General features: G+C 48.9%; 15 protein-coding genes and 1 non-coding gene across 16 annotated transcripts; 7 read left to right on the forward strand and 9 right to left on the reverse strand.

The window, feature by feature from the left end:
* Positions 1-6,669: 6,669 nt before the first annotated feature.
* Positions 6,670-6,867, forward strand: BBK36DRAFT_1131068 (hypothetical protein; the record flags this gene model as incomplete). The annotated part of the gene is made up of 1 exon (XM_024891916.1): positions 6,670-6,867. A coding segment is annotated over one exon (198 nt), but the record flags the coding sequence as incomplete, so codon positions are not given.
* A 3,302-nt stretch (positions 6,868-10,169) lies between these two features.
* Positions 10,170-10,433, forward strand: BBK36DRAFT_1131046 (hypothetical protein; the record flags this gene model as incomplete). Its single annotated transcript, XM_024891911.1, has 1 exon — positions 10,170-10,433. A coding segment is annotated over one exon (264 nt), but the record flags the coding sequence as incomplete, so codon positions are not given.
* Positions 10,434-14,643: 4,210 nt separating this feature from the next.
* On the forward strand, positions 14,644-16,641 carry BBK36DRAFT_1163660 (hypothetical protein; the record flags this gene model as incomplete). The annotated part of the gene is made up of 1 exon (XM_024894558.1): positions 14,644-16,641. The coding sequence occupies one exon, from the start codon at positions 14,644-14,646 to the stop codon at positions 16,639-16,641; it is 1,998 nt and encodes a 665-aa protein (XP_024745040.1).
* A 6,137-nt stretch (positions 16,642-22,778) lies between these two features.
* On the forward strand, positions 22,779-24,905 carry BBK36DRAFT_1131020 (hypothetical protein; the record flags this gene model as incomplete). The annotated part of the gene is made up of 1 exon (XM_024891907.1): positions 22,779-24,905. A coding segment is annotated over one exon (2,127 nt), but the record flags the coding sequence as incomplete, so codon positions are not given.
* A 6,032-nt stretch (positions 24,906-30,937) lies between these two features.
* BBK36DRAFT_1173189 (hypothetical protein) lies at positions 30,938-33,058 on the forward strand (the record flags this gene model as incomplete). The annotated part of the gene is made up of 6 exons (XM_024895838.1): positions 30,938-31,157; positions 31,295-31,362; positions 31,420-31,722; positions 31,804-32,116; positions 32,252-32,723; positions 33,031-33,058. The coding sequence occupies 6 exons, from the start codon at positions 30,938-30,940 to the stop codon at positions 33,056-33,058; spliced, it is 1,404 nt and encodes a 467-aa protein (XP_024745042.1).
* Positions 33,059-33,422: 364 nt separating this feature from the next.
* On the reverse strand, positions 33,423-34,904 carry BBK36DRAFT_1131027 (transmembrane amino acid transporter; the record flags this gene model as incomplete). The annotated part of the gene is made up of 2 exons (XM_024891908.1): positions 33,423-33,482; positions 33,546-34,904. The coding sequence occupies 2 exons, from the start codon at positions 34,902-34,904 to the stop codon at positions 33,423-33,425; spliced, it is 1,419 nt and encodes a 472-aa protein (XP_024745043.1).
* Positions 34,905-39,368: 4,464 nt separating this feature from the next.
* Positions 39,369-40,727, forward strand: BBK36DRAFT_1190493 (D-site 20S pre-rRNA nuclease). The gene has a single exon (XM_024896670.1). The coding sequence runs from the start codon at positions 39,383-39,385 to the stop codon at positions 40,709-40,711; it is 1,329 nt and encodes a 442-aa protein (XP_024745044.1). The 5' UTR covers positions 39,369-39,382; the 3' UTR covers positions 40,712-40,727.
* Positions 40,728-41,275: 548 nt separating this feature from the next.
* BBK36DRAFT_1163666 (Nop10p-domain-containing protein) lies at positions 41,276-41,540 on the reverse strand (the record flags this gene model as incomplete). Its single annotated transcript, XM_024894559.1, has 2 exons — positions 41,276-41,292; positions 41,366-41,540. The coding sequence occupies 2 exons, from the start codon at positions 41,538-41,540 to the stop codon at positions 41,276-41,278; spliced, it is 192 nt and encodes a 63-aa protein (XP_024745045.1).
* Positions 41,541-42,139: 599 nt separating this feature from the next.
* Positions 42,140-43,701, reverse strand: BBK36DRAFT_1131059 (S-adenosylmethionine decarboxylase; the record flags this gene model as incomplete). The annotated part of the gene is made up of 2 exons (XM_024891915.1): positions 42,140-43,527; positions 43,587-43,701. 2 exons carry the CDS (start codon positions 43,699-43,701, stop codon positions 42,140-42,142), a joined length of 1,503 nt encoding a protein of 500 aa, XP_024745046.1.
* Positions 43,702-45,846: 2,145 nt separating this feature from the next.
* Positions 45,847-46,829, reverse strand: BBK36DRAFT_62381 (P-loop containing nucleoside triphosphate hydrolase protein; the record flags this gene model as incomplete). The annotated part of the gene is made up of 2 exons (XM_024898384.1): positions 45,847-46,731; positions 46,797-46,829. 2 exons carry the CDS (start codon positions 46,827-46,829, stop codon positions 45,847-45,849), a joined length of 918 nt encoding a protein of 305 aa, XP_024745047.1.
* A 569-nt stretch (positions 46,830-47,398) lies between these two features.
* On the reverse strand, positions 47,399-48,464 carry BBK36DRAFT_1190502 (hypothetical protein; the record flags this gene model as incomplete). The annotated part of the gene is made up of 4 exons (XM_024896671.1): positions 47,399-47,714; positions 47,775-47,915; positions 47,985-48,257; positions 48,313-48,464. The coding sequence occupies 4 exons, from the start codon at positions 48,462-48,464 to the stop codon at positions 47,399-47,401; spliced, it is 882 nt and encodes a 293-aa protein (XP_024745048.1).
* A 2,870-nt stretch (positions 48,465-51,334) lies between these two features.
* Positions 51,335-53,585, reverse strand: BBK36DRAFT_62404 (high affinity methionine permease; the record flags this gene model as incomplete). Its single annotated transcript, XM_024898385.1, has 8 exons — positions 51,335-51,602; positions 51,662-51,914; positions 51,976-52,287; positions 52,354-52,447; positions 52,515-52,771; positions 52,840-52,935; positions 53,008-53,247; positions 53,309-53,585. 8 exons carry the CDS (start codon positions 53,583-53,585, stop codon positions 51,335-51,337), a joined length of 1,797 nt encoding a protein of 598 aa, XP_024745049.1.
* A 1,249-nt stretch (positions 53,586-54,834) lies between these two features.
* BBK36DRAFT_1145432 (Clavaminate synthase-like protein) lies at positions 54,835-56,035 on the reverse strand (the record flags this gene model as incomplete). The annotated part of the gene is made up of 3 exons (XM_024893755.1): positions 54,835-55,168; positions 55,234-55,720; positions 55,780-56,035. The coding sequence occupies 3 exons, from the start codon at positions 56,033-56,035 to the stop codon at positions 54,835-54,837; spliced, it is 1,077 nt and encodes a 358-aa protein (XP_024745050.1).
* Positions 56,036-56,689: 654 nt separating this feature from the next.
* Positions 56,690-56,761, reverse strand: BBK36DRAFT_t193. The gene has a single exon. It is a non-coding gene; the product is annotated as a tRNA-Asp (tRNA).
* A 1,333-nt stretch (positions 56,762-58,094) lies between these two features.
* On the forward strand, positions 58,095-64,759 carry BBK36DRAFT_62411 (non-ribosomal peptide synthetase; the record flags this gene model as incomplete). Its single annotated transcript, XM_024898386.1, has 4 exons — positions 58,095-61,722; positions 61,790-61,891; positions 61,976-62,232; positions 62,291-64,759. The coding sequence occupies 4 exons, from the start codon at positions 58,095-58,097 to the stop codon at positions 64,757-64,759; spliced, it is 6,456 nt and encodes a 2,151-aa protein (XP_024745051.1).
* Positions 64,760-64,893: 134 nt separating this feature from the next.
* BBK36DRAFT_1131106 (glycosyltransferase family 4 protein) lies at positions 64,894-67,477 on the reverse strand (the record flags this gene model as incomplete). The annotated part of the gene is made up of 8 exons (XM_024891920.1): positions 64,894-65,479; positions 65,541-65,667; positions 65,732-65,841; positions 65,900-66,156; positions 66,230-66,432; positions 66,498-66,778; positions 66,843-67,228; positions 67,370-67,477. 8 exons carry the CDS (start codon positions 67,475-67,477, stop codon positions 64,894-64,896), a joined length of 2,058 nt encoding a protein of 685 aa, XP_024745052.1.
* Between the last annotated feature and the right edge of the window lie 1,559 nt (positions 67,478-69,036).

The raw sequence follows: 69,036 nt of genomic DNA on the forward strand, positions 1-69,036 counted from the left end.
TTAATACTTTAATAATAGCATAGTCTTTATTTATTTTATAATTCTTTATTAATAGCTATTTTTATAAAGATTACTAATATAAGTCCTTTTTTAATTCTTTTACTATATAATATAAGCTTATTTATAACTTTTTTAACTATTTTATTAATTAAAAGGTTAAGTAAGATTATATTAAAAATTACTAGCTTTTAATTATTAAAGTAATAGCTATAATTATATTTAATATTATTAGTATTTATAATATTATTATTAAGTCTTTAGTTAGTATTATTTACTTTTAATTCTTAAATTATTTCCTTTTTAAGCTAAGAGTTATTAATCTTAAGATTATTAATAAGTTAAGCTATTTTTAAGTTTAAAATACTATTATTTTTAAATTTATTATTATCTAGTAGCTATATAGCTAAAGTATTAAAATATTTCTTATTTCTTAGTTTTTTTAAAAACTATCTTAATCCTTCTTTCTTATTAAAGTAAATCTTATAGTTATTATTATAATATATAGTTTAATTAAGATATTTATAGTTTATAGTAAATGCTATAATATTAATATTTCTTTTTTTTTATAGTTTAAGAATAAGTAATTATTATTTATTATTACTCTTCTTTAATAGGCTTTTATAATACCTTTTAATATATTCTTTTTATTTATAATTATAGTATTTAATATTTTATTAATTCTACTTATAATTAATAGTATTTAAGTTTATTAGTTTAAGGTATTTATTATTTATAAATATAATATCTCTTTTCTTACTTTAGTTAAAATAACTTTTATAATTAAAGTAATAGTTTTTATTATTTAATTTTAACTTTTTTTATTATTTTTTTAACCTTTTAATATACTAGTAGTTATTAATATTAATTACTATTTATAAGTATTTTATAAAGGTCTTTAATTAATTTAGTTTATATAATTTATCTTTAACTTTAATCTTTAAGCTATTATAATATAATACTATTTTAGCTTTTTTTAAATAATTAACTTTAATAAATTGCTAGATAAATTAAATAATATACTTAAATAAAGCGCCTTTTTATTTAATATATAAGAGTTTTTACTTAGCTTTATATATTTTATTAACTAATTTAAAGGTTTTTTTAATTTAATTTATAAAACCTTTAAAGTTTTTAAAAGTAGCTTAAGTCTTTAATTATTAATTAGCTTTAGTATACTTATAATAGTCTTATATAAGTAGCTTAAATTAATCTTTAATAGCTTTAATAAAACAAGTTTTAGTATACTTAATTTTATTATTATTTTTATTAAATATTTTCTTAAATAGTTTAAAGTAGTTATTAAGGTTTATAAAAAATTATTAAATTTTATATAAGCTATTATTAAACTTCTTAAAGTACTAGGCCTTAATAATTTCTTTAAGTTCTTTTTTATATTTTTAATTAAGGTATTTTTTAAAAGCGCTAATAATTTTTTATTAAATTTTAAGTTTTTTTATAAGTTTTTTTATAATAATAAGTTCTTTCTATTTTTAAAAGGCTATTTTAAAAGTGCTTATTTTATTTTTAAATTTAATATTACTATTAAAATATTAAAATATTTACTTTAACTATTACTTTAAAGTAATACTTTTTTATTACTTTACTGCTTATAATTTAAAATAACTTTTAAATAAGAGTTATTAATATATAATAAACTAATATCTTTTTAATTAATAAAAATAGTTTTTTTAAAAGATAAATTTAAAGGTTTAAGGGTTTATATTAATAAAGAGGTTAAGTTAAATATATTAATAGTAACTTATTATATAGCTAGTAATATAAGTAGTAAATATCTAGGTTTTAATTTAATTATATTATTACTAGTATATTAATAACTATTTATTTAAACTATTTAAATAAGTAATATAAATAAGTCTTTATATAGCTAGTTATTTTAATATCCTTAATATACTTAATCCTTAAGTTTATTAAGTTATTCTTAATTTACTTAATAGTTAAGTTTATTAAGTAGTTTTTAATTAGTTAAATAGTTTAATATTTATTTAGTATTATTTACTAAGGGTAGCTTATTATTATAACTATAAGGTTAAGTTATAATAAAGAGCTATAAAAAGAGAAGAAAGGCATTAAGATTAATAATAAGTATATATAGCAGTAATAAAAGAGTAAATTATAATATACTAATTCTTAATAAAGTTATAAAAAGAATATATTCTTTATTAAAGACTAATAGTAAAAGGCAGTAAACTTATTTTATATATAGTATTTAAAATACTTATAATAATATATAATATAAGAATACTATATAAAGTGCAGGGTAATATATAGTACTTTATATATATAATATAAACTATAAAACCTAGTCTTAAAGAGAGGTAGATTTAATAGTATATATATAAAGTATAAGTAATAAGATTACTACTTAATCTTAAATAGTAAAATATAAATAAAAAATAAAGTTAACTTAGTTTTACTAGTATTATAGCTTATTTAATTTTACTAAAATAGTAGTAAGTATTTTAATATAAGGTTAGTTAATTATTAAGAATAAAAGTATATAACTTTAGATTTAAAGTCTTAAGTTATAAAAAATAGCAGATATTACACTTAAGAGAAGTGCTTAATAGAATCTTATATTTTCTAATAAATATAGTTATATATAATTAGATCTTATAGTAAACTAGTCTATCTAGCATATTCCTTATATAATAACTGCGCTAGAGATAAAAGAGCAGTTATAAGCGCAGGCAAATCTTCTAAGACTAAGGATTTAATAGCAGCAGGGCAGAATAGAGTTAAAAGGCAGCCCTAAGTCTAGTGTTAAAAACAAGCTTATAGGCTATATCTAAAGTACTATATATAGTATATAAGGATAGCTTTTATAGCTTTATATAATAGACCTTAGTAAAATAATATTTAAAGGCAGATTAATAGCTAAAGTCCTAAGTCTATAGCCTAGTACTAATATTAAAAGGCTGCTGGTTTTATAAAAACATAAGCATATTATTCTATAGCATATACTAATATAATATTATTAATATAGCTTAACTTTAGCCCTTCTTAAAGATTATTATTACTACTACTTTATAATTAAACTTCTTAACTGCTTAGATTTTTTATTTAAGCTAGGTTGCTTTTTATAAATATTAGCATAATCCTTTAGGCTTTATTAGTTTAGCTATTTACCCTAGGTATAGCACCTTATAAACCACTTAGTAGTATGCTTTATTATTAATTAGCTATAATATAGTATTACTAAAGTAATTATAAAATATCCTAGCTGCCTTATAATTTAATAATATCTAGGTTTAGAGTAGTAGCGATTTAGACCCCTGTCTAGGCGCCCTAGGCTTTTAAATAGCAGAAAATCTAATAGTTATTTAATTCCTTAGAAGTTAAAATTCTGCCTAATTCAGGCCTTGCAGAATGCTAGAATCTGCGCTAAATAGTCTTTAACTATTAATAGACTATTATAAGCCTCTATATGCTTATTTACTAGGCTTAGAACTCTAATAGCTAAGTGCTTTGCCTTAGTAAGGAGAGTAAGCGTTTATCCTAGTGTGAAAGACATTTACTTAAAGGGGGTGTTATAACTAGCTAATATTGCACTAACATAGCGAGATTTTATATATTAAGCAACTGCTGGCTTACACTAGAAAGCCAGTATATGCTGTTATATATACTTATAAATTGTCTGCTATTTAAGCAGCTACTCTTAGTAAACTAGAATAGCCTTCTGTAAATAGCTAAGTAGCCTTATAATAATAATAATAAGGATATAGCCTGTAAATATACTCTAGGGTCTGCATATCCTTTACTTAACTATGCTACTAGGATATAAAGATTTACTAAAGTATTATTATATAACGCCTAGGCTTTAGAGTTAAGACTTAATCTATAAGGCTGTTAAATATGCACTAAAGTTAATACTGCTATAAGTAGTGCTAGTGTATTAGAGTGTTAATAGTAATAAGAAGGCTAGGTATATATAAAATGCCTAGGAACTTTACTGTAAAGATGCCTATACTCTGCTAAGGGAAGCTTTACCTCTGCTTATATTAGGGAAATATTAGGTAGGAGGTTTTAATATTATTCTAGCTTTTTACTATTACTAGTACGCCTAAGGCCTGTGAATTAATCACGAGAACCCGCCTCTACCCTTAAAGCTAGTAGAATAAGTTAAGGACTAGCAGTCTTAGCAGTCTTAATAGACTACTTAATGCTTATTATTCTAGGGGGGCATGCGCTGCTGGCGTATCACTATGTTTAGGTCGCGATAACATCTTAATAATTAGAATCGGCTATATGTCTAATGTCTATAACAGTTGCTGCTTACATTCTATTGCCATTATGCGTTAGCTTCTGTGTAAGCCTACATTCGCTATTTCTATTATAAGCTGCATAGAGAAAGCGACTTGGCCAAAGATGAGTAGCTTTAAAGAAACTCAAATGGTGAAACTAGGACGGTTGAAGGGATGGCTTCATTCGCCACCGCGGCCTGTCCCACCATGGCCACCATCGTCTAGATTTGCCTGCAGAAAGACGGCGGCGAGATCGCGTTGGCGGATAAGACAAGCGCCAGAGGCAGGAAGTGTTCAGTCGCTTCTGAATGCTTTTGTGCCTTATGCTGCCTCTGTTCTTCATGCCATTCTCTGCAGATTGTCTCCCGCTTCCTTGGACATAAAGGGGATATGGTGCCGACCAGTCCCTCAAGGCTGATAAATCATCCTGTCACTGCCATTCCCGCCTGATTGCCTTAACGTTGATGCTTTTGCGCTGGCCTTCTAGTGCTGGCTCTGTTAAAGGAGCCCGCCATCCAGAAGCTAAAGAAGACATGGACATTCAAGAGTCCATTTTCGTGCCTGACGCATTAACTTCTTGTTGCACACTCCCTCCAATGACCTTGAATATCCTTTAAGGTGACCTTGCTGTCGTGATGTAAAAAGATGAACCGAGCCACGTCATCCAGGCTTCCTGAAGTGGTAATCTATATTCGGGAGGTTGATGGCTGGCGGTATGTATATAAACGTCTTGGGGCCACCTGCAGCATGAAGTCGAGACAACGACTGTCCATTTGATGAGCCCCGGTACGCCAAGATGCTGGATGTTCAGAAGACTTCAAGGGGTCGTAGCAGAGAAGGTCGACGTTCGAGGTGTTGAAGGCGGCAATTTTCAGGTCCGGATATCGATCCGGTAGCTGTCCCATTTGAACCCCAATCTAAACCAGCTTTAACCGGATAAGCCAGAACACCAGTAGATTTCTATCATTGTCCAGGCATGCTCTCTGGTCCTTGACGGAAGAGCAACGACGAGACGGAGTAGCATTTCCTCGGCAGCTGCACCACGGGAAATGGATTTCGATGTTTCCCGACGAAGGACACTTGTTGCCTTGTATCAAGTTGTAAGGGGTGGCCGAATGGGCGTAATCAAGGGCGGTACTTAAAGAATCGCAAGTTTACCATCTTATATCCGACTAAAGAAGCTTCTGGCCTCTCTAGCCAAGGAATTTCTAGCGAATCGGTAAGCTGGTTGGACGGACTTGCATGGATTTGAGTGATTGGGCACACTTTGAGCCATCCATGGTTACAAAAGCACGTCGTGCCGTTCTCGGAGAGCAGCTTATTTCGCTTGACGCTGTTCTTCCTGCTCTCAAGGCATATCGAGATAATTCATGCTTGAGAGCCTAGTGTCTCTGGACCGACGTAGGACGAAGTTGATTTGACAGAGGGATCGTTCACAGGCCGTTGGTATCTGGTCGGGTGACTCGGGATAGGAGAAAGTAAAGGGAGAGGAAGTTGAAAGGTTTAAAGAGTTTTTTTCGAATGGCAGTACCTCAGACATGAGTCTAATACGGAAGGTGGTGGCTCGTGACTTGAGACAATCCATTGACGAACGGGAGGGGAAGATTAGAAGTCCCGAGTTGTTCGCATGTACTTTGACCCGCGATGTCACTGCAACGTCGGTTGAAGAGGGTAATTTGTCCACTCAAGGTGGTATCAGGGCTTCTGCATCATGTCCGTCGTGGATGGGCAATTTGCAGTGATGATTTATCCGGAAAACGAGTGGCTCTACACTGATATCTAGTACGCATCAAGCTGTTAACGAGCAGAGGATAAGAGGGTAAGGTAAGGCTGGATGTATCGAAGCGGTGTTGCTGCTACTGGAATAGTACATCTGCTAAAGAAAGCTTGTGCAAGGCTAGCGAATCAGCATTGAAACTTGAACTATCAAATTAAAGACGGTAGGGCTGTACCTCCGTTATTGACCTAGCGTCCAGCATTCTATGAGGTACCTCCCTAGCGCTGATCTAATGCGATCATCTATGGCCCTTATTCCCCTAGAGCGATGCCCTGAATCTATTAAGTTAATCTCTAGCAATTTTAACCTTTTAGCCTTCTCTTGTCCTCTTACTGCTTCTGCTTTTATTTTATTTCCTTAGCTGCCTCTCTCTTAGCTTTATCTTTATATATAAGCTGCTTGTCTATATCTTTAATATGCATTTTTTAATTCTTTTTATCCTCCTCTTCTACTATAAAAGAAGCGCAGGCTATTATTCCTTTATATCTATCTCACTCTTATACTGCTTTTACTATTATCTCCCCTTCTTCTTAAATATCTATTCTGCTTTATGCTAAGATTGTAATAAAGTAAATAAACTTACTAAACCTCTAATTTAATATAATAATTAGTAATTTAAAATCTGCTATAATAAGCTTAATTATAACTTATATAAGCTACCTTATGCTAATATTTATTATACTCTTGCCTATCCTCTCCTATAGTAACCAGGCAGTATTAATATATTATAAAAAGACTAGCGCAGGCTTCTTTTTTAATATCCTTTTAATTATGCTTATTATATCTCTCTTTAAGTGTATTTACTTTCTTCCTTGCTTTTGCTTATAGTAGCTAAGGGCTCTGCTATTTAATAGATTTAGAATATAGCTAATACTTAAGGTAAATAATAAGATCTTTTACTAGCCTAGTATATAATTTAATTTAAGCTTATTAATATAATCCTTAATTATAGTTAGGATATAAATTGCCTTTTTTAAGATTGCCTTAGATTACTAACCTTTATTATTAAATAAAGGTAAAGAGGCTAGACTACTGTTTACTGCTTTAAAGGGTCTCTTTACTTAAAGGCTATATAACTTCTAGTAGTAAAGGTTGCTTAAGCTATAAGTCTTGCTATTAAAAGAACTAGTTACTAAAAGTGTTAAAAAACTAATGCTTTAACTAAATATTAGTAATTTATCCTTTACCTTTTCTTAAGCCTGCTTATTAGTAAGGTTATTATATTTAGCATTTTACCTAGCTTTTATCTTATATATTTTATACTAGTTAAATATATTAGCCTAAATATTAAAGCTATGCTCTTAATCTTATAGATTTTTATTAACTTATAGTCTAGGTTATATAAAGGCTTTTAAATATCTATTCTTATAAGCTAGCTTAAGGGTAATATTATAAAGCTTTTCTAGTTCTTTATAGCTATAAGTAAGATCCTGCTAGTATTTAAGATTTATAGTATCTTCTAGGCTATATATAACTGCTTTTTTAAAATTTAGTATTTAATATATAAATTAGGTAAGAGCGCTATAAAGGAATATCTACTATAAGATATTTTAGCTTATAAAACTAAAGCATAGCTATAAAGCAGGAGCATAATACTAATATAGCAGTTAGCTTTATTTAGTAACTATAAGAGAAAATAAGTACTAAAGTTAGTATAAGGTAATAAGATGCTATAGATATAATTAAGCTTAGGTATACTAGACTAATATTAATAAATCTTATAGTTAATATATAATAATAGACATGTCTTTTAATAATATTATTTAATTTACTATATTATTATATTTATTTATATTTAAATAGTTAAAGCTTTAGGAATTTAATTTAATACCTTATATAAAGCTAGTGGTTATTAGTATATAAGCACTATAATATATTACTACTAATTAGCGTTAAGAACTAATAGTAGGATACTATTATAAGAGGACTAGAGTAAGAGCTATAATATATGCAATAGGCATGTTTATATAGACTATTATAAGTATAATAGTAAAGATATTTAATCTTTTAACTAGTTTTATTTTTACTATTTAATTATGCCTTTATAATATAAAGCTATTAGTGTAATTACAGCCCTTAAGTCACGCCTTATACGCTCTGCACTATATATAAGAGAGGCTCCTAGCCCCCTGACTTTCTTATTATATTTAGTAAAGGAAAACCTAGCATATATAACTAACAGTTAAAGTATATATATATAAAGCGCGCCTAAAAAGACAGTCTATAGAGTTTCTAAGAAACGATGGCTTTATAATTATATAAATTGATATTTATACTCTTTTTATCTTCTTGTTCTTAATTAGTACTGCCGAGGACGCGGCTAATCGCAGTGAGAGAGAAGGGCAAAAGTCATTAAACTACAGCCCAAACAACTCCCATTCACTCGTTTCCGCTGGTTCACTGTTACTTCTTTTGCCGAGTAAGTAGTACTTACCTTATCTAGTGTCTCTTATATAACATGATTATAACCTGTGTCTGTTTTCACTCTTGATACAGGGAATAGGTGCTAATTGTTGCTTCTTAGGATCGCCAAGACTGCCCTCTTACATATTACTATAATTAAGAGTGGCCTCTTTAATATTGTTTATTACGGATTTAATCGTTATTAAGTCAGTAAGTCTAAAGCCAATTGTCGTCTTTATACCTAGGCGTCTCCTAAGCTATATATATATATAGCAGCTAACTGTTATATCTAGGAACTCTTTAGTCCTTATACCTATATTATAATTCTATAAAAAACCCACTAAGCTAGACTATTATTCCCTAGGGCTTTAGCAACCTTAAGGCTTTTAGAATTTTAAAGCAGTAGGTCTAGTAAAGTAACTTCTTGTAAATGCTGCCTTACTTTAATATCCTATCTTAGGCTTAACTTCTCCGCCTCTATTTCTATATTAATTCTCTCTTAAAAGCCTTACCTATTATATTAATCTTCTTTTTTATCTTTCCTATACTCCTATAGCTGCTTTAGCAGGCATACTAAGCTTCTTATACTGCTATTGCCCTTATTAGCTTACCTCTAGCTTAACAGCCTAATACTAGCTAGCAGCACTCCTCCTATTACCCTTAAATAAATTCGCCTGCTAGTTACTTTACCTATTGCCCTTTTATTACCCTCTTCTTAAACTCTAGCGTAAGTTAGGTGACTTATTTATATAAGTAAATAGCTCTTCTGCCTTTCCTTTTCTTAAACTCTTCTTCTCCTTTATATATACTCCTGTATAAGATTCTTAGCTTTATAAGTGCCTGCATATATAACCTTTACTATTTCCTTTTCTGCCTCTGCCTATTCTTAATATTAAGATTATTTCTTTATAAAGTCTTATCTATTTTAAGGCATTATTAGTTACTAGATCTTATCTTAATTATTCTAGTTAACTTAATAGTCTGTTAATTTAATTATATTATTGCCTCTTCTAGCTAGTAATACTAATCTTTAACAGTTTTATTAAAAGAGAATAGCATTATAATGCCTGTAGTAAGCACTAAGGCAAACTATAAGACCTATAAGGCTTAAGCTTATATAGTTTACGCTATTATTACTACTTATCCTAAGGTTAAATAGAACTATAAAGGTATATAGTGTTTCTCTCTTCTTCCCTTATTACAGCACTCTTAATCCGCCTCTTGTTAACCTACCCACCCTATCTTATAATTGCATTACTGCTATCTAGAGAGCCTTCTCTTACTGCTCTTTATTATATTATTTTATTAGGATAAAGGTTAACTCTTTATCCTAGAAATTACTGCCTGCTATAGATTTAATATAAGTAAGCATGCTTTAAATTACTAATTCTATTACCTTAGGGCATAGGCTGTTATTATTTATAAGGGTTATAAAAAGGGATTTAATATAAAAGATATAATTCTAGATAAAGACCTCCTAGTTACTTAAAAAGCTATAGAAAAGAATAGTATGCCTTAAACTTTAACTCTTTACTTTAAGCCTATATAATACCTTTTTTATCTCTTATATTTACTAATTTCCCCTTTATCCTTACTATTTCTATTAAGTATCTGCTGTTTATAAGATATTAAAACTAGGCAGTGTCCTAATTATAAAGCTAACCCTTATCTTAATAAATATTACTAAATACTTTAAAGAGTTTATACTAAATAGCATAGGTTTCTAGTTCTATAGTATTAAGAAAGATGCTAACACCCTCTGCAAAGTTAAAAGCAAGGGCAGTAATATTACTAAATGCCTTAATCTTGGCTCTAGCTGCAGCAGTAGCAGCATTATATCTACCCTGTTTAAGCTAACCGCCTTCTGCTTAACAGGCAGCCGCACTAGCTTTAGCACTAGTTATAAGCAGGCTTGCAAGATAGACATAATTACGCGCTCTAAGTCTAATAATAAAGATAATAATAATAATATCCTTAGCGGCTATAACTAGAGTAAGCATAAGGATATGCTAATTAAAAAGCCTAAGACTAAAGGAGCCTTCTTAGGCTAGAGGACTAGGACTCTCTCTTAATAAGCTACTGCTAAGGCTAATGCTATAATCACTAAAATCTCTATGCTGCTTAATAACAGTAACTCTTAGCCTAAGATAGAGGTTTCTGCCGGCCAGCTTATAGTTAGCGCCTCCTTTACCTTATAGGACGCGTCTCCTAAGCTGTCTTATAACCCCTTTAGCACTAGACTAATTATTAGCATAAATACTAGACCCCTAGCAATGGCTAGCTACTAGTCTATTACTTATTATGCCTCTAGCTCTAGTTTACAGGCTTTCTCTAGGTTAGTTTATAATAATCTAGGTGATGGCGAGATTTAGGGGGAGTGTAATAAGGAGGAGACTCTCTCTATCTACACTCTCTCTATCTTACTATAAGCACTGCTCGGAATTTCGCTTGCGAAGAATTCCTCTTAGAAAACAAGATAAATAAAAAAAAATCCTAAAATTATACAGTAATAAAAATAAAGAAGGGACGGATATAGTGATCTACTTTTATCACAAATATAGTGGTTATTCAAGCAGGGACAGATATCGAGGTCATCAGCACGCATGCACGGCGTTAGAGGAGGAAACGAAAAATATTGCTCTTATTAACTTTCTGTAATTTCATTTCTTTTTCCAACCCCTAGAACTTACCCCTTATTTCCTTAAGTATACACATAAGCTGTCAGTGGATACGGTGGCTTAGAATGCCGTCCCTCTAAAAAGGGTAATTTAGCATTGTACAGGTTTCCTTTTTTTAGCGTAAGAGGCTTAGCTATACCATCACGTGCTTACTCGCCAGCCCCTCAGTACCTTACAGTGCCTAGAGTACCTACAGCACACAGCCGTTACAGCAGCTGTGTGTGTTGCGAATTGATTTCCGGTGCCTTCCGACCGTGCAGTTAATCAACCCAACCGCCTCACACACATCGCAATTAACCTTACATTACAGCACGCGCTCTATTACCCTATAATACAGCTAATTAACTGTAATGCAGCTGATTGAATGCGATGCGGCTGATTAACTGTGATGCAGCTGATTAACTGTGATGCAGCTGATTAACTGTAATGTAGCTGATTAACCGCGATATAGCTGATTAACTGTAATGTAGCTGATTGTGATGCAGCTGATTGACTGTGATATAGCTGATTGTATAATGTGGTTAACTGTAATGTGGTTAATCGCGATATGTGTGGTTAATTGACCAGTCAGAAGGCACTAAAAATCTAGTCGGAAGGCACTGGAAATTAATTTGCAACACACACAGCTGCTGTAACGGCTGTGTGCTGTAGGTACTCTAGGTACTGTAAGGTACTGAGGGGCTGGCGAGCAAGCACGTGATAGTACAGGTTTCCTCTCACGCTAAAAAAAGGAAACCTGTACATTGTACAGCTTTCCCTCAGCCACAGGATCCACTGACAGCTTGTCGCAACACTCTTCTTACAGACACATCTGCCCCTTTTTATAACTATTTACATTTGCTTTTATCTTGGTCCCGGTCTCATTATCTTATCTACTCCCCGTTTTTAAAGAGAGCAATCAGTGAGACAGATTGAACTGAAAGCATCAAGTTTTCCTCTGCAGTGCTCACTTATCCAGGGGGAGGAGGCCTCAAAGAAAAGTTGGCGAGGGGAATCGAGAGGAAAGGACTCGGTTACTTGATCTTTTACACACAGTATTCTACGCCCAGCTGTCGAAATCAAAACAAGGTTACGCATGGAAGAGTCACTCGTACAATCGTCTTGTGTGTGTGTGTGTGCTCGTGATACTGTCCCAGAATCGCCGACTCGCAGAGCAGTCTCATACTCTGTTTGGACAAAGAAAAGAAAAAGACAAATAAAGAGAAGTGCATGAGAAATCAATGTGGGGGTGAACTTTTGCGTTGGCCAGAGGGTCTCAAAAACTTGTTCAGTTTAATGTAGCAGAAGGGGGGGCCCCCCGGATCTCGAGCCCCCCATGATGCCAATAACCGCCAAGTCCAACACATCATGGGAGGAACAGTAGTTCAACTCTCTCTATATCTAGATGAACAAGCAAAAAGAGCATAAGAAAGAAAAACATACAACAGCCGGTGTTCGCCAGTGGTCGCCCACCTGACTACTAATCTGCCGGTTATTGGCTTATCTATACGGGAGCAGACAGGGAACGCATAATAGTTATTACACTTGCTCAAGCTTCTGCCAACTTTCGCCCTCCGTCGCCTGCTAGAGCGGGTGGCCGTTTCCCACGGAGCGGCTAGGCCTTTATTTACTCCACTAGCCGCTATTACGGCTCACCGGCCCTGGAGACAGGAGGCCAAACCCGCCGTTAAGCAAGACGGCAGGGCTCGAGTTAATGCTCTAGTCGGCTTTTAAAAAGGGAGCCATGTCCCTTATAAATGGACTTGTTAAAAAGTTAGCTGCTGAAGCTGCGAACCCTAAAGGAGATGTCGATAAGCTAGCGCTTGATATGAAGCGCAAATTTGAGAGTATAGAGAAAGCCAAGGTGAAGGGGGGTAGCTAGCGTCGTCTGCTCTGATAACCGCTTTACGCTACTGTTGGAGGCCACTAAGAGCAATAATCGTGCTGCCGGCGCCTTGTATCTTAAGGGACTCTATGACGCTAAGGCGAAAAATAATGGGGAGAGAGATGCTAGCTATTAGAAGATATTTCTTGACCTGATTCTTGAGCAGGGGGATATTATAGCGGCTGCCTCTGAGGCTAATGCAGAGAACACTACTTTGGACGTGGCGCTGCTTCTGCATGCTACTATGGTCGGCTTGGGTGTATTGGAGAAGCACTTTGTTGAGGCGCGGGCTGATTGCGCTTGTCACGGATCACGTGCCGCCGCACCTGACCTGGACCATACTGGTCCTGACACTTGCGCCCACGCTTTGGTAGCTAGCTTAGTTTCTGCATCTCACTTTCATTCATCGCATTTACACTTCGTTGTTCATCACGACACCTGAGTCCAGTGCCCTGATTGTTTGTTTCGATCACTACGTTCTCTGATATGGTAGCAATTGCTTGAGCGATACTGATATTTCTACGGATCTTCGATCGTGGAAATTTCGGTACGACAGCTCCGTTGCGACGTCAGCCCCCGACTCGCCCGAAACAGATTTATCACCGCGCAGTCAGCACGCTTACGCGTCCCCGCTTGAGACAAGGGTCACCCCGGTCGACCCTATTGTCTCGCGATCTCGTGGGGCGTGGAATCCTCGGATTCTATGCCCTATGACAAACGGTAGTCTTCCTCGGAAGTGCTGTTGAGCTATTCCAGCTCCCCCGGTGTCTACGCTGACTACAACACCGGTTACGACTCCTTCGGCAATCGTCCTGCTCTATGCCTAGCCGCCGAAGAGGCACCCAGCCCTCTTCCAACCGCAAGCCTCTCAGAGCCGCCAACGGACGCTTTATTTCCAAGAAAGAAGCCGCTCGCCTCAAAGCCCTCCGCCAGGCCAATCTCGTGGAATCACCGACTGTCTCTCACGAGCCCCCCGCGTCGGCTTCACGATCAACGCATTCCACGCGTTCGACTTCGCTCCTTCCTCGCTTATCCCGCTCGCCTGCCTCCGCAGACGCAAGCGCTCTTGCCACCCCGGTTCTGGCAAATCTCGACCCACCTCACCTGGACACAGCGCCTGCCCAGTCAGATCCAGCGCTGCCTGCAGAGGAAACCCTGCCTGCCGCATCGGGGCATCGGACTGCATCAGCGTCATCATCAGCGTCAACAAGCGACTTGGCGAACTCTATCTCGAGTTTGCACCTGACCCCTGAACAGCCATCGGTGACCGCCCCGGCTACAGTGGTTCGTCTGCCCCCCAGCCAGTTGGGAACACGACCGCTCCAGACACGCCGTTTGCAAACCGCCCGTCGCTCAGGAGCTGCTTTTCGTCAATCAGCCCAGTTCCTGAACGGTTTGGTCCGAGACATACTGAGACGCCAAGCCGAGGACGTTCCAGCGGAGTCCCCCAGCCTTCATACTCGCAGATCGCGCACCTCCGCCAACCTATCCGTGATCGGATCCCCTGCCAATTCCTACGTGGGTGCCTTTCATCCCACCAGGGAGACGCCTCCAGAAGTCCCAACCCCTTCAGCTCGGACGACCCATTCCCGTGTTGATTCCCCAGTGGGCCTATCCCCTTTCTCAACTCGGACGATCCATTCCCGTGTTGATTTCACCATGCCTCGCCGTAGTGGCAAACAACCGGCGCATGTCGCCAGTCCCTCTCCAGGAGAGGACCCAGGCCCGTTCTCCGCCGGACAGGTGCCCCAGTACATGGGTACCAGATCCGCAGGAGCGGCCTACACCCCGATCGTGAACCTCCCAGGAGCCCACGAAGAGGACCCGGGAGAGGGCCCTGCACCAGCGGCCGACCTCTTTGATTCGAACGCCCCATATACAGCGTACGATTTTGGAAAGGACGCCGCCTTCCTACTGTTCGCCCAGGACGAGATCGATGCTGGCCATTTCGTGCACCTCAAGCCCTTCCTCTCGCAAGCAGCCTTGTCGGCCGCTAGGGCTGTTTCACGCATGACTAGCGACAAGGACCGTCAAGTCTGGGACGCAGCCTTCACCAGGGACCTCCATAATCGATTGTCGCCTCTGAACCAGGCGGCTCGATTCGCCGAAGTGGTTCGTCGCTTCATGGAGGACCCAGTGGTGGAAGCCAGCGCCTCGCGGACTCCTCCCGCGCCCACCCCCCCGGCTCCATCTCCCAGCCCCAGCTCGGCCAGACGGCCTGAATCTCCAACGCGTCCCGCGGAAAATCCGGCGCCAGTGTGGCCGTGGCCGCCGTACGGCCAATACACCGGTACCACCTACCCGCCCTTCTACCTGCATCCGCAATACGGATACCCTGGGCTGCACGCGCCGCCTCCCGCCCCTCACCAGGACCCTTACGGACCCCCCGCGCCAACTCCTCCCGCGCCGGCGCCTACAGGACCATATACTGGAGACGACGTGAGACGCCAACCCCGATTTGGTGATTCTGGCGGATTCCGGCCGCGGTCATGGAACGACCCGGTGGGGGATCCCGACGACCATTCGGCTCGCCGACGATTGGGCTACGGTGACACCCGCACCAGGTCGTCTCGCGACCCAGGGGACTATCCTCGGACGTCTTACAACAACCTCCCAGTCTCGACCTTTGCCTTGGACACCACGAAGACACCTATCCGGGCGTATATCAGCACACTCCAATTCCTCCGGAAGAAACACGGTGACTCAGCCATCTTGGAACGCCTTGTCCCTGGTCTGATGAGTGCACCGACTTCTAATGGCGCCGAATGGTTCCAATCTCTGGACGCCCGATCCAAGGAGCTCCTCATCGATGACCTCGACCTGTGGATCACCATGCTGGACCAGCGATTCCGGGATGACAGAGGAGCAATTCTTGTCAAGGCGGACGAACTCAAACACTCGTTCGCAGCGGAGGACTCTCTTCCTCTCCAGACCTACATGGACCGCAAGATCGCCTACTACACCGAGGCAGGAGATGTCGATGAAGACACCGTGGCTCGTCGCCTGGTGATGGACGCCGACCCAGCCCTGGCTAAACTGGTGGATGTCAACAGTGGCCGAAATACCATCACCGACGTTCGACGACAGCTGACCATGCGTGAGTTCGCCGCACGACGGGACTGGAAGCTGGCTCATGAGCAATCTGTGGTCACGGCCAATCAGATCAGCCAACTCACCAGGCAAATGAAAGAGCTGCGCGACTCAGCTTACAACTCTCGCAATCGCCGATCTGACGCAGGCCGTGGCGACAAAGGTTACAACAACGACGAGGACAATCGGCCGCGCAACCGCGACAAGGACAACCGGCGCGACAACCGGGACAACCGTGGTAATCAGAATAATCGCGGCGACTCTCATGCGGGAAACAAGTCTGGACGCCAGGACGACAAGTACCGCGACTCTCGTACGGGAAATGCCAAGTCTGGACAGGACCGCCCCCGCCCCCGTTCAGACCAGAAGGATGGCTTCAAGATCAACCAACCTGCCCAGCCGACTGCCGTCAAGGCCTTCCCAACAACCGTGTCCTTTGCTGAGACCACAGACAATCCGCCCCAGGACCCAATGGACCTTGACGATAACCGCTCTGCAGGTTCCGCCGCCGACTCCGACGATGGCTCTATGCAATCCGGCTTTTCCGCTGGGAGCTCGTCAAACTAACCCGGCGATCGCATACTGGGATTGCGTCGCCGTCTGATACGCCACCCCAGACCACTCACATTTTTGTTACTCAACCAGAAGTTGCTGATGCTACTAATTCTTCTAATGTTGCTCAGCAGACTACAGATCCGAAACGACCGAAAAAACAGAAGACTCCTCTACCGCAAAGACAGAAGACTCCTCTGCCAGAAAAACAGAAAAAACCCTCCCTAAAAAAGCAGAAAAAACCACCACCGCATGCGACGCCGGTGGAGAAGATCTCGGGCCTTGCCCAGCAAATTGAATTTGAACTACAGTCTTTTACACAGCTTCGCGCTGTCCATTACTCGCCCGTCGGCCGCTGTAGCGAGCTGGTAGTGGACACCGGTTCCCCTATATCCTTAGTCGACCGATCATACCTATCAACCTTCTTCCCCGAGGCCGAGGAACACGCCGTTCGTCATCCTGTGGACATTCATGGCATCGGCGGTAGTTCCCCTCGGGCAACTACTGCAACCAAGCTCCAACTCCATTTTCGGGCTGCGAATGGCGCAGCCGTGGACCTCAAAGTCATGTGTTTCATCGTCGACTCCCTCAGCTGCGGTATGCTGGTGGGCAATCCATTCCTTCGAACACACCGTCTTCACATCCTCTGGGGAGAAGGCACCGGCCACGACCACCTTGATGCAGGTAGGGGCAGACTGATTCCCGTCTCGTGCCTCTCGAACGCAGCACCTCTCGCCAAGGACCTTGTCGTCAGGGCAGCTCGTTCGGTGACAATCGACCCGGGACAAGGCTTCAATATCCCTGTCAAGCACGGCAGCCTTCCCATCTGTGCCGACGGATATTACCTCACCCCCTCCATCTGCACCGACCGTCTGCGTCACGCCTACGCCTGCTTGCCTCACGCACTGGTGACCGGTAACGAAGCCCGGCTCCCGATTTCGAACCTTGGCCCGGTCCCTATTCGTATTCACAAGGGCATGTTCCTCGGCACCCTCAAACCGGTGGCGGTTACCACACAGAAGTCGGTGTTCCAAACCAGCACATCCGCGGCCATCCAGCTGTCTGACCTGCTTGGACCCGACGTGGAAGAGGAACCGGAACACCCTGACTTCCCGGATGGATACCCTTTTCACATCCCGGACCCGGCGGAGCCAGACGTGGAAGTGGGCGAAGCGGACATCGACCCCGATTTCAAACTTGTGGATGACGTCCGCAGCTTGCTCCACAAGCACAAACGCCTCTTCCGGCCCGGAGTCGGCCGTTTCAACGATGGTGTGGAAATGCCCATCAACTTCAAGCCAGGCGTCGACACCTCCGATCTCCTGCAGAGACCTTTCGGTCTGTCACGGCGCGACAAGCAAGCCATGGATGGGCTGCTTGACTCACTCAAGGAGGATGGCGTCGTTGAGGACGTCCCCTTCGGTGAGCCCAGTCCAGTCGCTTCCCCAGCGTTTGTGGTTTGGCGAAACGGTAAGCCACGGTTGGTTGTCGACATGCGCCGACTCAATGCCAAGTTGGAGCTGGACGCATACCCGCTGCCACGCCAGGACGACATTCTTGACCACCTGCAGGGCAGCACCATCTTCTCTCTGCTTGATCTTACCAAGGGCTTCTTTCAACAGCCTATCGCCAAGGAAGACAGATGGAAGACCGCCTTCGTTACCCCTCACCGCGGACACGAGCAACTTACGGTCAGCACCATCGGACTGGCGGTTAGCCCGGCTTTCTTTCAACGACGGATGGAGACAATGTTCCGACAGTACTTGTGGAAGTTCGTGTTGGTGTACATCGACGACATTATTGTCTATTCCAAGACAGCGGAAGACCACGTCAAACACCTAGACATCATCCTTGCAATCCTTGCCAACTCAGGTTGCACCATGTCCCTCAAAAAGTGTCACTTCGCCCAAGCCGGTCTGCAGGCTCTGGGACACTACGTATCCCGACTGGGACTCAGCACTCTGAAAGAAAAAACCGACGCAATCCGCAACCTGGCTCTTCCCAAAAATCTGCGGGACCTGGAATCTGGACTCGGCATCATGGGCTACTACAGGCGCTTTATAGACCACTATGCACATCATGCCGAGCCCCTGCAAAAATTGAAGGCCATTGGTTTCCGCCGTGCACCGCCGGCGCACCCTGCTCGGACAGCCTACGCCACCAAGACGCCGTTGCCTCTCCTTGAAAAGCCGGACAAAATGGACACTCCTGAGAGGCAAGCCAAGGAAGACGAACGCGTGACAAAGGTAAACCAGCAGCGACAAGACCTGTGGACTCAAGCGATGGCAGCCTGGGAGACCCTGAAGGACAAACTTTGCTCATCCGTGGACCTGGCGTACCCAGACTACACCTTGCCCTTCGAACTCCACGTGGACGGAAGCAAACAAAGGGGATTTGGCGCCGCGCTGCATCAACTGCAGGACGGAATCCTGAGACCTATCCTCTTCCTTTCCAAGTCACTGACGAGTGCCGAACGCAACTATGGAGCCACCGAACTTGAGACGGCAGCTCTTGTGTGGGCGTTGCAGAAGCTCCAACACATCCTGGACCACGCTCACATTGATGTCATCACCGACCACACGGCTATCCGGGATTGCTTCCAGAGTGTGGGATCTGGCCGTCCCAAAGGCAAGTATCGCCTGGTGAACTGGCGGCTGTTCCTCGAAAAGTGGAAGCCCCAAATCTCTATCATCCACCGGGCGGGTAAAAAACACGTCAACGCCGACGCGCTTTCCCGCCTCCCGTGTGAAGGAGACCCTCAGCCGGACACCGTGCGGGAAGAAGAGCAGGACGAGCCCATCCGCAAGATGATACTTGTGGTAACTCGCGCTCAGGCTAAAGCTGCGGAGGCCGACGCCACGGAGCCTTCGCATCCGATCGTGGACCTTGCCACGGATCCTATGCCCACGCCCTCTTCTCCCAAACCCTTGGTGCAGACAACGAATCAGACGAATCAGCAGACGACCACGCCTCGGGTGCAGCCTGATCCGCCGAGAACGTCGACCCCGGCTCCGACAACAGTCCCAACTGCCCCACGCCCCTCGACGCCAGTGGACGGAGCCGACGCCCCCCGCCCCTCGACACCAGTGGACGGAGCCATCGACCTCGCCAGCCGATTGGCGGAACCATCGTCCACGCCTGTCCAGGGAGGTTCAGAGACCCCAGACGTACACCCTGCCCTCTTTCTCGACGAGGCATTCAGAAGTCGTGTTGCTTCCGAACTCAGCAGGGACCCCACCTTCCGCCGCATCCACAAGACCATTCGAGAGCAAATGGCAGAAGGGGGACCCGCGAAATTGCTCCATTTTAAGCTACATCGCCCGACTGGCCTGCTGTACTATACCGCTGATGATCGACAGCGGCTGTGTGTCCCTCGATCCATGATCCCCGAAGTCCTGAAGCTCTTCCACGACAATCAAGCTCACTTGGGACCACATCGAGCCTTCTGCATGCTTCGCGAAGCGCTGTTTTTCCACGCGATGCGCAGGGAGTTGGACGACTACATCAAGAAGTGCCCCGAGTGCCAGAAAGCTAAGCCCAGACGAAGTCCGCCCTTTGGCGACTTGCAACCGGTCGACACCCCCAGGACTTCCCTGTCGACACTATGCCTCGACTTTATCACTGGCCTGCCCATCTCCAGTGACGGCTTTGACGCGGTGTTACTTGTCACAGACAAGTTCACCAAGTTCGTCAAATACCTCTTGGGTCGCGAAGACTGGTCGGCAAAGGACTGGGCTCAAGCCTATCTCAAACAGGTCTATCCAGATTGGGGCATGCCGCACATCTTCATACATGACGTGGACCCTAAGCTTATATCGCATCTCTGGCAATCCTTATGCGCAGCGGCTGGCGTCCTTTCCCACACCAGCGCCGCATACCACCAACAAGCCAACGGGCAGTCAGAGAGGACGATTCAGACCATAGTCCATGGTCTCCGAACGGTAATCGGCGCCAAATACGATCAAGGCCACTGGCCAGAGCTGCTCCCCCACGTTGTTCACGCGACCAACTCCGCCCTCCACTCGACGACTACGTACACGCCTTTCCAACTACTGTACGGAGTATCAGCCGCTCATTTCCTGCGCCACACGAATGCCACCCTCGAACCCTTTGCGGCCTCGCACAAGGATCTGCATCGCGAGGCTTGGGATGCGGTGCAATTGTCGGTGACCCGCATGAAAACCTACTACGACAAAAAGCATCAGACACCCCCCGACCTGTCAGTGGGAGATCTGGTCTACGTTAAGCTGGCCAAGCAAGGTGAAGATGGTTATCATTTCCAGAATCAGACCAAGCTGTCCCACCGTCGAGCCGGACCATTCCTGATCCTCGAAAAGAAAAGTCCACTGAGGTACAAGCTTCAACTGCCCTCATACCTCAGATGGAAGGACGAATTCAGCATCGAGCACCTCGAACCCGTTATGCCGCACACACGACCAGCCGAGCCGCCCGGACCCCTGCGAACAGACGGTCATGAGAAATACATTATTGACGAGATCGTCAATCGACGCACCCGGAATGGCATCGTTGAGTATGAGGTACGCTGGCTTGGCTACCCAGACACTACGTGGGAACCTCGCGCAACCTTGGCAGTGGACGTGCCACGAATGCTGCAGCAGTTCGAAAACGCCTCTTAGCCCGGTTTGCCTCCTTTTGGAACCTCGTGGAATTTTGGGACCTTTACTATTCTAGTTATCTTATCAACACCCACGTCTACCCGACGCTTAGGGCTGCCGGCCCTATCCACTTGGACCAGGCATTCTACCGCTTGGACTAGGGGGATGAAAATTTTTCAGGACCCACCTTTACCCCTCACGCACAACCTTTAGCACGCCACTACGTCTGACCCTGTTTGCCTCCTTCCTTCCTCACACACCCTCACATCCTCAGCCACAGTGACCCCCCGCCAGCGATACAACCCAGATACTTCCTTGCGGACACCCCCTGACTTCGCTGGCAGTACTCTTGGTACTCCACGGCTTCGACACCTCGGCCGCTCGCCCACCATGGACACCTGGGGTACCTCTGCTACCGAGGACACTTGGGGTACCTCCGCTGCGGCAGACACCTGGGATACCTCCGAACCCACGGAATGGGATGCCAACGAACCAGCGGGATGGCCCGACCAGGCGCCGGACGAATCAACTGCGGAGACCAAGGACGAGACTTCTGACGCAGTCCCACACACGCAGACGGTGGCAGATGCGGACTACGGTAACGTGGGCGAGGGAGATGTCAACTTTAAACCCAGCAGGACCCATGCCTCCGGCGTCCAGCACGGTTTGATCTCTCTGGACGGCAAGCTCCTTTCGGGTTACCATCTGGACCACCTGCGACGAGTCTCCCAAAGCGTTGCTCCGGGACTTCATACCAGCGTCCAGGTTACCATCAACCCAAACTCCCCAACCGCCCTCACCATCTATTTCAAGCTCCGCCATGGCCCGGAGTTCACTCCTATCGCTATTTGTACCATCCCGGTGGCCGACCTGCCTGACCGGATCACGGCAGACGAGTTTCGGGTGGACGCTGACTTTGTTGAACGACACTTCTCAGAGCATTTTGCCGCACCCACCCTGCTTCCTGGGGAGGCAGATGCTCGGTACCATGCGCACTTCAACAGCCTGGCTCCAGACGCACCCCTCTGGGAATTCATGTCCTCCACCGGCACCGACATGATTCGCATTAACCTGGAGACAAATAGCACACATGTGACTACGCTGTTCCCATCCCACTTCTGGAATCGACTGGAGTCCTTCCCGATGGACGCACGTCGCATCGCCTGGACTGTCCGTTACATGCTCTCTCGCATGTCGCCTACGGTCGGCACCTCCTGGGGATTCTTCTTTCCAGCTCAAGGGACGAACTGGCATCTTCGCTGGGACCCTTTGATGTCCCTGGACCTGCGCCGAAGCCCCTACATGGACATTGCCAAATTCTGCCGCAAGGGTGCAGTGGACGATCTGGGATACAAGAACGTCAATCTGGACGACGTTGAGCGCACTGAGGAGAGGGCATCTCCTGCGGTCAACCTTTTCACGTCACGCCATGAGCGAACAGTGGCCCTGATTGCATCGGCCGCTGATGAAGCTCGATGGACAAGGCTCAACGCTGAGAAATGCGAACAGACCAAATTGACGGCTTGGATGCTGCCCATGCCGGACTCGGAATGGAAGCCTCAACCAGATGACGAGACCATCTACGGTATCAAAGCCACTGGCGCCCCGACACAATTTCTGGTCTCCGTGCCTCTTAAAGCCGTCGACAACCGAGATGTGCTGCCAGACGTGGGCACCCGCGTTCGCATCTATACCCCTCTGCCGCAAGAATTCCATGTGTTGCCAGCCAGGCCTTTGACGGTGACACAGGTGGACTCGATGACCCGAGCGCTTTGTCAAGCCTTGAGCCTCGCAGAGAACAAGGCCTACAACTGCCGCCGCGCTGAAGAACTGAAGAGAGCTGCGAGCCAGGCAAGCCAGGATGACGACTACAGCGACCCAGAGGAAGAGGAACTTGAATCGCTGGACGACATTGCCACCTCTGCCTATCTCCAAGCCGCAGCCCCCAAGGTCTTGAGCTACGTGGCAGCCTTCTCCGAAGAAGCAGACGCGGTCCTGCCTGACGCAGAAGAATCGGTCAAACGATACTTCGACGCCCTGAAGACCGCCCACACGCTCCGCAAGACTGACGACGAGAAAGACGTGGACCACCAACGACGCATTCATTCATGGATGAGCAAACAGACCGTGGTCTGCCGCACAACCCTTGACCAGAAACGTGGCCAACCACTGCCAGGCCTTCGTATTCCCCTTCCCTCAGGAACTCTGGCTGATGTGGCTATCTTCGTCGTCTCCGCTCCATCTCAACCAAACTGGCCGTACGGTTTCCGGCAACCACCCTTGACGATCGACGTCAGACAAAAGTCTTTCCCAGCCAACCTGTCGGCTTACTGGCAAAATTTGGCAGCCGCTGCGGGAAAGACAATGGTTCGGATTGACTACGACGTGGACGACAAGACATGCATGTTGGAATGTGCAGCCGTCGCAGAACTCAATGCCCTGGCTGAGGAATCGGAAGCAACTGCTTGGTGGAATCATCTGGTTTCTTTCAGCCCCCACGTGACGCCGCCTGCCTACGACCTTACACAAAGGTTCACCGGCCTTGGCGATGCCATCGATTCCGGACTGTTCAAGGGCCAACACGCAGAGGCAGTGGAATGTCTCCGTCGCGCACGAATGGGTCGAGCCTTCTACACGGGTGGCCCTGGATCCGGCAAGTCTACTTTCGCGGTATCCCTTGTGACAGCCATTCTCGCTGGTAAGCAGAGAACCGTTGAACCAGTGCCCCGACCGGAAAGTCACATGGAGGCTACCATGCATGAATTCGGCCGCAAGGGCGACCTGCTTGTGGACTACATTGCACCCACGCCGCCAGAGGACACGGTGGACGAAGACGACACCCAACAGCCTCCTGATGACGAGTTTTCCTCCGGTCCGCAGGAACCGCTCGTTGGAACGGACTGGCTGGCCCCTGAAGGACAACTCGAGGACTTGGGTCCCATCCTATGGACGGCGCCACAGAACGCCCAGGTCAAAGACGCAGTGCATAGACTTCAGCAACAGGCACCAAACAAATTGGTCGTGCGCGTGTATCCCTTTGATCAGGAACTCCGCGCTCTGCTGGCAGCCGAACCTCGACAACCTGAAGTATCGCCAGTTCCCACCAACGCCGCCAAGTCCGCCACGCAGCTGATTACTCATCTCAACGAATACCGCCGACTTCTCTGGGCAGATCATTGCCCTGAACAAGACCCGATGTCAGTCTCTTCTCAGCTGCGAAATTTGATCGGGAATGACGAAACTGTCTGTCCGGACATTGCGGAAGGTTGGAGGACTCAGGTTTCAGACCTAGCCGCGTTCATTGTCAACAAAAAAGACTACCTCGAAAAGGCTCGCCTTCTGATATCTGACTTCGTCAGCTCGGCCCACGTCATCGCCGGCACACCGGTGGCCCTCAAAATGCTTGCCAACCACGTCCGATTTCAACCCTCATTTATTGTGATAGATGAGGCCGGCCGAATGTCGGAGAATATGTGCGTGATGCCGATTTCCAGTTACCCCACTACCCCAGCAATCTGGATGGGCGACAATCAGCAATTTGGACCTCGAGCCGCAGCAGACCAGGACCGTGAGTACAAACCCCTCTTCACACAACAACGTCGACGAAGCCTGCTGCGACGAGTCGAAGGTGCGGGACAGATTGACTTCACGTTGTCCATCAACCATCGAGCATTCGGAGACGTGCACGACTGGCCAAAGGATTATCTCTATCATGGTCTGATGTCGATGGCAAACGACCGAAACCGGTACTCGCAGGCAATCCACGAATGGCTCAAGCAGGCATGCAAGGACAGCCCAGGACAGGATGCCTACCCAGGTTCAAATATGGTCTTTGTAGACGTCAGCGGTGGCAGGGAGGAAAAGCTCGGCACGTCCTTTGTCAACCCGACGAACGCCCGATACGTCGTGGAATTGGTATCACACATGGTCTCTACAGCGCCACTGTGGGCTATGCACGCTTACCTACAGGATGACCAGGCTGAGGAGACAACCTACCCCAGGGGTAAAGTGCTGGTTGTGACCGGCTACAGCCAACAAAAACGACTGCTCCAGCAGCTCTTCGCCAGCATTCCGCCCCAGGACATTCCTGCCGATCTCGTCGACATCCGCACAATAGATGACTCGCCAAGCCATCAGGCTGAGGTGGTTATTTGTGACATGGTTCGATCAGACGGACCAGGCTTTATGCTTGATAAAAAACGCCTGGCCGTGATGACGACCCGTGCACAAATACTAACCGTCATCGTCGGACAAAAGGACATGATCCCGGAGCGATCCTCGCCGCTTAACCATATGTTCCAGTACCTCCAGGAACGCAACAGTGTCGTCACCACCACTGGTTGGTTCCTCTTTTGCGAACTATGCCTACAACCCGGCCACACCAGGGGCCGGTGTCAGGAAACACTTCGATGCGCACTCTGCAAGGGGAGGCACGCTGGACGCAACTGCCCCCGCCCAGTTCAGCACGAAGGGATCGTCCGTCCTCTGGACGACATGGTGCGGACCATCTTCCCGGCCACCAAGGACCAGGGAAATCCAGGCAAAAAATTGGTCCGCACCAAAAACCAGAAGAAGACGGCCCAGCTGCAGTCTGAGCAAAAACAAGAGGAACGAAGAATCGCCACTGAATTCTTTCGGCGATTGAGTGAGGCTGGACTGGACCTCGCGGCGATCACGGCAGCCACTCCGACAGCCAGTGATCCCACGTCACGACCCAGTCCAACCGCCCCACGACCGACCTCCGACCCGAACGACCATCCGACCGCCCCTCCGTCCGCCCCACGACCGACCTCCGACCCGCACAACACTCCCAAGGGCGTGCATTGGAAGAAGAACCAACGGAGGAACCAGAAGAAAAAGGCAGCACGACTGGCCGCAGATTCCGGAGCGTCTGGCGCCCCCACCCCAGCCACCGACATCAGCCTCTCGGGTGCCGCCGCGGTGGCTGACGACTCGGCCCCTGCCGCTGTGGCTTACAACCCGATGCCTGCCGCTCAACATTTAGACCACGATGGTCAAGACCCCTGGGGAGACCTTGCCCCCGACACTGGGACTCTGAGCATTGAATGGTAACTCAGGACGGGATACGTGAACGGATGAAGGACAAAACGGGGACATGGGTAAACTGGGGCATGGCTACATTGTTTTCCTTATTTTACTGTTTGTTGTTTGAGCTATTGTATGAAGTATACCTCTTCCCTATCTCTCTTTTCTCTTTTCTCTCCATGGCGTGGACACCATGCTTCTTTTGCAACGGGGATGTCACGGATCACGTGCCGCCGCACCTGACCTGGACCATACTGGTCCTGACACTTGCGCCCACGCTTTGGTAGCTAGCTTAGTTTCTGCATCTCACTTTCATTCATCGCATTTACACTTCGTTGTTCATCACGACACCTGAGTCCAGTGCCCTGATTGTTTGTTTCGATCACTACGTTCTCTGATAGCGCTGCTATTGCCAGGGAGAGCCAGATGCTGCATGTTGTGGCTGCCTGTGAGGGGCATGATGCTGTTGTGGAATTTATACTAGGAGGGAAAAGGCCTATCTAGATTGACGCCTGTCTTATAAAGACGATGAGGAATTAAGAAACGACGCTGTTATCTCTTACGCAGGCTTGCCTTGAGGTGCAGGAAGAGGTGGTAAAACTACTACTCTCTGAGGCTGATCCTGGCGATATTGAGGTGCAAGATGGATAGCTGGGCGGGACTCTTTTTATGATAGCGAGCTTTGTAGGGCATGAAGCTATTGTGCGGCTGTTGATCTTGGCGGGCGCTAACGCTGACATGACAGACGTTAACTGTGAGTATAATGCGCTTCTGATCGCCAGCGTCTAGGGAAATGTGGCTGTTGCTAAGCTACTGCTGGAGGCAGGGGCTGATGTTAATGCATAGAACGGTACTAACGTAACCCTGACATTGCTTATGTATGCTATTGCTAAGCAGCATGAGGTTGTTGTGAAGCTACTTGTTGACTACTATGTTGACGTTAACCTGAGAAGCATGTCTGATGCTGATATGCTGCTGGCCATGGCCATTACTATTGGAACGAGGCCATTATATGGCTTCTTCTAGAGGCCGGTGCTGATATTAACGCAAAATTGACTATGGGTTTTATGTCTCTTGCCCTTGCCGCTATGTTAGGCAGAGAGTCTACTGTATGGCTTCTTCTTGATAGAGGCGCGGATGTTAGAATAAAGAGTGAATAAGAGCAGATCCTGCTGCACTGCGCTGCTAGAGCCGGTAATAAGGCTATTGCGGAGATGTTGCTTGAGGCTGACGAGGCCGGCCTTAACGCTATGGATGTGCACGGCTAGACGCCCTTGGCGATGGCTGCCTAGGCGGGGGATAAGGGCACTGTACAGTTGCTGCTTGACTATAGCGCGGATAAGCCGATAGATAAATATGGCCGGTTACCTGGGCTGGCTATTCTGAACCTTATGATGGTGGTGGTGCCCCTTGTTGATATGCTTTACAGCAGCGTTATCTACGACTTTGCGATAGACAATGCGGTTATGACCATCCTGCAGATGCTGCGGCCTGCTGGTTGATCTCTAGTACAGCTTTGCCTTTTCTAATCTATGAGAGAGAAAACCTAGGCGTTCTCTGACCTTTATGGAGAGGTGCTAATTGTGTTGTTTGTTGTATCTGTTTGACCGTAGCTTTGAGAGCAGCTTTGCGAACCTTGAATATGAACCTACGACGGCCTGGCTGGCGAGTACTAAGGCTATGTCGACTTGCCGACGAGTAATGGGGTGGCGAAGTTGTGGTCACTCTAGAAGCCCTGGCATAATTCGGACAACTCGTGGGTTTCTTCTTCAAGACCAGGTATAAGACCTAGAACTTAATGAAAAAAGGTTGCGAGATTGAGAGTTAAGCGGGATGTTTTAAAAATAGTTCACATGGAGCGAATGAAGCCGGAAGGATATATTAGACGCCCCCTTGACATGAGAAGCTATGCTAAGTAAGAGAGGTTTTAAAGATTGTATGAGAAGGATTGGTCCCCCTGGGTTTGACCCTGGGTATCTCACATCTAAATTAAATGAAGCATGAAGAAGAAGAGAAGAAGACATTAACAGACGGGAGTTGAAAGAGAGAATTTATAATGCCTAATTTCTGCTGCTGATCGGGCGCGCCTTCTCTCTCGAGGTTGGTTCTTAGGGCTCTTTCCCTTAAGACAGAAGGAACCTGCTCGCCAGCTACCTACCTAAGGTAGTCTAATGAATTCCAGCTCTTTCCTATCATGCGAAATTGGCAGGACTGTACAGAATACTAGGTAAGTGCTGGGGGACAACGGGGCAATCTCTCCGTTGCATCCTCATCCTCGTGCCTGACCGGCATTTTCCGCATGTGAAGCCATCGTTAAATCGGTCATCATTGATAAAGTCAGTTCGGGACCGGTGTTACGCCCACCACCACATTAGGGTCACGTGCCATTAATTAAAGCGCGGGTTCACTAAGCTGCGTAAACAAATGCATGTACTAAATCTCGCTGCGTAAATCTATTAGGATGAAATTAAAAAGGCTGTAAGCAAGACCCTAGCAAGCAACATTGTTGGTTACCTGCCTTAATCATGCGCTGCCTTCTCTAGAGTCTGCGGCAGTTTGGCCGACAGGTCATGATGTTATGTGTAGTGCGAGCTGGCCTATTGGTATATATATTATGCTAGTAAAGATTTTGGAAACCTTCGGGTCGTGGTGCTGGCGCATCTGGTAATCAAAGAAGCATATATGAGAAGGACGCCACTTTTTTGTCTAAGACGTCTTAGGTTCGAGACCTGGTGAAGTATTTATAATGTTAGTTTTTTTTTTACACCGTTTTTAAGGAAATAGAACCTCTACATTTAGCATAGATATAAAATGATCTTTTTAGATTATAACAAACTTGTAGAGTTGAGTAAGAAACTGGGATGTTTGTCTGCAGTGTCGTATGTGCACACAAGCTGCTTATACTAGAGTTTCGAAGCGCTCGCACGTCAATTACAGACATCCGCACCACTTCTGACTCACCCAGCCAGGACACGGGCCGTGCAAGTGTCGTAGACGACTATCTTGAATAAAAAAAAGGGTGCCCTGGGAAACTCCGCCCCTCAGCGCTGCTGCAACCTCAACTCGATTCGACTCGGGCTGGCCAGACAGTATAGCAGGGCCGCTGCCCTCTCCTCTACCTGTACGGCCTTTGCCCGCACTACTCTCAGCTCAGCTCAGCAATCCAAACGATTGCAAGACCTCGGACAGGACTGCAAGCGTCTCGCCATCAAAGTCGCTTGCTTGGCCCCGGTCATCGAACAACCACCGTAGTCACACGAACAACCCCTCCAGACTGAGAGGCTGAACAAACTCTTCAGCAGGTCTCCATTCCACATTCTCTCTCTCGCCTACATTTTTTTCACAAGGCAATCTACGCTGTGCCCTGCGTAGAAGCTGCGCGTCTCCAAGCCAAACTCCCTCCTCAATCATGACCGGCACAACCTCGCCCAGCAATAACGGCCCTACGTTCGCGCCGCCGCAGGTGCCGGCAGGCTGGATCGCGCAGTGGGACGGCGCCAGCAGGAAATGCTACTACATCCAGCTGGTAGGTTGAAGCAGTGATCAATCTTATTGCAATGTCAACGACTGACTATCTAATCTATCAAATAAGTGTAGGTTCTGCGATCTAGTATAGCAAGTCGCTCCATCGCTCCAATCTGTTGATTACCTACCTTAGTCTCTCAGCCTGTAGTTCTTCCTAGGTACGTACCGTCGTAGTTGCATAAGAGATTAGGAGATTAGGTCGTGACAAAAGCATTATAAAGGAAAGCAAATGGCAGAGAATAACAAATAGATCTGGAGGTATGCAAACCAAATAGCTGGCCATGCCTGTAAATGTCGGGTTGCACACAACACCACTGATGTCGAAACTGCCACCGTGTATAAAACGGTCGTCATAAGCACCGTTTTTTTGGGTTGGGCTTGGTTGGGTCAGGTGATTTGACAGTGATATATAAATTTCTTTAGCGCGGTGTTCACTGTCCTCCAAAAACGGAATCGTGTGACTCCAAATTTAGACTCTCGGGAGGCAAAAAATGAAAGATGTTAAACTTAAGAGAAGAGCTTGACGGGATCCCGTATTTTCCAATGGATATGGTCGTATGTGACGGAGAGGCCCGTGGGGTAGCTTCATGAAGTGCTCTCGAGGCATCTGAGATGGTTGTCGTGGAAGGACTTCCAACCTTGAATCTCAGGTTCTGCTGAAACCAGCGAGTAACCTTGTCTCGTACACAGGCAAGCAGGGTAGCATTCGGACTTTATGCAAGATCACTTCAGCTAAGTGGGGATCGGCCAATTCCTTCTTCTGGCAATGGGGAGAACGGGGACTTAGTAATGCTTCGACCAACAGCTGACTTGCCACTCGGCCTTTAGCAGGCTGTATCATCGGCCGAGGGAGGTGTAGTTCGACTTGGTCTTTGGAGACTTCCAATCCTTCATGCACGTCGCATCAGTTGATTCGACCAAAATGAAGCTGCTTCTCTCATATTGTCTAAACGCGCTTCATATAATCAGACATCATGTCATTTGTAAGCTTTTCAGATCCAGGTATGTATGGCATACCATATATACTATAGGATAAGTCGCTAGACGCAGACACCAGTTCTTTTCGTAGGAGCTTATAGACGCATCAGACCTCGTATGGAATAAAGAGTTGACTGGACGTCCAAATGCCCAACCTCAGGCAAATCAGGACATGCAGTCGATGCCGCCTGTTGAAAATCCGCTGCGACAAGACCAAACCGTCGTGCGAGCGATGCAACAGAGCCAAAGTCGACTGCTCACTTCGATCCGACGGCTTGGCGCAAGCGATAGCAGCATCAGTGCCGAATCCTCTCGTTATTGAGAGCAATGCCGCAAGCCGAACCTCACCGATGCGCTCGGAACCAAGTGCGGAGCAGACATCATCTCCCGGCGCCCACTCCGCGCCGTCTTCCGAAACGAGTACAAGTAAACTTCAAGACACCAAAGCCATCAAAAGGAGACAGCGCGCTCTTCTCTCTTGCACACGATGTCATCGACTCAAGGTCGGTTGTTCACGTCGTGGCGCACACGGCGCCGAGGAACGACACACTGGAAAGCCCTCATAGCCCGGGTGAGAATAACATTTGGGGTTGGCAAACAGAGCAGCTTGCTAACCGCAGAGAATAAGCTCGAAATTTCGGCACTCAACATCGGCCAGACTTTTGTTCATGCCGAAGACATCAGAATCCTTGACATAGACTGCTCAACCGACATTCTCCTCCCCAGCAACTTTCCCTTCAACTCCCCTGGTGCAATAAAATACTCGTCCTCTCTCGAAAAAGTCCGCAACCTCATCTACAGCCACAGGGACAGCTGCGATGCCTTTGTCGACGCCTATCTCGCCCTCTACCAGCCGGTACATCCCATCCTCGACCCTCCTCACTTCCTCGAAGACATCAATTGTTTCTGGGAAGATGCCGCGCAGACTGACGTCTCCTGACTATCGACCTACCTCATGGTTCTCGCACTTGGATGTTTCGCTGTGACTCGAGACTCGGCATCGACAATCGAGCTTTGTCTGGCAGCCGAGTCCTGTTTGGCCCGGACAACCTTCATGGTGCGGCCGAGTATATCCGTGATGCGGACGTTTTGCCTCATGGTCCTTGCCAAGCAGCTTGCTAACGGAACATGTTGGTCGTTTGACGCGAGCTGGTCGCTGCTCGGCATCATCGTGCGACTCGCAGTTTGCATCGGCCTCCACAAACCGCCAGTTGCGACTCCAAAGTCTATAGATGATCATGCGGTGACTGTTTCGGAATGGCAATCTGGGCATATCCTATGGATCACAATCGTCTATTTCTGCATACAAACGGCGGCCATAACCGGTATGCCGTCTCTCCTCTCTTCAGAAGACATCCTTCAAAGAGACGAGGCGCACGATGCCCTCCTGTCTCATACGGAGCAATACGGTCCCTGGCTGTCCCTGAGTGACTCATTTCCCACCATCTGCAACATCATAGCCAGAGTGAATCGTGATGGAGAGAAGCCCTCATATGACGAGATCCTGCAATACAATGCTGACATTAAACGTCTGATGACCACCACCTTAGAGCACCCCAGATGTGGACATCCCTCTCTGCGGGCCGTCCTCGACATCTTCTTCCGCCGCATCCTGCTCGTGCTCCATCGCTGCCACGCACTACGCACCAATGCTCCTACGCTGCATCCAGTCTCATACTGGGCTTCTCTTGAGTGCAGCCTCGCAATCCTCGTCCATCATCGCGATCTTTGCGAGCACGTAGGGAATCCCGATAATCGGGATCTGTTAGGCCGTCTGTTCAAGCTGGATTTCTTTGCTGCTGCACTGACGGCCGGCCTTCATCTGCTGCAGGCAGATGCACCTCTCGCAGATGGATTTTCGATTCCGCCGAGACAGACGATACTCGAAACACTGGAGACGTGCACCGAGATATGGGGCAGGGATAAGGAGAGGTCGGTTTGCTTTCGTTCAGGGCACAGGTCACTGATGCAAATTCTCTCCATGCTGTCTGATCCGGACGCCAGGAGGCGTGGGCTGCCTCGCCGCGAAACAGTCCCTTTCATCGGGAATATATGAAAGGGGAAGCAAAAATGAGAAAGAACTGCGCCGCTGAAGGAGTGGAAATTTTTTCCACACCCGCATACAAACTTCGCAACCTCGAGCCTCTTCATAGGTACCGCATAACACCCCATCGAGGTAATCAGGCACCAGGCGAAATGCCCCAAAGATATACAATCTATTAATCTATCAAATCAATAGTGTCCAGGCACTTCTCATTAGTCCCTGAAAAAAATAGTGCGATTAGGCTCTCTCACATTTCACCAAATCTGGTAGCCGGTGATCATCGGAGATCTATCCGGGGCCATCAATCTCGGCAATTTTGAGGCCCGGCATATTTTCGTGGCCTCACAAAGTTTCTTTTTCTAGAAAATTCCCAACACATCTGAAGATTCGGGCAGTTTTTCATGCCGCAAGGGACGGGAAGAATTCGTGTTCGGTAGTAGAAACGCCACGCTTCATCTATTGGTATCTCTCTACTGCTTTCATCTAATTGGTATCAAATGACCAACAACGCGTAAATACAAAGTACATATCGTCATGAGGAAACAAAAATAAAAGTACAATGATACATCATAAATTGTACAAGTCGCCTACGACGACGATGCGCAGCTAAAGGGTCCTCGTACGCTTCCGTTTTCGTATTGGCTTTTCTGTAGTCAAGCATTAGTACCAAGTCTATGAGTAATACAAAGGTCGGTGGCGTTGGAACTTACAATGTCGACAATACTGGCATAGGTCCCGCCCACCAGCACGATAAGGCCGACGATCATGGAAATGCTGCTCAGAACCAGGTGGACAAGGTTCTTCCTCTCAAAGGGGCTTCCTTCGCGCAGCAGCACGAACCAGAAGATGGCGGGGAAGTAGTATGTGAAGCCCGAGATGAAGAGCGACGAGGAGATGGCCAGAAGATCGGAGAAGAAGGGGATGGCTTCGGCGATGACCCAGGCGATGATAGTAAGGCCACCGATCATGGCAATCCAGATCGCCCACGCCTTCGGTGTGTTGATGTATCGGATGATAGAGTCCTTGAACACTCGCGAAAAGATGAAGCGTCCGACGACGGTACCGTTGATGGATCCCGAGATGAAGATGACAGGAAGGCCCACGCCAAAGGCGACCTTGGAGATGAGGTGGCCGGCCGACAGCAGAGCGGGAGACTCGACATCCGGTCCGACAAAGGCGTAGATGATGGCACCGGTGAGGGTGTAGATCGCAATCTCGATAAGGCCCAGAGCCCAGATAGACTTCTTGTAGTCCTTGGGGGTGTGCATCTCGTCCATGAAGGAGAACTGGCAGATGGAAAAGCTGTAGGCGAAGACAATGTTGGTGATGGCAATGAAGGCCTCGGTGAAGCCCAGGTTCTCCTTAGGCCAGGCGGACCAGGGGACCGCAGACAGTCCGCCCTCGGCGTTGTGAGCCTGGATACCAGTAGCAATCATGGTAATACCAATGGCAATGATGATGGAGGCAAAGTCGATGTAGCCGAAAATGGCCAGCTCGGTGAAGCTGGGAGGAAGAGCAAGGAGGAAGAGCACGACGGCGGAGATGGCGGCCCAGGCCACAGAGCAGATGGCATCTTCTGAGATACGGCCGAGGGCAATGGCGCCCGTCAAGCAGTGGGAGCCGATGAGCAGAACCAGCTGGAAGGCGAACATGAAACCGACAAGCTCATACCCAAACTTGCCAGCAACCAGTCTGGCAGCATCAGCGTAGTGGGCAACCTCGGGGAATTTCAGCTTGACCATGCCGACGAGGTCGCTGGTGTAAATGGCAAGCAGACCCAGGCCGACAGAGCAGATGGTACCGGCAACCATGCCCAGGGTGGCAAAGGCACTGGGGAGAGACAAGCTACCCAGGGCAATGGCTTCGACGATGAGAACAACGGTGAGGCGCTTCCATCCCAATCGGTTGAATTTGTGCTCGCCCTGCTCGATTATGGCTCGCTCGGCATCCTCGCGGAACTCTGCGCCCGTTTCGCCCGCGAGTACGTTGAAATCGCGGTTGGGGACCTCCTTGAGATCATTGCGACTCTTTTCAGAGTCTGAGTGCATGTTAAGGGTTGTATTCGACATGGCGAATACCGATAGCAGTACCGAGGCGGATGTGATGCCGGTACTCAACTATCGAGAGGAGCAGGGGTTGATGAGAATATGTGTTATGAAAGAGAATGATAGTAGAGAGGGGGGAGGAGGGAGGAGGAGCGGAGTGGCAAGAGAGCAAGTCTCTTTATATAAATCCGCCAAAGACGATGGAAAGGTAAGAAAGAGGAGACGAGGCGAATAATGCGGAGATGGGGGGGAGAGGAGAGTTTAATACTACTCCCCCCAACCGGACACATATGGTGCGTGCAGATCTAGGACGATGTCTAACCAGCGCCCCCATTCCGATGATACGACGAATTACATACATCTAGTTTGTCAGGGCTAATAAGGTTGCAGGCGCCGCATCTGCGTGGCCAAACGAGGAAAGATAGATAAGTGAAATGTGGCCGGGGTGGCCGCGCACTCGGAGCAGAAGCGCCACGGACGGAGTGGGCGTAGACGTCAAGCCTGGGCTATCTGCTTAGATCTTCGCCGCGAACGCCTCCGGGGTCCTGGCGCGAGAAAGTAAAACGGATAGAGAGTTGGGGAAACAACTCTCCGGGTTCGGCGCTCCATCGGCGCTGATAAGGAAGAAACAGCGGTCGTGTGTCCATGTCTATTTGTTCGAGCCTCGCTGGCATCTAGACCCTCGGCCGATCCTCCACTTTGGCCAGCTCGAAGCTCGTTCCGCAGAGACGCAGGGAAGAGGGGAACCGCTGCAGCCGTATCATCGTCTCTTTCTTTCTCCTTCATGCTTCCCATTGTCTGCTGCTTACTGCCCTGATCCTGTCCCCTTCTTCAGCTGATGAGGGCCCCTTCGTTACCCCAGATCAGGTTCATCTCCTCCCCCGCAAAACAATCACTCGCCAGCATCGTGTCTCCGCATTCTTGTACGTAAAAAAACCAAGTTCGAGGCCTGGCTGTTACGTCTCGAGGCAAATCACGGCGGTTGAACCTGCATAGCATCGCATCGTCGGGGCTGCCGCCTGTTCCGTGATCAAATCGCACAGTCATGGATTCGAGTGTCGTTTGATGGGATGCAAGGCAAGGCTTTCGGCCAAGTGGGTCCTGCGCAGCTCAGGAATTTCCCTTCTTTTCTTCTAGCCCCGGACCCAAAACGTCATTGCGTTTACATCCCGGACCTCGCACTGGGATTTGACCCTGTAGGGCCAAGGCTCTCCTTGCTTCTTCTCCCCCACTAGTCCACCAGAAGTCCACTCACGTTCCCACTGCAAAGCCCACTGCCTGTCCCATCGCCGGCCCACCGATTCCACCGAGTCCACTGAGGCCAGCCTCTTTGCCTCGATGCTACTCGCTGAAGCAACACAAGATGGATCCTATTGCGACTCAGTGGCAGTTTTCATGTGTCAAGACTCCAGCCAAGATGGTTCAGGCAACCCATTTCGCCTCTGTTTCGCTCGAATAATCCCTCGCCGACCAGCGCAGTGGCCAATTGAGATTCTCACAACTATGCCTGTTCACGGACAGGTACGGAGCTCGTCTAAGCGACCAAGCGACAGTGCTATGCGAATAAGTACCCGTACGAGTAAGTGTGGCCACGCAAAGACCAAAGCTGGGCTCCAGGCCACAGCTGGTACCAGAATGGCTCCTCTCATTGTCAAGGGAATCATCCGATTTACTGACCAAACGTGCCGGCATCGCAACTGGAATTCTTCAAATTCTCAAGACGCCGGTATAGCTGTGACACTGCCGAACCCCCCCCAGCCCGGATCCTTCTAGTCGATGCGATCAAGATGGGTGGCTAAAAAATCTGCACACCACCTTGCGGCACTCATTGCCGGACCGCGTTCAAGTATGAGTACAAGCGCGTCCCTGCGTGAGACCGGCCATTATGCACCAAACGGAGGTACCGGGGCACAAATCTCTCCGTCCAGACAAGCCCTGCCTGCGCTGCTCGTCACCCTTGGCAGACAGGCCATTGCCCAGCCTTCCGTCTCGAGCCATACCCAAGACCAACAAGCCTCGAAGCGCCTCGGCTAGCGCTGCCCCTTCCAGCAGGTCCAGTCTGTCCAGCAGCCTGGTTAGTGCTTCTAGCGCTGGGCTACAGGGGTCTTCGAGGGCCTCCTAGCGAACCTTACGGGGGCCGAGCCGCTGTACAGACCGAGCCATCTCCAGCCACCAGCAGCACGCTCCGGCCGTGCTGATTTTTCCTTTCTATTTCCTCCCTCGCCGGTTTTACGCCTTTTCAATTCCGCCCCGAGTCACCTGCAGTAGACCCTCCGCAAATTAACCTCATTTGGACTAGCTCTCTCGCGCTAATGCCGGCGATCACTTCCATGCGCCTTCTCGAAAGATACCTAGAGCAGAGCTAGACCAAAACCTGATGTGGTATCACGTTGCTGGCAAGCCATTTGCCTCCTGATGTGCTGACGTCTGCAAGGTCTGTTTCTCGTTCTGTCCATGAAATCCGAGCCCTTTCGATCACATCCGTCGCTGCATCTCTGTGCTGCTTGCTGCGGTGGAAAGAAGGGGCGCAGGTCGGTACGTTCAAGTCGGCGTCTCAGCTGGCGTCACTGTAGATGGTCGAACGGCTCGTGTTTTCATCTGCATCCCATCGCACTTGTCGGCCACGTAGCATGGAGCTCAGGTACGAAGTAACGGACCGCGATGTATCCTGCGCCTAGTCCACACAGTATATGTAACCATACAGGGAGCCATTGAAGGCCGGACCTCGCGAAACTACTCGTACATGAAACGAACATGCCCGCAGACCGCATATCTTCCAGGGACGACGCAGGGGCAGAGCTCATGGAGAGAGTTCTGCTCTCCACATTCATGAAATGAACCTTTGCGCCGCGTTGCTCTGACTGGGCCAATCGTAAGGGTCCAACTACGGAGCCTGGGGAAGTGCGCGGAGCGGGCATCATCATGACAATCTCTTATTCAATGGAAATCTCGGGGTGAAAGCAACCCCGTCTGGAGCCCCGGAAAACCCCTTGAGATGTTTTACGTACTCGTAAACGCATCTTGAGAGCTAAATAGACGTGATCGCGTTGCTTCTCCAGAGTCTGGAGTAGTATGCACCAGTAGATCGGCAAGTGTCAGTAGTGAGACTTGAGGTAATAGTTCATCTCATCAATTGTCGATCGATAAACCTCAAAGCGGCCGCGTCTTGCCGCTTCAATTCTCGGCAAAACATGGCAATTCTCTATTGATAATCCCGGCAAATCGCTGTTGATGACTCAATACAGCAGCTTATCTTCGGCCATCTTTACTCTACGCACCGACGAACCAAGAGCGCCAACAAGATCAACAGGATGAACAGGACCAACAAGCCACTGAAGAAAAGACGCGAGATAACTTGAAGGTCTCGAACATGGGGGAAGTCCAAGTCTGTCCCAATGCTTCTTAGCAAATAAGCCCTACCGGCTGGCCCGAGCTGGTTGCTGCCTGATGAGATTGAAGCACCACGTAATAGTGTCATGTCAAGAGTCGGCTGATGCTGTAGACGAATCGGATAGGTGCTGAGAAACAAATTCCGAGTTGGATACTACTGGTACATAGTAGTATTTGCATCAAACCCTGGTCAGTTGCATGGATGGGGAGATAACCGATGGTCCGATACGAGGTTCTACGCAAGCACAGCCCAGAATTGGGATCTCCAACAAGGAAGGGCCTCATGAGGCCGTCACGCGAAGTTACAACAAGCTACCCCAGCATATTCTCTTCTGTAATCTGCTACGTTCTTCTTGAGGCTCCGATCTTTTGCATACGAATCATGCCAGGGGTGCGGCAACAAGAAACGAGAGTTGGTAGGCATTGGCAGCACGTTCTTCGAGCTCGTGTTCAAGTCACGCCCTCTTCCCCATGCAAGCGCGGGATCTACCCCATACGAGCGTACTAGCTCATCATGTGGTATTTTGCATTTGGAATCTCTCCAGGCGTCGGGTGAAGAGCTGTTATACGAGGTATTCTCTTTTTTTCTTGTTTCTATTTTTCTTTGCAATCGCAGAAACTGGAGCTGATATAGGGTAACTGGCGATGAAGGGGACTGCCAATGAGCCCCTTTCTGGGGGGAACCAACAAATGGGAACGCGTCATAGTTATTTAAATAAATAAAATGATGATGTTTTGGTAGGACCTGACAATTTGCTTCAATCCCGTCTTCAGCATCGTTTGAGGGACTCATACATGGGCTGCAAGTACTATGATGGACGTTGAGCATCATTCTCTGAAGATCTGATGATCCTGGCTTACGTTATGCCTCAGCTGCACGTGCTTCATGCAAGCATGCTAAAAATGCTTATCTTATCAGTAGACCAAATTTTGTGTAGCGATACATACAATATTGCCCCTCCAAGTATCAAAGAACGTCCCAGTCTTTCTGTACGAGATATCTGCTCTCTGTCGGCTAAATCTTCTGCGATTAACGGGCCCAAGGTTGGCATCATCTGCAGACGATCGATAGAGACAGGAGTCCCGCCCAGATAACCATTCAAAACGCTGCCATGGCAGCCACAGAGTCACCAGCGACTTCGGTTGACGCAACCAAACCGATTCACAGCCTCGTTCTCGACACCGGTCCGCTGATCAAGAATGATCCTCCTGCCAGCGTGCTCATCGCTAGAGCCGAAAAGCTTTATACGCTACCCAACATCATTAGCGAAATTCGCGACGCTGCCACCCGGGCTCGAGTTGAAACGACGCTGCTGCCATTCGTCACCCTGCGGTCGCCCAAGCCCGAAAGCTTGAAGTTCATTGCCGACTTTGCAAAGAAAACGGGCGACTATGGAGTTCTCAGCAGGCCGGACATGGAGGTGCTAGCGCTGGGATATGAGCTCGAGTGTGAGAGAAACGGAGGCGACTGGAGGCTGAGAAATACGCCGGGCCAGAAGGGTGTGAACGGCAGGCCGCAGCAGCAGGAGAAGTCCGTTGCAGACGAGACAACAGAGGGACAGGTGCAGGGAGATGAAGCTCAAAAGGCTGCTGAACCCGAACAGGCTTCGGAAAGCACCAGAGAAGAAGCAGATGGCCGGTCGGAGCCGCAAACCGAGGCGAGCCTCAGCGATGACATTCAGAGACTGAATCTCGAAGCCCCTGCCGACAGCGAGAAGGAGAAATCAGAGCCTGCGACAACAGAAGCTGTCCAGGGTTTGCCATCTGTACAGCAACCTGAGGAGGCATCAGAGGAATCCGACGACGAGGGCTGGATCACCCCTTCCAACCTCAAGAAGCAGCAAGCCATCGACGCCGGCGCGACCGGCACGAGCGCCAATGCTACCCCCAAAGTCCTGCAGGCTGCCATTCTGACTTCCGATTACGCCATGCAAAACGTTGCCCTCCGCATCAATCTCAACCTTGTCGCGCCCTCGCTGTCGCGCATCACATATCTGAAGACGTGGGTGCTGCGGTGCCATGGTTGCTTCAACATCACCAAGGACATGGATAAGAAGTTCTGCCCCAAGTGCGGCCAGAACACGCTTACAAGGACGAGCTGCTCGACAGATCAGCACGGGAACTTCAAGATCCATCTGAAGCAGAACTTTCAGTGGAACAATCGCGGAAATGTGTTCAGCGTGCCGAAGCCGGTGCATGGCAGCGCGAATGGGAGACTGCCCAAGCATGTTGGTGGGAAGAATGGCTGGGGCAGAGACCTCATTCTCGCTGAGGACCAGAAGGAGCATGTTAAGGCGCTGGATGAGCAGCGGAGACAGAGGAAGAAGGATCTGATGGATGAGGATTATCTGCCTTCTCTTCTGACGGGCCATAGGTCTGGTGGTGGTGGCAGGGTCAAGGTTGGTGCGGGACGGGCGGTAAACTCTAGGCGGAAGAGGTAGACGTGATGGTATTTGCTTGACACGAGGAGTAAACCTGTTGGAGGCATAGAGGAGGTCGATAATGATTGCATGATATCAAGCATACACACGCACACAGTGAAAGGGGAAACGCCAGTAAAGGCAGCACCGGTTGTTTCGATAACATCTCAAAGAGAATACTGTATTGAAGGTTGTATTGTTCTTCTTCACCTGCTTTTCGCAAATGTGCCCAAATACATGCAATCGCCTAAAACGCCATATTCCTTCCTCGAGTCAATTTCATAGTGATTCCAACTCCATTGTTCGTGACTTTGCCTACATCCAGTCGCGCATCTTTCCCCGTGGTCCTCTCTTCTCTCTTCTCTCTGAGGAAGAATCCGCCCGTTTCATGTAGTTTTCTCGTCATTGACTCCGTGCGACGGGAACAGAGAGCTCAAGTTGGCGGTATCCAAGCAGGCGTCTCCCTGTTCTCTTCCTTCTCGTCACTCGGCATTGCGCACAAACCGAGGATTGCCGAATGGAACTCCGCTCCTCGGTCTTTATAGACTCGCTTTCAATCACAAATCGCCTTCTCGGACGCGAGATTTACATAGCCTCCTCCTCTATAGGCCCGAAACCGTCAGCGCAAACTTCACTCAAAACAACTTCCACTCGCAAATAGCAGGAGGCACTCACTCTGCTGGGTCAGAAGCAGGTTGAACCGACGCTTCAGCGTGACACGCTGACGCGACCACTTGTCGTCGGGGGAGAAGCGCGCCGGGTGCGCAGACTTGGTGACCTGGCCGTGGGCGACCTTCTTCAGGGTGTAGAGGCGGTTGCCGTTGGCGTCGAGGGTGTACATCAGATGCATGGTGGGCTGCGTTGATTGTGTTCTCGGAGTCGGAGTATGTGTTAAAGGGTGATAGAGAAGGGTGGGAGAAGTCGCGGGCGAAACCGATTGACCGTTTGGCTTGCTGTGGATGTCGATTTATCCAAGGTTTTGGTGATGCTTTTTTTTTTTTTGCAGAAGCTTTGCAGAAAAAATTGGTGAAGTGGAGACGGGCAGAATTGGCTTTGCGCTTTTCTGCTTATCGATAAGAACGACGGTAAAACCCACTTTGATCCGCAGCATTCATCGAGAGATAACACCGAGATATCATTCACTCAGTACTCTATACGGGAAATAAGGTAGTAGATGGTGATGGAATTGGCATAAAAATCCAGGATCGTGAGACAAGACGGACGCGAAAATATAACATGATTCATTAACGAACATAGAAGCAAGACACTATGCAAAACTATGAGACTATCAACATCAACCGGGCGAAAGGTTAAGTAGATAAAGAAACAAAAGGCGAATACAGCGTGAGAAGGAGTGTTCAGAACGAAACCGCGTCGTCTTATCCAAGACCAGTCTACCGTCGAGTAATTTTTCCTAAAGTCCTTACTCAGCAAGTTCTCCCTGCGACTTCAAATCTCCTCGCCCACGCGAGCCTTCTTGTCGCCGACCCAGCCCTCGCGCTCGTAGAATCGGAAGACAAGGTCATAGTCCTCAAAGTCATGGACGATGCGATCGATGCGGCGGTATCCGCGCACGGTGTCGACGAGTCTCTGGGCGGCAAGGCCCTTGGCGGAGTTGGTCGAGCCGTAAGGGTTCTCGCCGCGACCCTTGGCCTCAAACAGGGTGACGCTGAAGCGGCCCGGCTTGAAGATATCAACGACATGCTCAATGATTTCGGCGGTGGTACGTCCGCTCTGGCCGCCCGGAACGTTGGTCTCGAATGAAGCGAACGAGAAGCCGGTCTCGGGTGTGACATGGACACTGAAGTAGTGTCCGGCGTTGTTGCCGCTCTGTTGGCCATCCTCCTGGGTGGCCGGGGGCGGAGGAATGATGCCGTTAGCAGAGAAGCCGCAGGGGCTGAAGAGGTAGGAGTCGATGCGGGCATCGGGATAGACTGAAGTCGGATACACGTCGGCGAGGCCGCACTGCTCCGACACGACCGTACCGAGGGCGTGGCCTTCGGTGGTCAAGGCCTCCATCTCATTAGGCTTCTCATGCAAGTCGGACTCGATGCCGTCGGCGAAGACGTTGATCTCGCTCATGTTGTCAGCAGTGTTACTGGCCTTGCTGCCTTCGGCAGACAGTTTGTCGCACGCGACCGCACTCGCGTGCGCCAGGTAAAACTGCTTGGCGTTCTCCGGATCGAGGTCCGTCATCAGAATCTCGAGCGTCTCGTCGCTTCCGGGTCCTCCAAACTCAAGGTTGGCGGGCATCGAGAAACTGGCCGGGGCCGTTTCGTTGTTCTCCGAATTGGGGGTCAGGGGAGGAGTGAACATTCGGTTTGGCGATGTGATGTAGAGATACCAGTGATCGCCGTTCATCTTTCCAACCATGTAGGCACTGCCCCCGTCCACCATGTCGTCCAGGTACTTGACTTCCTGCTTCCAGCTGCGGTGGGGACCCTGTTGCTTGTCGGGGAAGAGAAAGTTCTTGCGGCTATAGAACACTCGGTAGGGAATCGCAACAGCCTTGATCTCGTTTGCGGACGCGGCGTTGTTGAAAGGGAAGCCCGCAAACTCGGCGGCAATGTGGAGCAGGCGCTGCAGTCCGAGGAGGAGGGTGGTGGTACCGCAAGTCTTCAGGATGAGCTTGTGGGGGAAGACGAACATGCTCGACTCGGAGAGGAGGTAGGCATCGACAGCATCGGTCTTGAGCACCGAGAGAATCTTGCAGTTGACCATGTCAAGCATAGTCTCCCAAGTCTCGGCAGTCACGGCCTTGAGGCCAGCAGGTCGAGCGCCCTGAGGCAGCGCCGAGGCACTCGGAGCGAACCATACCTCTAGGAGCTTCTCGGGCCCTGATGAATGTGTTGTCAGCAACGATATCACAGAGCAAAGCAAAGACAAGGCCGCATACCTTCGAAGGCGTAGGTGGAGTCCAGCTCGGCCGCATTATCGTGGTTGATCGTCAAGTGGGGAGTGGCCGACGAAGGAGAGAAAGTGTAGTTGTTGGGCACCGAAAGGTTGGCCATGCTTGTTGATTTGTCGCTGCCGAAAGAGCAGTCCGAAGCCAACGGCAAAGAGTCGAGGGAATTGACGAGCTCGCGGTTGCTATGCCCGTCTGACGATGAGTCCGCGGAGCACTAGCTGCCACTCAAACAGACCTTGCGGCGTCTGTTCGAGAGAGTAGGCCCACAGGATTGTGGTGTGTCCAGCGACGCTGGCGGAAGCCAGCAGCAATCGGGGAGTCTGGAAGGGCTAACGTCTCAGGAGGACGTTATGGAGGCCGGGGTCGGAGAGGGTAGAACCACTTCTGCGACGAAATTTTGCGCTGGAGTGCAATGTCCGATACTCAGGACTCGATATCGGATTTGGTAGGGCAGAGAATCCCGCCAGGAGCTGTTGACTTGGGTGGACGATTGTAGTTGCGATCTCTAGGCTTGCTTGGAGCTTGAAGGGGTGCTATCGAGGCCTGGAGGGAACCGGTCGTTAGCTTTTAAATAGCTTGAGACGGGACAGCGGGCAAGGCAATTAGGCATACTTGGAAGGTCGCGAAAAGAGGAATCGCAGGAGATCAGTCGATCGCATAGAAGGCCAAAGGAAGAACCGGAGCGAGATGTCTTGTGAGGACAGGCGCACGTCTAGCTACTCATATCCAGTAACTTAAAGCTAATGGATACAAGGAGAGCTAAGGAAGCTTGTCCGAAGTGTAAACTGGTCGTCCGAGGCGGATGCTTGGTCGTGCGAAGTGGTATTGTAGGGCGATGCGATTGCCGCTTTTCTGCTGTTTGTTTTTTTCTGTCCCCGCGGGGATGCTCACAGAAGAGATGAAGAGATCGCTTTGCGGACAAAGGCAGAATAGATAGTTGGATGAAGAGAGCCGAATGATGCTGGGAGAATGCAGGACGAAAGGGCTCGAGGGCACAAGAAGCCAGAGTTGGGTGGAAAACAGAGTTTGCAGCAGCTTGTGCGGGTACGCACTCTGAGATTTTATTTTGGCTGAGGTTTATGTTTGTGTGATGCGGGATGCAGCCCAATTGGGACCTGGGCGATGGGGTACCTTGCCGTACTTGGCTGCCGGTTCATGTAGCTGAGGTACCTGCTGCTACAGCGCGGGCTCCACTTACGAGCAGGGGGCATTCAATGGAAGACCTGAGAAGTCAATTGATAAAGGTACTGGATTTTAACCTTCACGTCCAATGAGTTGACGTCGTCACGTTCATCTCTGTCTTGCTACTTGATGCAACCTTTGTCAACAAGAAGTTTTTTGATGACAGCATGTAAGGGGTATGCCGGAGTACCTAGAAGTCATGATCTTGCAAGCTGGACCTGTCGTGCAAGTAGACGAATCCACCACTGGCCTGGAAGCACATCTCAGAGGCTACGTACTTCTATGGTTGACACAAGCCTCACCGATCCATGACTGTTCAGAGTACCCACATTCGATGGCCAGGCACGTAATACTATGTCCATACTACTAACAAGAATGGGACGGCTGCGGTTTGTCTTTCCCGCTCTTCTCATCTTAGACGCGGCCCATGGATGGCGGGGTTTCCGGAACAAGTAATTGCCTTCAACCTTCACCCTTGTGGCTTGAGGATGACGAAGGCCGGTTGCTGAGGTTGTAAGGGTATCGATACTTAGGTTGATTGCTTGAGTTGATTGGGATGTGAATGAATGACCCAAGTTGGACGGGGTAGTTTATGACTTCCAGTCGACGTTCTCTGCTGAAAGCCTGCAAGAGATTCAGACGAATCAGCTGCGCTCACTTCTGGAAGCAAGGGACATCACGATGCGTGTCGCCTGGTGCGTTGTCACTGCAAGCCCGTAATACTACCTTACCTAGGTACTCTTCAGGCCGGGCACCTTACGAAGACCATAATAGAATGATGCATGCAAGTATAGGTGAGAGAATACCTATGCAAGCTTATCTAGGTACACATCTTTGTGTTATTCAGGAATGGGGTGAACTGCCATATCCCAAACTTCTGATAGACTAGAAGAATGCTTGGTCTTAGTCCCCCGCCCAACGTAATTCTTGCAAGACGGAGGCGGGTGGCGAAAACTCCTGTCTCATGAAGCGGAAGGGCTGTCCAAACATGCAAGACAAGTTGGCAATAAACGCTGATCACGAAAAATGACGGACAAGTAAATATAAGTGCTCTTGAGTGTAGTATTCATGTTATTTCGACCCCGGCAACCTTCTCTTTGAGCTGTGAGGTGATGCCAACGAATATGTGATACAGCGAACAGTCTTTGTACTTGTCTACCAGCGTCGCGTCATCCGTGCCCGCCTTCTGCTCGCCCTGTGGTGCCGATGATATGTCCTGCCCATTGACCAGCGTCCCAGCCGGATAATGCGGTCGCTGGCCTTCCTCCACGAGGGCAATGAACTGTGCATCAATCGGCACAGAGCCCAGAAACGGCACCTTGAACTCGTCGGCCATGGACTTCCCGCCGCCGGACCCGAAAATGTCGGTACATTCGGAGCAGTGCGGGCAGACAAAGCCGCTCATGTTCTCCACCACGCCTAAGACCCGGATGCCCGTCTTCACGCAAAAGTTGAGCTCCTTGCGCACGTCTGCCGTGGCCACTGCCTGGGGCGTCGTCACCACCACTGCGCCGGCTACCTGGCCTGGCAGGGCATCTCTCTGCAGCGTCTCGGCCAATGAGATGTGCTCGTCGCTTGTGCCCGGAGGCGTGTCGATGAGCAGGTAGTCGGTATCGTCCCACAGCACGTCCTTGAGAAATTGCCTGATCATCGCCGTCTTCTTAGGCCCCCTCCAGACCACCGCGTCGCCTCGTTTCGGCAGTAGGAACCCTAGGCTCATCGCATGCAGGCTGCCCAGGCCACTTTTCGGCTCCGCCTCGTGGACAACAACTGGGGCCCATCCTCCTGGAACCTGTGTGACCTTGGAAGCCTCGATGGACAGCATGCGCGGGATGGAAGGGCCGGTCAAGTCGACATCGAGAATTCCGACCGAGTGGCCGGCGAGCGTCAGGGAGAGCGCCAGCTGCGTCGTCACCGACGATTTGCCCACGCCGCCCTTACCGGAGAGCACCTGTAGATGGCATCAGTATCAGAGCAGTTCAAGCTGTCCCTTTGGTGTATCGGCGGCCCACGTACCAGCACAACGTGCTTGACCTTTTCCAAGCCCATGGGGATGTCTTGCTGCTTATCCCGGGCGTCGATAGCGCATCAACATGGTTCGAATGCTGGTCGATGGCTTGAAAGCTGAAATGTCCAGGTTGATGGGGAGTTGAGTTGATTTGTAAGATTGGACCGTCGTCTTTCTCGGTGCGATAGTAGACAGATTAGCAAAGCGCCCGATATGCGGAGTGCCGCGCTCAAATCTGCCCCGCCACCAGAACATCCATTTTCTCGCCCAGAATTCGCCCCTCTAAATTGACCCCTCCAGGGCCGATATCGATTAGGGAGCTTCAACTCCAGCTTTGTTGCATCATGCCTCACCTTTATCTTGACCTGGAAACTTATGTGATTGCATGCGATTGCACTCTACTATCGATATTTTAATATGTTTTCATGTCTGAATATTATTTAAGCTCTAAGCTTTGCAAAGAGCAGGCCTTGACAGAACCTCGTCGACCTTCGCCGTGTTCTTTTTGTCCCCTTCAGTCATCAACGCTCTCTATCCTATGTTGTCGGCTTGATGCTCAGCCGCATGTAAGGTAGAGCCACTCTGCACAGGAAGGCCGGGGACGCAAGCATTATGCACTGCTGATTTCATTCTCTCGAGACTCTTGCAATTTTTCAGCCGACTTGCCCTGTTTTATTCGCGCCTCTTTCGGCGGCAATGGTTTGTCCTTGTCGGTAGACAGGAACTGAACGGCGCCCTTTTGGTACGCTACGACAGGCCGAGTATTGTCGTAGTAGCCAAGCAATTCGAACCCGTAGTCAGTGTTGAGATTGAGCGGCATGGAGTTGTTGAACCGGACAATTGGGCCGCCCTCGACCGTGAAGCCTATGAAATCACCCAAGATCGTGTTGTCGAGCTCGTCTTCGAGGTTTCCTTGGATCGTATTCCTGTTGATGGGTAAAAGCGTCAGTGAGATTTGCGGAGGGAAAGCAAGGCCGTCATCTTACACTTCACTCATAGAAGGGGCATTGCTCTTCATGATGGACCCGGTCGCCATCCTCTTGACACGCTTCTTCGTGCAGTCGTGGATGAGATGCAACAAGCCGGCAATGACGAGGACGGGTGTTCCCAAAGCGAGCGCCCACGGCCTAGTTAAAAGCCATGATTAGCATCTTGGGCTCGGTGGTAATCATGTTCCCTGTGGTCAAGCATCTTACGGATGTCTTCTGTTTCGCAACGAATGTGCCATGGCGAGGATGATGCCCATCATGGCTATCAGTGATCCAACCTGGATCATGGTCCAAGTGGACCAATAAAGCGATATTAAGTTTTCACCATCGCAAAACTGCAAGGCAAGTAGAGCAAAGGCCTCCATGACAACCACTGCTGCCGATACGAGAACACAGGCAAGGCACATGAGCATGTATCTCACCAGCATCCTGGTCCGCCGCCGTGGCTCATGACTGAACTGTTCGTTTGTATCTTGGCTTCTGTATGGGACTGCATGAGACGTGGCCTTGATGATTTGTCAGAAAGATAGCGCACCTTATGTATGCCCAAGACGCGACGAACAGAATCACAAGATTCAGGACGAACATAAACCAGTAGATGATCTTGAAGTGCCACCGGTCCAGATCCGCTGCAAACTTTGCGTACTGCTTGCAGAGTTCATCGTCTCTCATGAACGTCTGCGCCATGACGGCCCTCCGTTTCAAGTTCCAAGCGAGACAGACTATCTGGTGGGAGAATATATGGAGAATAGGGTTGTCGGGAAGAGCAAGGGAGCTTTACTGCTAATGCTAAGGTATGTCAGGATCGAGGGCCCCCCAGTGGTATCCGGTAATGGAGTTCCAGTGTCTGGTCGAAGTAGACCTATCGATGCATGAATCAACAACAGCAGTCTGGACATCACTCTTTTATCTATGAACCCTCTGCTATTAATCATCAGCTTCATGGTCACATTACCTTTCTAGGAACTGGCCGCTAATCACTTTCACGCGCTCAACGCACCTCTTTTCGCGTAGAAGTAACGGGATATAAGCCCACGTCACACAGAACTTCCGTGATAAGCGACGGCAAAGATACATACACTGCCATACAAAAAGGACAAAGCAGATGCAAACAACAAAGTACATGGGAAAAATGGGTACTCAGGTGCTCGTTTATACCAGTCAGTGCCAAGCCAAACCTGATGATCGGGAGCCCGAAAAGGCCCCCAACTGCCCCAGAGCAAACTTTTAGAATCAGGGAAACCGATACTGCTGCTCAGAGGCTGGGGGCGGGAGAAGTGCTTCAATGTCGATAGGAGCATACAGCCCTTTTGACGTGTGTGGCAGAATGCTCGCAAAATATTCGTCACTTGATGAAGCCCTCCCGTGTGGCGAGCACTGCCAGCCGGGAGTGGGCACGGACAAGGGAAGGGTAAAGCTTCCGGGACGGCCTATGCAATAGGCAAAGAGCCACTAGTCAGGGAGAACGAAGTAAACCTGATTGCCGGACGGATACTTGGGGACCGAGATCTCGGGGACGAGATAACCCCTAACTCATCCCTATATCCGCTACCAGTATACAAACTTGCTCTGCCGGCCAGAGGGCGTAACCTCTTTAGCTTGCCGAATCAGTATGTCTGATATCGTAGTTGATATGACAGACATGATTATGCCCTTCCTTTTGTTTGTGTACATTTTGCCGCCGAGATGCTGAACCAGGATCATTGGCTCCAAGCGCGCGGAGGCTTTCTCGTGTCACCCACTCCCTCCGCCCCGTCTGGTCTGAAACCAATCCCTTGGGTTGTGACAGCTCGTGGATTCGCCCTACCGATGCCCATGCTTAACTGCCGTCACCTCAGATGGGGTCTATGATCATTATGCTTGCTTAGCAACATGTCAGTTCCCTGAAAGCCCGGTACTACACAAGTCCACTCGCATGGTGACAGAATAGGCATGACAAAGTGGGTTGGTGTGCTCCTTGCATCATCAAGCGGTTTATCCTTCTTGAGCCCGAGAGACTGTTACGCTCTTCCAGTCTTATTCGTGATTCAGGCACATCTAGCTGTTTGCGGAGCTCGGTAGTTCTTAATCTAGTACATCTACCCGAGGCCAAGCGACTGAGATAACGAGGGATGCCATTCATAGCCACATCCTTGTCTGCAGCTTGTTCAGCCCGCATTGGCGCCAAGGCCCGGCGCACGCGAGAGTCCCGCACGAACCTCAGCTCACAAGAACGGCAGATGTAACGGAGACTCGAGAATATTACGGAAAGACGAGTCCGCTATTAAGCAACGGGTAGGCTTGGCAGACTTTGTTTTGAGTCTTGGATTTCATCTATTGATAGCGTGGCAATGGCTGGAGTACCAAGGTGCCAAATGGCTGGGGTTGGTCCTTGGGAGGGGCGGCAGGATCGCCAATTGAGCGGAAATCAGGCCGTCCTGGTTTCGAGATCTGACCTAGATTGGCCTGCTTCATCTTTTAAGCTTATTTGCACTGCATGCCTCCCTGCTCCACCACATAATACAGCATTTTCTGGTTTCCAGAGCCTAATAGGAAACAATTAACAGAGACAGCCACATGTCTGTTAGCTATACTATAAGCCTCCTCCTTCGTAGTGTGCTACACAGTTCTTGTCGCCCACTGAGCCTCGTATACTTCGTGTCGACGCGGAAGCCTTAGGATGCAGCTGTCTCACTAAGAGCAGGGAAAGGCCAGCTGAGGGAAACAGACCCTTCAAACAGATAACCACGAATTGACGGGAAGGCATGGGTCTGGCCAATGGCCAAAGCGCTCCCTACCTTAGTGTTAGCAAGCAGAATTGAGTTGCTTGCTTATAACATGTGCTGACGACGACTCCTCTTGGCATTCTTTCAGATGCTCACTTCCATTATAGCACTGCCACAATACCCGATAGCCCTGTTACCTCAGAGAGCCTCAGTCACACAAGCAAGGGAATAAGTGAGCATGTGCTGCTTGTGCATTCGAGCAAGTGGCAGACCTGGTATTGCTGTTCGAGCAAGCTAAAATCAGTGTTGGGTTCGTCGTTGGGAGCACCGGCTCAACCATCTACCGGCTGCAGTCAAAGCAGGACATGAATACTTTCAGCTCCGAGTACCTATGCATGTGCACTGTATCCCAGAAGGAACGAAAAAAGAGCCAACCCTGCTGATCTACCTTTAGGCTTCGGATCTGTCAAGCAAGGGAGGCTTAGGCCTGCATAAGCGGCGAAAATTTCTGACATCAAGGCGACAGCGTGTTGCATATCATCGCTGACTTGAACTCAGGTGCGGCTGTACTATGGACGTAGCCATTTTGCTGTTGATCAACTAGTCATATTCGAAATGACAAGGCATGTTGAGAACATCCAAGTATGGAGATGCAAAAGAGTTAGCCCCCAAACCATCAAAGCTAATGTGGTTAACGCTCTGCACTCGCAGGGAGCTCGGAGATTATTTGGACAGCAACGAGTCGATTTCATGGGAGTGGAGTACCGTATATAAGGAGTATGCGGAGCACTTAGATTGCCATAAATGGCGGATACGAGTATGCGATAGGTTCTGTCGGCGTAGGACTTTAACTCAGTTTGTGCTGGACGTGGCGCCGCCCTTTCCATCAACCAGAACCTTGCTGGTCGCCTTGTCACTAATTTCAGCGGCCTCCGTAATGATCCGACCGGCGTGGTCATGCGTCCTATCCCACTCGTCTACTTCGGCGTTTGGCACCTTAACCAGCTGGTGGCTCTTTGATCCATCATCGAGCGTGACGACCTCTTCTCGAATCTTGTAGCCCCGGAAATAAGGAATGCCATGAATCCAGAGCCAGTAATAAGCGGCGCAAGCCAGGAGACTACAGGAAGTTCAGTTCATTCGTGTCCATGTCCCTAGGAGAAGCGGGTTGAAACTTACATGCCGATCGACGTGACCACGTACGTAGCGTACCAAAAACTAACATCGCCACCAGTTGCGCCCCCTGCAGGAGGATACCAAGGCATGATGAGTAGATAGAGATTCTTCAGGATGCTGAACCAGATGACGACATCCCACGCTTTGAACTCGGGCCGTGGCAAGTTAAGGGCCTTTCGTTTGTGTCTCACGATGAGGAGGCCCACGCACATCAAGAAGTCGAAGAAGGAGCCAGGGTAGATGCGAAGATCACTGACTGTGTCCATGTTAACAAGACACGACGGAGGCGACGATCGAACTCTGTTGCTCGCACGTACCAAAGTTGAAAGCATCACCAGCAGGAGGAGCGAGGATCATGACAAGCGTGATGGCGTACTTGAACAAATACGGTCCAAGGGCAGTTCCGAGAGGATATGTCGAGACCCAAAACTTGGTCCAAGGAAGAACGCCCTGCCGACCACACTCTCGGATAATCCGCGAGGTACCGATCAGAACAGCCACCATATTGCCAAAAGCACTGATTGCGATGAGAAAGTTGAGAGCCTTGACTTGTTTGCTGTCGCCGAACACGTTGAGAAAGAAGAGGTTGGCAACGGTTAGCTTGCCGCTGATGATGTCCGCCTTGGGGACTGTACGGGGTGAAGTGTTAGTAATCGATGGGCTTGGACTCTGGACAAGGCATTGTCTTCACTTACTGGCGGCATAATAGGCGATAACGGTAAGGATATATAGAATGCTGACGGACCAGATGGCAATGTAGCCTTGCCGTCGGATTTGCTTGACAGGATTCTACCGTAAATTGTAAGACGGATGATTCGCTGCGCACCGATAGAGACATTTCCATTTTAAAACTTACCTTGACTTCGTTCACGACGTTGAATGCGTTCTCGAATCCTGCGTAGGAGAATATAATCTTATACAGGCCGTTTGTTATGCCGTATGCGGTGGCTTTTCCTTCAAATGAGTTATGGAAATTTGCCGTCGGATCCTGTACTCGAGTATGTCCTCCGAGGACTACGAAGCCGGTGATTGAGATGAATACCAGGGTGGCAACTTTGACAAAGGCAATCGCATTGGCCAAGTGGTACGCCATTTTGTTGTGTAGTATGACCACTGATAGCTGTGTGAGTTTCTTCGACCTGAGTATGATACGGGCCCTTCTCTGATCGAAAGGGACGTACCGAGAAGAGCGACTGTATAGCCCGCTATGGCCACTCCTTTCAGTTGCCAGTCTGTAGGATTGTGGTCTGTCATTTTGTAGAGATACTGGGCCAAGACTACCGGGACCATTGGCGTTAGAAAAAGTCTCGACTCATGTCATCTCATATTTGTGTTTGTCAATAACGCACCGTACGAATTCGCGCTGCTGAATGACAGGATCACAGATTGGAAAGCAAATGCGGTGGAGAAGAGCCAGCGCGGACGCGGAAATGCTTGTTCAAGGTATACTACCTCTGCTCCGGATCGCGAAGGAAAGTATGCTGTGAATTCCAGATAGACCGCGAACGCCGTAATCGATGTCAAGAAGCCAAGAGCCCACCATATCAGACTCAGTCCAATGCTGCCGGTGCCAGCGAGAATCGAGGACGCTACCACCATTCACTCAGTTGGGTCCAGGGGCAATAAGTACTGAGGAGGACAACGACTTACGGGTTGAAAAAATGCCTGTACCAACCATCTTACTGATGTTGAGGAAGAGAATCGTCAGGGGTCCAACGTCGTATCCCAAAGGAGACGACTCTTCCACAGGAGCACCAGAGGCATCTTGATAGGTCGTCTCTTTGCTGTTGGCACCCTTGCCCGCGATATAGTAGGTTTCTCCAGCGACAATCTCAGAGGGATCGCTCTCTGTTGACCCGCGCTCTTCCGCCTCGGCAGCTTGAGGCTCTTCGCCGCTGCGAAAAGGACGTCTCCAGAAGGACGGCATTGTTCCTTATAAAACACTTATCTCTGACAGAGAGTATTTGTGAAAGGAATATCGGAGGGTAGCACCCAGCCTCAGAAATTGGCTATGAGGCCTGGTATATGCAAGTACCGTGGTAAAGCTTAGATCGGACAACTAAGACAAGGGCGGGCTTCCATCGCTTTTGAGTAGCACACAACCCCCGGTTGTTTGTCGTGGCTGCTACACAGGGGTGATCTTTGCCATCCGTCAGTCTTTGATGGAGTCCTTGGCAGTGCGGAGCTTCTTCTGATGGTGATGATACTATTGATTGTGACGATACAAGGCAGTGATAACGCAATTGATTGCCATGATTCGCTAAACTCGCCCCCCAGAGCCGTCGGACTCCGAATGGCATGTGTAGAGAGCAGCTTTGTCGCCATCTAGCGGCAAAGCATGCATTTGATACCTTTATCGTTCTGTGTCTTACATTACGCCAATCTCTCAGTCATTAGCGATCCCGCCAAGCTGGTTCATTTGTCAAAGAATGGGCTCTTCATTACGGAGAGCCTGTATGGAAGTGCCGGAAGGATCAATCGCTATGTCTGCAAGGACGTACTAAATAGCATTATGGGTCAACCTTGTCCCCATGTCGCCATATTCGTGATTCTGAGGTGATGTGGTACCGAGATGTCGTTGCAGGCCTTGACTCGCCTGGGCGGCACAGTAGTAGGTTTATGCATGTTGGACAGGAAAAATTGCACGTACTACTGATTTACATGGGTACGACCCAGCCTGGATGCTACCGTTCGAGAAAGCAATAAACTCCCTTTGCGAAGGATGCAGCACAGCATGAGCTTATCTGTGTAGGAATCGCGATCGAGCAAGGGCAAACAGCCCCATGTAATTATCTACCCAAGCTGAGATGCTGGTAGGGGTACATACTTATGCGGAGAACAGTCGAGTTTTGATATACAGCACTCAACCCGACACGGACTTGTAGCTTTGTGGATACATTGAGCAATTTATACGGGCAAGATATCTGTGAGGTACTTGTCCCTAAGCTGAGTGTTTACTCGTACTTCCTCTCGTCTGGTTTCCCGTCGCTGGCGCTGCGAACTCCTGGCTCTAGTGGGAATATGGAGTTTTCTGGTTGAACGTCTTTGTACACCCTGTTCCAGATGTCGGTAAGCGGCTCAGGCGTCCTCCAAGCAAATTCGGGGTCTCGCAGCCAAAGGCGGATAAGATGACGTCTGTTTTCAACACGCTGTTAGCGGATATGCACATAAGAGAACTATCGAATGCCCATGATGGTGCGGTACCTCTTCTCTGGAGAATCTCTGAACTTCTCGCGGGCATGGAAGATGCTCAAGTTGTTGGCGAACTGAATGTCGCCCTTGTGGAAGTCGAGGGCGGCGCGATACTTCTCAGCCGTGAAGTGCAAGGCATCCAAAGCCTCAGCTTGAGCCTCGGTGATGGGAGGAATGTCTGTCGATCGGGGAAGACCCCAGTATCCTGTGAAAGTGCGGCGCGCGTATTGGATTATGAGGCGCTGGGGTGTGTCTTCAGTTGCAGGCTGGAAGTACAGAAGAGGCCGCACGGTATGGGTCCTGCCACGCTTTCCAAACCTGAAGCATCATGAAATCAGCCATGGTCCATAGCAGTTCCCAGGATACCTGCCGGCTCTACTTACTCGTCGACCACCCAAGGCTCGGATAGGGTTCGAATAAGGTCGGGGCGTGTTGCTGCGAGCTCGTTGTACACATGCCAGCTGCTGGACAAGAAGCTTTGGCCGCCTTCTTCGGGCTCGCCCAGGGCAAAGAGAGCAATCACATCGCCAGCATCGGTGTGGAAAACCTGCTTGTCGGCCGTGTACGCCGGCGCTCCAATCTTATGAGGGTCAATCTCCTGGCTGAGGTCCTTGATGTGCGCGAGAACGACATCAGCTGGCTTCCCGTTGTATTGGTGATCCTGGCGGCCACGGATGGGGGCGACGTGCGATGCAATGCCGGCGTAGATTATGACGTTCTCCTCGCGAGTGTACTTATCGACTGGTACGCCCTTGACGACTTTGAAACCGTGGCCTAGGTGAACCTCTTTTGAGATTTCTCGTAGGGTATCGTGGAGTTCCGGCAAGGGGAATGTCTCGGGGGTAACGTAGCCCAAGTCCAGGTTTAGAGCTGGTACCGACAAATGTGAGTTTACATGCCGCCTGTAACGCAAGAAACGGTCGACTTACACTTGAAATGCCGAAGAGCTTGGTCGACCTCCGCAACATCCCTCTCAGTCAAAACGTAGTTCCAGTCATACGTATCAGCCAAGTTTCTCCCGTCCCAGACAAGATCGGATTCAAGCTTGGCAGGAAAGCCCTCGGGCAGGGAAGTCTCCAACTTTTCCGTCTCTTGACGCCGCTTGATGCGGTTGAGGTAGTTGTCATAGTCGGGAGCATATGAAATGTCCGGCTGTCTCGGGATTTGAACGGCGGCGGCGGCCATTTTGAGTAATTGTATTTGGAGACTGGGGGTAGAATTGGTCAGTTAGAGAAGCTGGTAAGTCGCCTCCTGGTAGGGGGGTATCGTAAGGCCATGGTCGATTTGCGCGGGCAACTCAATTTATCATCTTTATCTCTCTATGTGAAGAGCTCAACTTGACAAATCACTTCTCCTCCGTCGGCTAAATGCTCTGATGAACGCATGTTCCTGTATGTCGTCATGAAGCTGGGGGAGCTCCGTCTATCGTGATAGGATATTGGAGTTGTTAGCTAAGCCGGACTATTACCCGCACTTCATGTCGCCATCAGCAACCAAGGACTCGCAATCGGCTGGATGGATTCCTACAGCAACTGTTAGCCGCATGCACAGATTGATCAGGAAGAAACGGACCAATCAATCTGCCTAACCCGAAGGTTCACATATGCTACAGTGTTATCACCTGAATCAAGATCTACGCAAGAGATTAGAAGTTCTGCAGCCATGTAAGGATGCAGTATGTATTAATCGCGTGGACAGCCTCCACAGTAGCAATGATAGCCAGAGCTGCAGAGATGAACCGCATGATGCACCGCTTACATGCAGCGCATGTCGGTATATGCGGAAACTGCGGTATCATGCATGCGAACTACATAAAAAGAAAAAAAAATGTTTTCGCTTCTCTCCCGCCGGGAATTGAACCCGGGTCTCAAGCGTGACAAGCTTGCATACTGACCACTATACTACGGAAGATGTTTCAAGCGTTGAATCGCTTGTTGTAGGTGGATCATGGCGGAGGTCACCCGCTGTAAATCATTATGTTTGTATTGAGCGTCTTGCTGCCATAAACCTACCGACAACCCACAAGATTCTCAGTGGCTATTATTGAACGAGAGCGGCTGAGCTGATGATAGTGTCGCCGTCGGGCGCAATGGAGGAATACGATCGACTGGGCTCACGGCATTGGTGCTCATTTGTAATGCCCGTAAGCCGTGGCGTTTGGCGCAAGATTAGAGCCAACCAACAAGTCAAGGTTGATAATGGGGGAAGGCTAGATTTCCCACGTACCCCAAGGGCCTTATCTGACCAAGTTGTAGAGCTCCCCATAGCCAGAGGAAAGGCCGACAACCTGACGACCCGAGATGTTGAAAGATACTTTTGATAACGTCGGTTGAATTGACGAAATTCAGTGCCCATAAATGATCAACGAGGCTGTGTTGCTGCTTTCAGAACACGACTTTGACTCATTGGATCGGGTCAGCAGTGAGAACCTCGTGCCGAGATGACGCATCCGACACCTCTTATGCATCGGCCAATGAGCTAGAGTATCTTATGCTATTCTATTTACTTGCTTTCAGCTCCATATAAGCGGCCCATGATGGGGAATTATCGACAGTCGACTACATCGGAAAGAAAAGGAAACAATATCCGGAACGGCAATTACATGACCTAAGTACTCAACGTGTGGGTATTCAATGTAGTCTGGTAGAAGTCCATGTGCCATAGTAGGCATGGCTGTGGTCTCATTTCACTTCGGGTGCCCCCAAGTCATGTGGGATGTAGGCAGGCAGATCAAGCAGACCAATGCCTTATGTGCCATTGTACATGTGGTTTATGTCGAGTATGGTTCAGGTGAGCATGTCATTCACAACGCAGATGTGAGGATTTTAGTCTACATGAAAGCGTGGCTTCTATATCAAAAGTCCAACTACAACTACCTGTCATATTATAGAGGAATCGTGAGCCTCTCCTCAGACGTCATTCAACGGAAACGTGAATGCCTTTGGCGCTGTCAGCTCGACGAGCGTGGAGAGGGAGAGTCAGTCAGCTTACCCGCCATCCGCTCTTGATGCGGATGCATTCCGGCATGTATTTGATGATGGAGCGTGTTCACCGCATATTGTTTGGCGGCAGAGGGAATGATTAATGAAGCGGCCCTCTCTTGGAATTCGCATGCAACACTTTCTCCTAGCAACCACATTTCCCGTTGCCCTCTCGTCTCGGGCCTACAGCAATTCAGGTTGCTGTTTTAACCTCTATTAATCTACATCAAATTATTACTGCAGCTCCCCCACCTCTCCTAAAGATGACTGTTGCTATTGGGACGGCCGGAAAAGGACCCAGAACAGTATGCGATCTCATTGAAGACTGGGCACAGAAGCAACCTGATCATATAGCCCTTTCATTCGGTGATCGGAGTATTACATACGCTGAGCTAGAAAATGCCACCACTTACATCGCATGGATGTTATGCGAGAGGCAGGTCAAACCTGGAGACAAAATTCCTGTTCTGGCACAGAGAAGCCTTGAGATGGTTATCTGCTTTCTGGGTGTTCTCAAAGCAGGTGCTTTATATGTTCCAATTGACGTGGAATCTTGGAGCAAGGACCGCATCAATTCGACGATGGAACGAGTATCCGCTCGTATTATTCTGAATACTAGCACGGAGAAATTCCCCGGATATGAGGAGATCCCGTTGCAAGACATCAAGCGTGCTTTTGAGCCGACGATGGAACGACAATGGCAAAACGAGCTCGATAAGCCTTGGAAACAGATCAAACCCAGCGATCTTATGTTTATAATCTTTACTTCAGGCACGACATCCACGCCCAAGGGGGTGATGATCCCACACAGCTCGGTGTTCAATTATGTACAACAAGGGGGAAAGAAGACCCCCTTCAACCTGGACGCATCCCCTGCTGACATTGTCATACTCATCTTCTCTCCCGCCTTCGACGCCTGCACGGCCGTCATATTGTCTACATTGTGTAATGGCGCTGAATTAAAGATCGCTACTCCCGCGGATTACTTGCACACGGCGACTCTCTGCACTATCATGGCGTGCACACCCTCTGTGCTGGCTACCATTCAAGATCCATCCAGCTATTCCAATCTGCGAGCTATCATGATTGGAGGCGAAGCAGCGCCTGCTTCACTCGTATGTAAGTGGGGAGAACATTTACCGAACACTCCCATGTACAACTTCTACGGTCCCACAGAGACGACGTTTGCCTCACTTGTGGCACGACTTTATCCAAATAAGCCAATCACTTTGGGATATCCCATGTCAAACAGCTGCATAAGGCTGCTGGATGGAGATGTAGAGTCTCGATACGGAGAAATCTGCATCTCCGGGCCGGGTCTGGCAACGGGCTACTTCGAGAATGAAGCCCTCACTGCGGAGAAGTTTGTTTACTGGGAAGGCGAAAGAATGTACCGGACTGGAGATTTTGCGCGAATGACGGAATATGGGCTGGAGTTTGCCGGGCGCAAAGACAGCGTTGTCAAGAACCGCGGTTTCCTGGTGAACCTCGACGGCCAAGTCATTCCCATGTTAAACAGCAGTCCAAATGTCATCTCAGCCACGGCGTTCATGCATCGAGGCCGCCTTGTGGCTTTCGTGACACCCGAGACGGTCAATGGCGTTGCTCTCCGCAAGAGCTTGATTGACAAATACGACTCCTTCATAATACCGGACGTCATTCGCTCCGTGGAAGCTCTACCGCTGAATGCGAATGACAAGATTGATAACCGCGCTTTACAAGCCCTGTTGGATATCGAGGACTCGCAGGTTCTCAGCGGCGGCTTGGTGCCAGAGCTGTCCGACCATGGTACAAAGATGGACATACTGAAAGCTGCAATCTCTTTCGCGACTTCTCTGCCTCTATCGGACCTTCCAGACAGCAGCTCCTTTACTGAACTGGGTGGAAACTCTTTGGCCGGAATCAAAGTGGTATCATTCTTGCGCACAATGGGCTTACACCTTCGGCTTGGACCACTTTTTGACCTTCCGAGCCTCTCTGCTATTCATGATGCCGTGGAAAGTCTTGAGGATACAGAAGAAGAGGAAGCGAGCCTTGAGCAGGGGTCGGCCCCGAGCATAGGACCAATGACGTCTCTGCAGAAGAAGATGGTCCGGACGGGATTGAGAAGTTCTGCCACAAGCTATATGCTGGTGCGATTATCGCTGCCTCATAAGAACAAGGCATTCAAGGGGGACGTACTTCAGTCAGCATGGCGGCGCGTGATCGAGCGGCATTCAATCTTTCGCACAGTCTTTAGCCTTGAAGACCAATTGCAACGAGTACAGCCAACACTCAATCTCGACTGGATCAATGAGGAGACGACCGAAGATCAATTAGAGACTCTGGTTCAGGTTCGCTCTGAAGAAATGCGCAAGAGGATCAATTACCTGGAGCACGGAGACACGTTCACACCCATCTCGGCATACCGCTTGATGACGGTTCCTTATGTGGCGTCCACGTTCTTGGCTCTTGTGCATCATAGTCTGGTCGATGGCTGGTCATTTAGTATCATCCTCGAAGAGCTTTGCTTGGCATTGGATGGGAAGCATCTTCCGGAACCTCCACAATTTATGAACATTGCTCTTGCCCAAGTTCGGCTACAACGAGATGCACAGGGTAATGAGTTTTGGGCGAAGCTCTTGAAAGACGGCCTATCGCAACCACTACTAAGGCTTCCTGAGCCATCACGAGATACCGTAGCGCCTGACTGGTCAAGCAGCTTGCAACTCAGTCTTGGGTTCGGGCCCAAGGAGCTTGAGACCAAAGGACGCCTTCGAGGTGTGACGCCGGCAACGGCGATATATACAGCTTGGGGCCTGGTCCTGTCGAGCTATAGCTTCTCTGACCAAGTCGCATTTGGCGCCGTGTTCTCTGGAAGAAATATTGATGTACTGGGAGCCGATCGAGTTGTTGGGCCGCTGCTGAACACATGCCCATTTCCCCTGGAGTTCAAAGAAGGGCAATCTGTGACCGACGCGCTTTCGACAGTTCAGAGTCAGCTCCTGCAGATGCTCGAGTTCCAGTGGTGTGCCGATAACGCAATGGCAAGAATACCAGCTGAAAAAATAGCCAACGCTTTCCAAACAGTTGTGGTCATAGAGTACGGTCTGCCGCCTCTGTCACAGCTTTGCGAGACGCTTCCGGAGCCATGGACAACTGAACGGCAAGACATGATGGAATTTGGCATCACTCTGTTGCTTGAGGAGGACAGCGACGCTAATCTTCGAGCTCGCATTCTCTACGATAGTTCGCAGTATACAGAATGGAGCATCGCCGGTCTACTGAAGCACTTTTACTATGCGCTCAGAGGGCTACTCGATCCGGATAATGCTCTGTTGCAGCATGTTCGAGACGGGATAGTCATCGGAGAAGAGAGAACAAATCTCTTGAAACAGCCGCAAGAGATAGAGAAGAAGTATCCCGGATACGATACGGTCAAAGACGCATTCGAGGCTGCTGCAGCCAAGTGGCCGGAGTTGGTAGCTTTGGAGTCCACCAAGGGATCGATGACCTACCGACAACTGGACGACGCTGCCAATCAGTTGGCTTGTCACTTAAGGTCCGTCACAAGCCCCGAGGACGTCGTTGGTATTCTCACTGACGGCTCACTCCACTGGATTGTGGCTATCCTATCGGTTCTTAAAGCAGGCTGCATTTGCTGTCCCATTGATGTTAGCCTTCCAACAGCTCGCATCGAAGTCATCATAGAGCAAAGCGGTGCAGCCTTTTTTGTCGCCGCAAGTCGAGGTTGCGTACGGTTACCTAAGCACGTCCCAAACAACCGAATAATTGTTTCTGAAGAGTTTCATGCCTCTCGCGAGACGCCAGCACTCACACTTGAGACCATTTCAAAGCCCTCGGACGTCATCTATCTTGTCTTTACTTCAGGTAGTACTGGTATTCCCAAAGGTAAAGCATCTGATTCAGCGATCTGTATCACCTTGAGTAGATTTCATGCTGACAGCTTTTATTATAGGTGTCGCTTTGCACAATCACAGCTTGATTGGCGTCATCAATCACGAGCCTAACCGCCTCTTCTCTGGGCCTGGACGCCGGCTTGGTCAGGTCTATGCTCTTGGTAAGTCTCGGACAACGACTGCAAATGGTATGCAAATAGGAAACTCAATGTATCTGACACTGGTCTCTCTGCTCTGCAAATTAGGCTTTGATGTTGTCTTAGTCGAGATATTTGGAACCCTTCTCTACGGCGGCACGTTGGTGTTGAAAGACCCCAGTGATCCCTTGAGTCACCTCAAGCGGGTAGATGCAATCTATTCCACTCCGTCGCTTCTTGTAGCACTATCGCCAAATGAGTACTCGAATCTCGACACAATTGGGCTTGCTGGGGAAGCTGTTTCCCAGAGCCTCGCTAATGCCTGGTCGCACACGCGTTTATTCAACTTTTACGGCCCGAGCGAGGTGAGAGTAATTGCCTAGTTTTAAGTCCGACGAGATCATTCATTAACTGCTATGATAGTGTGGGCCTATTTCCACAGGAACAGACCTTCTACCTGGTCATCAAGTTACTATCGGCAAGCCCGTTCCGAATTTGGAGCTTTATCTGTTAGATCACCACCAATGTCCAGTTCCCATAGGCGTCACGGGAGAGATATACATCTCTGGAGAGCAAGTTACTCACGGCTACTGGAACTCGCCATCCGAGACAAGAAGAGCTTTTCTTCCGAACCCATTCTTCCCTGGTAAGACCATGTATAAAACAGGCGACCTAGGCTACTGGACCCAGGAAATGAAGGTGGTGTTTGTCGGAAGGATTGACAGTCAGGTTAAGATTCGAGGATTCCGCATCGAGATGGAAGAGGTTGAACGCGCCATTACAGCCGCGCACAGGGGCGTACAGAATGCCGCTGCCATCGTCGACCAGAATCGCATTGTCGCTTTTGTGACGCCAAATACCGTGGACACCGACACCCTCCGACAGGAGGTTAGGGGGCTACTCCCGGTCTATGCTTGTCCAGCGCGAATTGTGGCCTTGGACACGTTGCCGCAATCTTCAAACTTCAAGATTGACCGTACAGCGCTGCAGACCTTGGCTGCTGGGGCTCAAGATCAAGGGGATGATCCGTCAACGCCGACGGAAAAGATGGTTGCGGAAATCTGGATCCAAGTTCTCGGCCTCCATACCAATAATAAGAAGCGGCGAATCACTCGCGATGCCGATTTCTTGGCCATAGGTGGAAACTCCCTATTAGCCATAAAGGCAGCTCGATTAATATCCGAATCCACGAGCCATCGCACTCCTGTGCCTCTTCTCATGAGAGAGGTAGTACTGTCGAACCTTGCGCAGGCAATTGATCAGTATATGACTCATGAGGAGCCAGAAGAGAGTATACAATCCTTCGAGTCGATTCTGTCCAATCTACCTGTTCCGGCAAGCCTGACTGCCGCTCAAACACCATCGCCGTTGGAAGAGGAGCTATTTCTTTGGCAAACCATTTCCAACACTAAGTCGCTTTTCAACACCGCGTTCCAGTTTGTAATTGAGGGGCATGTCAATATCGGTATGTTAACAGACGCGTTAGTCTCTGTTATACGGGAAGAGCCCATTCTCCGAGCCCGCTACGTTCTTGAGGAAGGGCTTCTGCACCGTTATATTAGTGACCAGGTCACTACCCCACTGGTCTTCGTTGGGAAATCTCTGGACACCGCGAAGCTACAGTCTCTGATCGAGGAGCCTTTTGACCTCGCCCGCGACCAACTTATTCGGGCAGTAATCTGGAAGCAAGATGATGGTCATTTGACAGCAAAGACGTTGCTCTCGTTGATCACGCACCACATCATCACGGATAAGGCATCGCTTGCTATTCTACTTGAATCTATCGGCAAGAGGTACACGGCAGCGGTCGATTCTGTCACCACTAATGGACAGAATGCAGCAGAAAGCACTCCAAAGGGCACCTACATCGAATGGACGCAGTGGCTGGCGAAAATCAGCGCGCTGCCCGCCACGCCAGCAACTCTTGCAAAGCAAAAGTTCTGGCACGGCCGCGTCAGAGAAATGGAAGCAGTCCCGCTATTGGATAAGAATGGACGCGAGAATCTTGGTCGAGACGTACCTTGTTACGAGTCCCTTCTTGTCGCAACCGGGGATGGCTGCAGCTTTTCACAGCGCATGGCTCTCGCCGCGGCCGCAATCACGCTTTTTGCAGTATTTGGCGAGGATGAATTCATATTCGGTATACCGTATATGAATCGAGACGAACCTGGAACGGCGAACCTTATGGGACTCCTCCTCGACCGGCTTCCAGTACACATAAAACTACACAAAAGCAACCTATCGGACTCTGCTCGATTCATCGATGACATTGTGTCAGAGGTCAACCATTGTGTGCAGAACCAGATGCCCTACATGCAGATATTACGAATGGCCAAGGAACGAAGGCCTCTTTTTGACGTCGTAGTTATTTACCATTGGAAGTCAGACGCCCTGGAGCATTCTCTCCGGTTGCCTGGAACTCAAGTTTCGAGTCAGCGTATTCGAGCCCGAGGAGCCAAGTTCACTTTGCAGCTTGAGTTTACTGAGCAAGATGAAGGATTGCATTGTGGGATCGAGTACAATGCGCGGGCTCTCTCCGCGCCGCAGATGGCAGCCATTATATCTTTCATCCCAAGCGTCATCAAGGGCCTCATGGCTGGCTCTGCACCGGCAAAGATTCTCTCATATTTCAGCCAATCAGAGCATTGTAACCCTTTGGAGGCTATGCCGGCTTACAGGAAAAGGACGCGCAAAGTCCGCGAAGCCTTTTCCGAAGCACTCGGGGTGCATCCAGCAGGGATCGCCCTGGACACCACGCTGTATGACCTGGGGGGGACATCTGCAACAGCTCTTCGACTTCAGTATTCACTAAAGAAGAGGGGAATGCTTGGAAACTTGGGTGATATCCTTCTAGCGCCTTCGGTAGGAAGTATCGCTTGGATGTTCTCATAATGTTGCGGCAGGACGGTTCGGGTTCAACCATGTCAGTCTCTTATGACTCCAGGCAAAAAGAATTGACGCTACGAATTTAACAGGGCAGATACTGCGGAATTAATTGAATGGAATGAATTGGAACAAATATGCGACTAAAGCTGAGTCAAGCTGCGCGGTAAGCGGTTTTCGCCCTCAGCATAGGGCTGGCCAGCTTCGCTTCGGGCCATGTCATTGACCCATTGTTCATTTCCGAGCAGTTCAAGCTTGGGCCCTTTCTGTGCCCATTTTGAGGTCAGATAATACCAAGACAGAGCGTTGCCAACCGTGCCGACTTCGTCGCTAACGCCAGTCTTTGCGGCTTGGGACATTCGCTCGTGTAGCTTAAGATCGGTAAACAGCTCCATCAGATGGCTTGCGACAGCCTTCCAATCGCCTGGTGGGACGAGAAATCCATTGATCTTGTCTTTGACTTGGAGAGGAATTCCACCTGCAAACGAAGCGATCACAGGGCGACCCGCGTGGAGTGCCTCAGAGACTTTCACTTCGAAGCCTTCATACGTCGAAAGTTGGAGGACGACGTGGGCGTTGGCCATGAGGCAGTTCAACAGCTGGTCGCAAGGGTCTAAGCGCATGACGCTCACATCGGCCAAAAGGTGAGGATATTTAGTTTCCAGCTGGGTCATGACTTGATCATAGATAGCGATACCGTCGGGGTCGTCTACGGAAGCGTTGCCACAACTTGATTGCAATAGAGAGGTTAGCACCCGTTACAACGGACAAATGGGGTGGGGAAACGTACATGACGAGCTGAGGGATACTGATGCCTCCATGCTTTTCGAGCTGCTCCCGGAAACACGCGTACGCATCGACGACAGTTGGCAGCCCCTTGGCTGGATCGAACCGGGACACCTGGATAATGTATTTCCCTACAAGGCGTTAGTGGAAGATGTGTAAGGCAGTATTTGGGCTTCGGGCGCCGTGTTCGCTTACTTCTTGGCCACTGCAGCTCCGTCATTCGCTCTGATCGGCATTTGATGTTGTAAAGGTGACCGTAGTATCCTGTATCCCATATGTCCAGCGGCTTATTCAAGCCATCCAACCTAGGTAATTTGAGAATCAGTTCTCTATTTCAGATTTTTCAAGGCGAATCTTGCCTACCAATCTGTTGTTGCAGGCATATACAGCACCTTCTCACGCGGCACATTATGTGGCACAAACGAAGGCATTGGATGGCTGATGAACAAGTCTGCTTGCTTGATGTTTTGCCAAAGAAAGTCCCAAACGTCTGCTTGAGGAGAATCGGCCTTTTTAATCAGGTCTGTACGAATCTGGATATGTGATCGATAGAAGACTGGCCGAGATGGCGTGAGCTTTTTGATGAGCGGGATGAGGCACGGCATTTGCGGATCGTCAATCTTTGACTAGGTGAGTAAACTGCACGGCACATGGCATAAATCAAGCCTGAACTGGGCTGTGAAGCAAGCTTACAATAACGATATCGGCGCCACCTTTCTCTGGTCGGCACAGAGGCCCTCCATCAGAGAACCAGTACCGATTTCCGTTGTCGGTGATCCATTTGAGTATAGAATCCTTTTCTTCTGCTGAAATGAACTGACCCTCAGGGCTCACTCCTTGGAGAGTATTATGGATATTCTTTGTGATGCGGAACACTCCCGGATGAGGCTTGGGCACTGTTGCCCATCAGTTCAAGCTCGACCTTGCAGGATAAATTGTGCTTGCGCGGAAGGTAACTTACCGTACCAGCGAAGGTCGACCCCCATCACGCGAGAGAATCGGACGAGAGCGTGCCGCATCAGAGCCACACCACCACCTTGGGGGGTGCTGCTGAAGAAAGCAATCTTGGTCTTGTGCTTCCGTAAAGTCTTTGCGTAATGCATGACTGTCTCCCAGGATGCAAAGCTGCAGGTAGTTTTGTAATCCTCGAGGGAAATGAGAGGTGCTTGGAATGATGCATCAACCTCCACAATGCCACGCCATGCAACTTGTAGAAGAGGAGCCAATGAAGGGCCGAAATTCCTATTGTATTGAAAGAGGTCAGTTGGCCACGTACGTCGAAGGACAGTTGCGCATCATCACATACATGATGCATTTTCTCGCCATTGAATCGGCTTGTTCGTCCACCCGCTTGCTGAGCCACAGAGCTATCCGCTCTGCATGCTCATGGGGTTGCTGAATAACGATAGGGACGATATCCAGTTCAAGCCAGAGCCGTGAGCAGAGCGACGGGCTCGTCGTCTTCAATGAATGGGGAAGTCCAGCGCCGACAGCCTTGGTGAAAGTTCTGTGCTCATACCATCGGAGCGAGTTGATGATGTAGTCTGCGAGAAAATCTTGGCCATTGTTGCCTTCTGGTGCAGTCACGGTTTTGATCGAGAAATCGATGAGATACGTCGCATCGCGAACCGCGAAAGAAACCAGGTACGTCTTGTATCCGGATGACACGGCTGAGATTCCGACAAAGATGGGCTACAGTGTAGAACAGACATTAGAACGCGACGATAGGACGAGCAGATAATGGAAGGGCAAGAAGCTGAGACGGAGGTCACATCATTTCCATCTCGACACTGATGGTAGATCAACAATATGTGAGAGAACAGCGAGACTGACTGTTAAACTGAGGCCGAAGCACCCTTCTGCTTGGACGAGTTTTTCTGCTTGGGATTTCCGGCGGAGAGAGGTGCTGACGTGGAATTCCTGGCTAGGCTCTTTGGTCATTTTGAAGATTGAGAAACTGGCTACCTATTTGTGAAGGATCTGCGATGACCTCTAAAGCTGCTGTCTATACCGAGCCTCAAGTCGCTATGCACCAGCTGAGTGTTAGCAAGTGCGCTTGCAGCCTTTATCTACATCTTCAACCAATCTTGAATTAATCTTCAAAGACCGATAATCCGATCATGAGGGGTTAGTTGATGAGGTGGCGTGGTGCCACACATTGACCATCTGAGTGGTACGATGAGATCGAGCAGCACTAGAATCTCAAAGTGGCATCATTATGACATCAAATTCTCTTCTCGAATCGGCGATTGGCATAATCATAAAACTGTGGAAGTTTTAAGATCGAAATCTGAGAAAGAATATAGCCAGCTTTCAATTTGCCGGCTCAAGCCACAATAAACGAACGGTCTACAACATACGGTAGTGTCTTTTTTCGGAGGAACTTTGGGCGAGCTGGTTATTAAATCCGGTGTCGATCTTGACGACGCAAGAAGAATATCTGCCATGAAACGAAATAGCTGGCCGAGGCAAGATTGAGATACATGTGAAGCCCAAGGCCCGAAGACGCGCAATCATGCATGTTGCAACATACGATGCGCATTACATGATGTCAGATGCTCGGCATCTCCTGTCCGACGCCAGAGTGGCTATCTACATGTCAATGTTAGCCAACGGTTACAAATAGCAAACACGAGGCCAGTATAGACTCACCTACAATTGAATATTTAGTTGTCCCATCTAAGTTGCCCGTTGCGACTGGATGAGCATTGCTTGGATCCGGTCATATGCGTTGCGACAGCCATATATGTTGTCTACCGCCAGCGCTTGTACTTCTGGTCTATCCCGCAACGAATAACAGCAGCAGCTCCTATCACCCACATGGCCGCATTAGGTACAGATCCTAGCTCTACGCTGCGAAGAAGGGCATTACAGTTATGTGAAAGTAGTAGGATCTACCCATGAAGAACGCTGCTCTCGTCGGCAAACCTCCATTGCCGGATTTTGGAACAATCAATCTCTAAGTCGGTTACGAGCGTCACGAACGGCAACGGTTGAGTCACCTGGGCCATGCTAGTTGTATCATCAGCTTCTCTGTGTGCCAACAACGGAGAAAGTCTGCAGTGGTAACAGGAGCGACTGACCCTCGTAATCCAGGACCATGTCATCAACTGTTCGCGTCTCTGGTTCTGACGGAAATTAGTATTCTAGGAGAAGATATCGCATTGTTAGAAGAATTAAGACGGACGAGATGGGGTCATTTGTGCGATAGCCCACGATGCGAAAGAACTAGGTAGTGACACATGGCAATTTGCATTTGCTATAGAGTGATGGTTCCCCTTTGTGCAATGGAAAGACCACGGTTGGTATCAGCTACAAGCGAAGTGTCTCTGGCAACGCCTTCTTCATCCCGATAAAATTTGCAAAATCTCGTTCAGTCCGTGATCAACGTAGTCAGCCGCTTTGACTCAACTGTCAAATTCTGGTGACGGGAATGCCAAAGCCAGCTTTAGTGAAAACAGCTATGATTGCGGTGGAGCTGTTGATCCTCCTTAGATGTG

The sequence above is a fragment of the Trichoderma citrinoviride genome (genome assembly GCF_003025115.1).
Source record: "Trichoderma citrinoviride strain TUCIM 6016 unplaced genomic scaffold BBK36scaffold_23, whole genome shotgun sequence".
NCBI lineage: Eukaryota > Fungi > Ascomycota > Sordariomycetes > Hypocreales > Hypocreaceae > Trichoderma > Trichoderma citrinoviride.

What these genes read in the sequence shown, in the direction of transcription:
- BBK36DRAFT_1190493 (XM_024896670.1), top strand. Translation starts at nt 39,383, where the DNA reads ATGGCAGCCACAGAGTCACCAGCGACTTCGGTTGACGCAACCAAACCG.